The 72,089-nt window shown below is 30.8% G+C and overlaps 5 protein-coding genes across 7 annotated transcripts; 3 read left to right on the forward strand and 2 right to left on the reverse strand.

The window, feature by feature from the left end:
- The first annotated feature begins 8,402 nt into the window (after window positions 1–8,402).
- Window positions 8,403–9,450, forward strand: LOC124956231. The gene is made up of 3 exons (XM_047511740.1): window positions 8,403–8,666; window positions 8,728–9,215; window positions 9,371–9,450. The coding sequence occupies exons 1-3, from the start codon at window positions 8,492–8,494 to the stop codon at window positions 9,374–9,376; spliced, it is 669 nt and encodes a 222-aa protein (XP_047367696.1). The 5' UTR covers window positions 8,403–8,491; the 3' UTR covers window positions 9,377–9,450.
- Window positions 9,451–9,619: 169 nt separating this feature from the next.
- LOC124956230 lies at window positions 9,620–12,530 on the forward strand. Of its 3 annotated transcripts, XM_047511738.1 has the most exons (5): window positions 9,620–9,787; window positions 10,090–10,160; window positions 10,279–10,368; window positions 11,030–11,193; window positions 11,262–12,530. In XM_047511738.1, the coding sequence occupies exons 3-5, from the start codon at window positions 10,309–10,311 to the stop codon at window positions 11,590–11,592; spliced, it is 555 nt and encodes a 184-aa protein (XP_047367694.1). In that variant the 5' UTR covers window positions 9,620–9,787; window positions 10,090–10,160; window positions 10,279–10,308; the 3' UTR covers window positions 11,593–12,530. The 3 variants fall into 3 exon arrangements, with proteins under 3 accessions (XP_047367694.1, XP_047367693.1, XP_047367695.1); XM_047511737.1 differs by lacking the exon at window positions 9,620–9,787 and having other exon boundaries at window positions 10,026–10,160; XM_047511739.1 differs by lacking the exon at window positions 9,620–9,787 and having other exon boundaries at window positions 10,026–10,160; window positions 11,269–12,530.
- An 18,255-nt stretch (window positions 12,531–30,785) lies between these two features.
- LOC124956219 (cytochrome P450 4C1-like) lies at window positions 30,786–33,789 on the reverse strand. Its single transcript, XM_047511725.1, has 12 exons — window positions 33,482–33,789; window positions 33,305–33,411; window positions 33,137–33,227; window positions 32,632–32,814; window positions 32,473–32,542; window positions 32,262–32,388; window positions 32,089–32,158; window positions 31,898–32,004; window positions 31,748–31,816; window positions 31,469–31,643; window positions 31,172–31,348; window positions 30,786–31,083 (listed from the first exon to the last, which is right to left on the reverse strand). The coding sequence occupies exons 1-12, from the start codon at window positions 33,654–33,656 to the stop codon at window positions 30,917–30,919; spliced, it is 1,518 nt and encodes a 505-aa protein (XP_047367681.1). The 5' UTR covers window positions 33,657–33,789; the 3' UTR covers window positions 30,786–30,916.
- A 22,576-nt stretch (window positions 33,790–56,365) lies between these two features.
- LOC124956348 (cytochrome P450 4C1-like) lies at window positions 56,366–58,289 on the reverse strand. The gene is made up of 9 exons (XM_047512052.1): window positions 58,082–58,289; window positions 57,923–57,992; window positions 57,712–57,838; window positions 57,538–57,607; window positions 57,347–57,453; window positions 57,197–57,265; window positions 56,918–57,092; window positions 56,621–56,797; window positions 56,366–56,532 (listed from the first exon to the last, which is right to left on the reverse strand). The coding sequence occupies exons 1-9, from the start codon at window positions 58,224–58,226 to the stop codon at window positions 56,366–56,368; spliced, it is 1,107 nt and encodes a 368-aa protein (XP_047368008.1). The 5' UTR covers window positions 58,227–58,289.
- Window positions 58,290–63,617: 5,328 nt separating this feature from the next.
- Window positions 63,618–66,483, forward strand: LOC124956349 (cytochrome P450 4V2-like). Its single transcript, XM_047512053.1, has 11 exons — window positions 63,618–63,716; window positions 64,171–64,214; window positions 64,334–64,372; window positions 64,602–64,636; window positions 64,729–64,835; window positions 64,917–64,985; window positions 65,090–65,240; window positions 65,356–65,532; window positions 65,621–65,727; window positions 66,248–66,314; window positions 66,359–66,483. Exons 1-11 carry the CDS (start codon window positions 63,618–63,620, stop codon window positions 66,481–66,483), a joined length of 1,020 nt encoding a protein of 339 aa, XP_047368009.1.
- Window positions 66,484–72,089: the final 5,606 nt, after the last annotated feature.

Genomic DNA, 72,089 nt, shown 5'->3' on the forward strand with positions numbered 1-72,089 from the left:
ATTTGCGGTTAAATGGTCATCGTATTTTCTAGTACGATAACTTACAATAAAATTTTCTATTGTTTTATTTTGCATGGATTAATCTTCATTAATTATAAAATTGTTACTTTTATTGACTTTCACTAATTCCGTTTGGATTGCTACGTTTGGATTGTTAATTGCTGCGTCGTTCTTAGTGGCATTTCTCAAAATAAAACATTGGAACGTTCGTAAAACAGAACATTTATTGTCCGATAATTTTCTGGAGATTTGGGGTATATTTTGTCATTAGGGATTGACAGGTTTGATTCGATGTTTCTTGTTTCGCGTTTCATTTGATTCTTTTAATAATTATATTTCCACAATGTATTCCTTCTTTGTAGATTTTTCTGGTAGATCTTCGTTAAGAATAGTATACTTTTCTATATTTCTTCTAGTTACCGTTTTATGGGCTACCTATTCAGCAGCTTTGATAAATTTTTTAACGTTACCTATCCGTATTTTACCCTTTCACTCATTAGAGAGCTTCGTTCAAGACGGTACATATCAACTTGCCGTCTTTCATGGATCAGCTTATGATATGTTTGCAGTAAGTATGATAGAAATATCATTAAATGTGCATATGTGTAACTTAAGTTATTCAATGCATACATATGTATGTACGAAAACAGAAGTACAGAAAGACAAAGAAATATATTTCAGATAATTGTCAGAGTAGTAGATCGACTGATTTCGATGAATAAGAGGAGCTACACAAGGTTCAGAAACCGTTGAAGGTCTTCAATAAATACCGTTCACCGCTTTTCCGCAAATTAAGTGATCTGAAAATCCAGAGCGCTCGAAAAATGGACTTATTTTTAAAATCTATAAACTCAAATGTATTAAATGAATATTTTTTGGCCACATGCTAGTTTATGGATTAAACAATCTGTCATAGAAAAATTATATTAAAAATATTAAGAAATGGCGGCGCTGCAGTTGATGCCGCAGAGGTTCTCCGTCGGAATACGCATCGCTGATCGAAAGCAGAACTCTGTAATAACGCATTTGAAAAAGAATATATTTTTTTATTCGTGGATGTTGTGACTATAAAATAGCGTACGGATTTTGTTTTATCTTGAGAAATACTGCTTTTGCATAAAAATTTGACAACAGAATAATTAACATTAAAAAACTAATTAATGTATCATAAAAATCGAATGCTACTTTATAGATAATGTATCTGAGAGTATTGTATCTAAATTTCAAGACAATCAATCCGCCATTTTTCGAAATTTCTTTGCAGTTAGGTCGAAAATTGTAATTTCGAGAAAAATGCAAAAGAATGTAAGTATTCGGTTATTTAGGTGATTTAGGTTATTATAAAGTGATTTTTTTACTTACTTTTAATCAGCGATTCCTGGCTCATATGATGTTCCTTCAGCAGTGGAATGAGCATCTTGAAACCCTTTCTGAGATGATTTGCGTGTTTGCGAGCGTTTATTATATTTTCTTGTGCTCAGATCTCCGAGGTATTGCAACGCTGTTTCTTGACTTACATGCACAATTGATACCATCTATAATTGTGTATAACAGTTTTAAATTGAAACAGAACATTTTCATTATACTGTAGATATAGACGTGTATATAATATATTTTCTTTATTTATTGAATATATATACACAGACATTAATTGTTTCGGTTTTTGTACTTACACAAAATATGGTATATCTATGTATTTAATAATCAAAAAAGATTTTATTTTTCATTTTTTACGTATTATTCGAACTTAAGTTTCGCATAACTGAATTACATTTCTTTGAAATTTTTAATAAATATATTTTTCTATCGTTCTGAAGTCAATATGATTTTATCAACGGGTCATATTTTCCATTGTATCATACATTACGAATAAACCCGTAATACACACATAGACACATATGCACAGATGTATCTTATTATATGTTATATATATTATGTTTCGTATACAAAATATATGCTAATAATATGTATCTATGTAATATAGATATATAATATAAGATATATATATATATATATATATATATATATACCTATATATTATACAATAAAATTATTTTAGTGATTTTCTCATATTACATATCTAGTGGAAAATTTATCTTGAATAAATATTTTTAGTGAAAGATTATTTTTTCATTTCCATCTGTTAATTCAGACTACATAATGAATTTACATGAAACATATTATTTAATTAATGATATAAACAAATTTGTATACTCACTTTATCATATATTCTTAATCACTACTACAATTTTTTAGGTATAACTTTTAAGTCGTTCTATTTAAGATCGCCTTACGTTCTATTTACTCTTCATTTCGTCTGCTTAAGACCTTTTCTCGTTACTCTTTGGTTGATCTAGTCAAGACTGTCCTCCATTAACCTTTTTCTCAGATCTACCTCATAGCATTTCTTATACCCATTCACATTTAGGCTTACGCATTCAGAATTACATATTTCTCTTTGTCCCTTTCGTTATTTTGTCTTATTTGTCACCCAAGCTGCACTTCCCTTTTATTCTCACTCCCAATATCTCAGTCCTCTCCCTTCTTTTTATAAACAAATGCACCACACAAGGAATAGATTACATTTTCGTTCGATCATCGAGCGACTTATCTCGTGTACAGACACATAGAACTAACTAATGCTATAATCTTCCATCTCACATATATTTACTGAAAAGTGTAGTGCTCGTAAATCATTTTTTTAAGAAATTGTCTCAGTTTTATCGATCAAAATGTCTGTTAAATTATTTCAATGGAAATGATATTTGAGCAATTTCTATCAACATTTCACCATCCTATATGCAAAAATATAAACGTGGAATATGTATGTACGTATGCAGATACATTATAAACGAATATAAATATGTATACACATACATGTGCCAGTACTTATTTATGTATGGATGTATTTAAACATCAAGGAAGAAAAAGAAGCAACACAAAAAGTAAATGAAAAGAAGGTTTACTAATTGATAGATGATTAATCTATACAGGCTAAGATATAGAATATAAATATATGTTATATATATATATATATATATATATATATATATATATATATATATATATATATATAGTTATATATAACATATAAAATTACTTTCTCTGTACTAATACGCACACGAACATTGCGTGATCTGCACGATAATTATAATAAACGACCTGAAAATAATACTTTTAATAATTTAAAAATTTACTCTCTTATTATCTTCTTCTACTATTGGATACGCAAATGTTCCTTTTCCTTAATAGTCGTCGATTCGTACAAATTGTAAAATAATTCAATCGACAGACGAAAAAAATGACACTGTTTGTGCCATTGAAATGATGTTTTGTGCTATACTTTTCCTTTTTCATTTTCTTTCGAAGACAGCAAGATCAAACGAATTTCATTCTGTCTGCGAAGATCAGATTTATTTTATCATAGATATTTGTAAATTGTATGGGTCGAAATTTGTAATATTTTTATTTGTCAAATCAACAGAAGGCAACCGTATTTTCCCTTTTCTTCTCTTTACTTCTATTATATTCTTCTGTTTTTTTCAGAAATGGAAATGACAACAATGATGTTCAAATGAAGGCGAGCACTTTATCGTGAAAGGGTTGCGAGCACGAATTTGCATTTCTCTCGATTCCAGGAACTACTTGAACCGAATTATACAACTGTATTACATAATGGTGATCTCTAATTACAACGCTATGAATGAGTTTTCATTAGCAACAAGTACCTTTGACATCAGCTGTGTAGCTAGTGAAATTCATTTATAAGGAAAATGATTCCAATTATTGTCACAAACCACCAGGTAATATATTTCATTTAAAATTCAACTCTGAAATGTTGGTCCGTTGTGGTACGGAAAACATTTTACGAGAATGGTATTCGATCAATACGCTTCAAATCGAGATTAATAATGTAACAATTTGGAGCTTAGAGAAAGGAATCAATAAAGTGTGGTTCCAGATTTTCTTTATCAAATATAATTTACAGAATTTAATTATGAAAGCTGTTATGATTGAGGTAAAATATTTATGTCTTTTTTTGTTTAACAAAATTTGTCTCTGCTTCCTCCTTTTTTCTTTTTCTTTTTTAGAGTTCTTCATTCATAACTATAAACAAGGATTGCGAAGTAGACAGTGTAATCGGTAGAATATTAGGAGAACTTTATGTCACTCTAAATTTTACATTGGAAATCATTTTAAATTATCTTATCTCTTAGGACGAAAATTTGCAATCAAATTTTTTATTTCTTGTTTTTTCATGCGTTAACTTTCATGAATAATAAAACTGTTATTTTTATAAACTTTCACTCAGTCTGTTTGGATTGCTATGTTTGGAGTACTAATTGCTGCATCAATTTTATTGATTTTTCTGAAAATAAAAAATGGAACCGATCGTATAATCAGATATTTATTGATCGATAATATTTTGGATTTTTGGGGTATATTTTGCCAGTAGGTTTTGACTTGCAGGTTTGCTTCAATATTTCTTGATTTACTTTTGGTAAAAATGAAGATGAGGGGATACATTTCCGATGACTTTGATTTTAACATGTATTATAGAGCTCACCTTACTGAGGTACCTTTTCTTATAACAATCTTTGGGTATCGTTTATTAACAAGTTATTAACAAGAAAAATTTTAAAAATATTGCATTTATTTTGAATATTATGACGTATAATGAGACGAATAAACCAAAGTACATACATGGATAGCGAAAATAGAAAGACGCAACCCAATATTGTACCTTCTCTCGCCTACTTTAGCCCAATTCTACGATTTTACCATCTCCACCAATATTTTTTGTCCATTCATAATCAATTTTTGCAAATAACTTAACTAGAGTTAATACAGTATACAAAAAATATTTCTTAATAACAAACATAAATAAATAATATGAGGAGTGCTTTACTTACTTTTCAACAAAAATTTGTCCAATCGACAACAGTATGATCGTTTAGCTGTAATTCATTTATTAAAAGTCTATATGGAGGTGGCTCCATCATTACAAAATAAATAATATACCAGCATATTGTAGGAAGATTCAAACGTAATCGTTCAAACCACATGGAATGCAATGATTTTAAAATTGCATGTACTTTTTGTCGTTTTCAATTTTTAATAACTTTATTATATATCTTTTTACAATGAACTATATGATTTTCAGCAACATTGCTTAATTTCAGTGAATTTTTATACCTTGGGTATATTATTTTACTGGGTATATTATATAACTTTTTTTTACATAAATAATTCCACAGAAGATCGAAATTGTGAGTTATATCTAAAACTAATTCAAAAGTATATTAGATGGTCGCAAAAGTTCCTTAAAATTTTTCAAGTTGTATGACTTATTAACTGTCACGTACTGAATAAGGCTGTTTAATGTATTTGAGTGAAGAAATCAAAATTTCTTGCATTTATACTACTATCATATATAAATAACCTAACATTATATATTAATATTTACAATATTTACGATAATACAATAACGATGAAATATTTCTATTTGTAAAATTAGGGAGATCCGCTTGCAAAGAATTTAGAGGAGTACAATATAGTTATTATAAAACAGAAAGATTAAATAACATTCATATGTTCTGTATGTCAAGTGACTAAGCGTCTTTATTTCAGGAATGAATTTTTTATATATATAGAAGAAAATAATGCAGTTCTATCAACAAGAGTGGGAAGTACTGAGTTATAGAATATTGAAGTAGAATTTTATAGTACTCCAATTATATTTATTTATTGGAATTATAATGCACCCTATTGAAGTTTTCTTACATAAAATGTTCACATAGTTCATCCCTTGCTAGAAAACAGACCTTACTTCATTGCTTCATTGAGTTTCTTCCTTCCTCCAAAATATGTCGACGTATAATTGAAGATACAGTAATTACAATAATTTACGGATGATAAAGATATTCAGTACAATAAAAATACATTCGGTATAATTGAACATGATGTAATTAATGTCTCAAATGTGATTCAAGAAAAAAACATAAATATGATTGGAGTTCGCTAATTGTATGATTATAATCGAAAGTATTATAACTAAAAAATTAAGCATACCAGGACCCGATAGAACCTACTTTTTCTTCTCTTAAAAGTAGAAATCTACTGCTGAAGTTTTGCTGTAACATTTCGTTACACCCCGTATGTAGTTTTATTATTAATAAAATTTTCGATATTAAATTTTAGATTTACTAAAATCGGAAATTACTAATTTACACGTATGACGAAATGAGAATAGTAGTAAATTCTAAAATTCTTTGCAAACCGGTATTGATACTGGGCATGTAAACAATTTTGCTATAATATTGTCTATACACAATCCATTTACTGGCGTCATCAATTTTCCGTAGGAATACAAGTGTCTAATAATGTAAATTTTGGTTTATTGAATACCAAAATACCAGTCCATCCTAGGTTGGAGAAATTTATCGACAATGATCTAATGAGTCGTCTAAAAGATACGACATTTAAAAAGATATCCCATGATATCATCATGATATCAATCATGGGAAGCATCAATCAATTTTTTAACTAGCGTTATGCCGCTTATTTTCTTCTTCTCTATTGGCGTCGTTTTGAGTATCTTTATTCTGATCATAGAAAACTATATTATCATCCACAAAGAAAAGAATATTTCCATGGTAGATCGTATAACGTCTACTAAGTACTCAGAATTTTATGTAAAGAGGAAGAAATGCATTAGATATTTTGATAATAGATTACGCAGATCGGAAATGTGCACAGATAAAATACAATTTTAGCAACAACCGTAATGTTCGGTCTAATGAATTTATATATCATGATTATAATTTTTTAATATAATAGGAACACGTTTATGCCTAGATAAACTTTGATATTATTTAGTACAGTTTGAATTTGAAACAGAACTCTTTCATTATATTATTCGAGTAGACGTATATAACACGTTATCTCTATTTATTAATTGTCCGTGCACATATTTTAATTCTTTCAAACTGTTTCGATTTTTCATACTTGTACGAAATATGATATGTCTAAGTATTTTATAATCGAAAAACACATTTCAATTTTCATCTGTTATGAATAATTTCTATTTGAGCGGTATAAATAATTGAATTACGTTTCCTTAGAAATTTTCAATTATATACTCAATTTAAGCTGCATCTAAAATAAATAATTTCAGTGTCTATCTGTGTATTTTTAGATAACGCATTCGTTGATGTCGTTCTCAATTGCGAACGCATTTTTATAACTCATGCATTCGTAAAGAGTTCAATAGTATACGTGCGTCATTTTTTGATTTTGTTCATCACTTGATTATTTGATCCAGTTAATCTAGCGTGCCCGATTACTATTTTTTCGGGTAGGTCCATAGACTACCAGTGTACCATCTAATCGTAATCCATATGTTTTATTTTTAAGAACAATATATGAGGTCGTTAACTTGCTAATCTAACACACAAATTGGTTTCACAATGCTGTTTTTAAATAATCACTAAAATTTCAATAGTTATTTAACTTATGTAATACATTTATGTTTTACGTTATGACATTTTGTATGGATTTTTTTTCCACTTGTTTCCGTAGATGGAAATTCTAACGATGAATTCAAACGGAATTCTCCGTAGTTGCAATCTCTAACTGTGTAGGTGTGAATAAATTGTTAAGACGTAAGCTTATACGGTTCGGCTTGAGCCAATTTGTCGCAAATCATATCGAAAGACATATATCCGTTGAAATGTAATAAATAAGTCACGTTATTATCCTCTGATATCTTGATAACTGCTATCACTACTTTGAAACATTGTATCCATCCCTTCCAATTTGTATTATCCAAAACGAACGATTTCATGATGAATAGAACTTGTAGAACACTAACTCTGCCATTATTTTCGTTACACTTAGTATTTGAAAATATTCTGCGTGAATTTCTTTGTTTGTTTCTTTGACTGATATTTATGATCGTACGTATGGCTACGTAATATGCTTTAAAATTTGCAATGTACTTCACTTTCATCATACTTTCATCATATTCTCAACGTCAATTTATTGTGTAGGTCAAAGAAAAGTTAAAACAGGTCATGTAAATGTTCATTATTTTTCATATTTTCTGTTCTCTTACTTCCTATCATATAAGATCAATACGTTCGATGGCTAATGCGAAACTGCATGAATAATTAAATGGAATAACGGAGATTCTATCGTTTGTATTGTTCACCTATAGTGTTTACGTATGGTTTGAGCGCAGAAAGTCTATTTATTTAGTTAAAGATAAAATCATTTTCTTCGCATTAATACGCACATGAACATTGCGTGACTTACGATCTACACTACAATCATAAATGATCTGAAAATAATTCTTTCAATAGTTTAAAAATTTAGTCTCTTGTGATCTTCCTTTGCTGTCGGTTAGACGATATTTCATTTTCGCTAAAAGTTGTCGAATCGTTCAAATTGAAAAATAGCCCAATAAATAATTCAATTGACAGACGAAAAAATGGCGTTTATTGTACTATTGAAGATACTTCTTCTTCTTTTTCTTTTTCTTCCGAAGACCGCAAGTTTAATCGAATTTCATTCAATCGGCGAAGAACAAACTTTTTTTATCATAGATATTTGCAAATTACACGAATTGAAATCTGTAATATTTTTATATGCCGAATCTACAGAAGGTAAATGTATTTTCTATTTTCTTCTCTTCATTTCTATTATATTTATATTTATTTTGCTCAGAAATGGAAATGGCAACGATGATATTCAAATATAGGCGGACGCTATCTCGTGAAGGAGTTGCGAGCACCAATTTGTACTTTTCACAATTGCATGAATCATCGTATTACTTAAACCACATTGTACGACCGTATTATATAGTGGTGATCTCAAATTACAACGCAATGAATCAGTTCTCATTAGCAACAAGTACCTATGACATGTCTTCAGCTGTGTGGCTAGTCATATTCATTTATAAGGAAAGTAATTCCGATTATTGTCACAATCCACCAGGTAATATATTTCATTTAAAATTCAACTCTGAAATGATGATCCGTTGTGGTACGGAAAACATTTTACGAGAATGGTATTCGATTGATACGCATCAAATCGAGATTAATGATGTAGCAACTTGGAGTTTAAAGAATGGAATCAATAAAATGGTTCCAGATTTTATTTACGAAAGAAGATATAATTTACAGGGTTTAATCATGAGAGCTACTGTAGTTAAGGTAAAATATTCTCGTTTTTATTTAACAATAAAATTTTTCTCTATTTTCATCTTTCTTTTTTCTTTGCCATTTATAGGGTTCACTATTCACAATTAAAAACAAAGATGGTGAATTAGACGGTATATTTGGTAGAATAATAAGAAAACTTTGTGTAGCTCTAAATTTTAGTTACAACGTTGTATCAGAAGTAAAAGAATATGGAAGGTGGGATCCAGAAAGAAAAATTTGGTCTGGAGGAATTGCGGAATTATATACTGGACGTGCTGACATTTCTATTTCAGATTTTAGTATTACAAATGATAGATTGAAAGTCGTTGACTTCACGCTCCCTTTGTTGAACTCTAAAAACATTCTCGTCATTCGAGTACCAGAAAATTTAAGGATTCAATTGTCATCTTACTTTTTAGTACGATTATTTGCAATAAAATATTTTATTGTTCCCTTCTTCAGGTATTAACCCTTATAAATTAAAAAATTGTTATTTTTATAGACTTTTACTCTTTCTGTTTGGATTGCTGTGTTTGCCGTATTAATTGCTTCATCGATTTTCCTGATCTTTCTCAAAATAAAAAGTACAACCAAATGTAAAATAGGATATTTATTGATCGATAATTTTTTAGAGATTTGGGGTATATTTTGCCAACAGGGAATTGCGGGTTTGATTCTATGTTTCTTGAATTACGTTTCATTTCACGTTTCTAATAGGTATATTTACTCAAAGTATTTGTTGCTGTAGATTTCTCTTATAAATCTTCATTACGAATAGCATACTTCTCTATATCTCTTTTGGTTATCGTCTTTTGGGCCGCCTATTCAGCTGCTTTGATAAGCTGTTTAATGTCTGTATTCAACGTGTTACCATTTAATTCATTAGAGAGCTTCGTTGCAGACGGTACTTATCAGCTTGCAACCACTCGTGGTTCGGCTTATTACGATAAGTTTGCAGTAAGTATGATACGTACATCATAGTATATGTACATATATAATCTGCATCTATCTACACATACATATATATGTATAAAAAAATAAATATAAAAAAACAAAAAAATATATTTATTTGTAGAATTCGAAAGACCCGTTAGCAAAGAAGGTAATGAAGTTGATGCTAAATGTTGAAAAATTGCCCATTACCGATCATGAAGGATTCGAAATGGTACAATGAAGTATTATAAAAAAGAAAATTAAATAATATTTATTTATATAGTGCGTAATCTAAATGCGGCAAAATTTCAGGATTGAATTTCTCATATATAAAGAAAAAGAAATAGGCTTCATCAATATGAGTACGGAAATACTTAAACTGCGAATTTATAGATTTTCAAATAGAATCTTATATTTCTCCAATATTTATTCACTGGAATTATGATCCAAACTGTTGACATTTTCTTAAAGATATGTTCAACATGTCTAACTACTGCTTGAATACAAACTTTACTTTATAGCCCTGTTGATTTCCGAACTCGATTCAAGATACACTTACGTATAATTGAGAATATGGTAATCTATTTGCGAGTGATAAAAATATTCAGTATAACAAAGAAGTAATCAGATTTTGTTACATATTTAAACAGAATGTAACTATTGATTCAGATTTAATTCCGAGGAATAAAATAATCATGATCGGAAATATAATCATGTGATAATATCCAACTCTAAAGTCTAATAACGCGAAAATTAAACATTTTGGGACCCATATTGACAGAACCTATTTTTTTCTTCTCTACATATGAAGAATCCATTTTTGAAATTTTGCAGTATAGTTCCGTCGTACACTGTTTATAGTTTTATTATTAATATTCGTTATGAAATTACAGATTTGTAAAAATTGGAAACTAGCAATCTACACGAGTGACCAATTGATCGCTGCAGAAAATCTGAAAATACCATGCAATATAATTTGTATTGAAACGGGGCATACAGACAGTTCTGCTATGATTTTATCTAAATCTAATTCGTTCATTGACGTCATCAATTTCCAGTAAGAACACAAGTATCAAATTATATAAATTTTTATTTAATATAAGTTATAAGACTAGCTCATTCTAGATTGCAGAAATTTATCGACAATGGTATAATGAATCATTTAAAAGATAAGATATTTAAAAAGAAATCCCATGATGTGATCAAGCATCAACCGGTTCTTTTAATTAGCGTTATGCCGCTTATTTTTTTCTTCTCTATTGGAGTCGTTTTGAGTATCTTTATTCTGATCATAGAAAACTATATTATCGTCCACAAAGAAAAGAATATTTCCATGGTAGATCGTATAACGTCTACTAAGTACTCAGAATTTTATGTAAAGAGGAAGAAATGCATTAGATATTTTGATAATAGATTACGCAGATCGGAAATGTGCACAGGTAAAATACAATTTTAGCAACAACCGTAATGTTCGGTCTAATGAATTTATATATCATGATTATAATTTTTTAATATAATAGGAACACGTTTATGCCTAAATAAACTTTGATATTATTTAGTACAGTTTGAATTTGAAACAGAACTCTTTCATTATATTATTCGAGTAGACGTATATAACACGTTATCTCTATTTATTAATTGTCCGTGCACATATTTTAATTCTTTCAAACTGTTTCGATTTTTCATACTTGTACGAAATATGATATGTCTAAGTATTTTATAATCGAAAAACACATTTCAATTTTCATCTGTTATGAATAATTTCTATTTGAGCGGTATAAATAATTGAATCATGTTTCCTTAGAAATTTTCAATTATACACTCAATTTAAGCTGCATCTAAAATAAATAATTTCAGTGTCTATCTGTGTATTTTTAGATAACGCATTCGTTGATGTCGTTCTCAATTGTGAACGCATTTTTATAATTCATGCATTCGTAAAGAGTTCAATAGTATACGTGCGTCATTTTTTGATTTTGTTCATCATTTGATTATTTGATCCAATTAATCTAGCGTGCCCGATTGTTACTACTTTTTTCGGGTAGCTCCATAGATTACCAGTGTATCATCTAATCGTAATCCATATGTTTTATTTTTAAGAACAATATATGAGGTCGTTGACTTGCTAATCTAACACACAAATTGGTTTCACAATGCTGTTTTTAAATAATCACTAAAATTTCAATAGTTATTTAACTTATGTAGTACAGTTATGACAATTTGTATGGATTTCGTTTCCACTTGTTTCCGTAGATAGAAATTCTAATAATGAATACTAACGGAATTCTCTGATATCTTGATAACTGCTATTGTCACTTTGAAACATTGTTTCCATTCCTCCCAATTCGTATTATCCGGAACAAACGATTTCATTTTGAATACTACCACTGCCGTTATTGCCATTTTACTATATGAAATTCTTTCTTCATTTCTTTGTCTAATATATTACTAGAAATACATACGTTATGTACATAACGAATAAAATATTTTGTAAAACTTGTAATGTATTTTAATTGAATCCTCGAACTGATAATGTTTGAGAACCATTAATTTGTGTCGATACAAAATAAAATTATATAATCTTCTATAGATAAATTGATGTTATTCATTAAACGAAATTCATATATATTCGTTCAAATGTATTCTGACCGTAAATTGTTTTGTTGACTGCTAGCCTCAATTGTATCGATCATAATCTCGATTAAATTATTTTAATGATAATGAAATTTTAATAATTTCTTTTAGCATTTTATTGTTCTATGTACCACAATATATACATGTACGTAGATATATATGATAAAAAAATAGATGTATATATACAGATGTATATATACAAATATATATGTATGTGATTGTGGGTATGTGGTATGTGAAAATGTATTTCTACATCAAAGAAGATAAAGAAGCAACATAAAAAGAATGAAAAGAACGTTTACTGATCGATATATAAAAAATCTGTACCAGTAAAGATAAAATCATTTTATCCCGATCGCGACGTGACTTCCGATCTATATAACAATCATAATAAATTACATGACAATAATTCTGTCAATAATTTGAACATTTAGTCCCGTGTGATCAACTTACGTTCGGATTGAAATTTTCTTATTTAGTATAGAACTTACTCGTTCATTCATTCAACTATAAGTACCACTATAATAATATAATAAACGAAAAAATGGCGTTCGTTGTACCATTGAAGATGCTTCCTCTTCTTTTTTATTTCAGAAGACCGCCAGATCATATGAATTTCATTCGATCGGCAATGGTCAGACTTCTTTTATCATAGATATTTGTAAATTATACGGATCGGAATTTGTAATATTTTTATATGCCGAATCGACAAAAAAATTTTTTTTTCATTTTCTTTTCTTCATTTCTATTGTATTCTTTTTACATTCTTCTCAGAAATAGAAATGACAACAATAGTGTTAAAAGGGAGGTGAGCATTTTATCGTAAAGGGATTGCAAACACAAATTTGTATTTTTCACAATTGCACGAATCATTGTATTACGAAAAGCGAATTGCACGTCCGTATTACATAGGAGTGATCTCTAATTACAACGCGAGTAATGAGTTCTCTTCAGTAACAAGTCATTTTGACATGTCTTCAGCTAGTAATATTTATTAACAAGAAATATGGTTCCGATTATCGTGACCATCACATTTTGATGAAATAATATATTTCATCTAAAATTCAACTTAGAAATGTTGGTCCGTTATGGTACGGAAAATATTTTATGGGAATGGTATTCGGTTAATACGAATCTAATTGAGATTAATGATGCAGCAACATGGAGTTTAGAGAAAGGAATCATTAAAATGGTTGCAGATTTTCTTTACGAAAGAAAATATAATTTACAGGATTTGATTATGAGAGCTACAATAGTCAAGGTAAGATAACTTCGTCTAGATATTTTTTTATTTTCTATTGAAAAAGAATTGTCTCTATATTTCTTCATTTTATTTCTTTTTCATGTTTAGGATAGAACATTCTTAAGAATGATGATAAATTAGACGGTAGAATAGTCTGTAGAATATTAAAAGAAAGTTGTGTTATTCTTAATTTTAGTTTCGATATTATCTCGGAAAAAAATATGGGAGGTGGAATCCAAAAGAAAAAACTTGGTTTGGAGCAGTTGCAGAATTATATACTATATTTGCTAACTTTTCTATTTCAGATTTTACTATTACTTATAACATATTGAATGTTGTTGATTTCACGTTTCCTCTTGTCATCTCCAAAAGCTGTCTTTTCGTAAACCAGAAACATTTACATTTAAATTGGTCTTTTTACATTTAAATTGGTTTAATTACATTTAAATGGTCATCTTATTTTCTAGTATGATAAATTCCAATCAAATTTTATCTTTTTCTCTTTGCATTAATATTCATTAATCACAAAATGTTTAATTTTATAGACTTTCAATCATTTTTTTCGGACTGCTATATTTAGAGTATTAATTGATGCATCTTTATATATATATATAAAGATATATTATGAAGATTTTAATTCAAGTAAATATTCATGTTTTCGTACAGAATCAACGATCGAAAGGCTAAACTACTTTTTTCATGAAGTAATGCGGATTAATGCGCGTTAGTTTTTGTTACGTTGTGAGGCCGCGTCTTACACCGGACCAGCTTTCTTATCGTCAGAGCTACAGACCCACTGGTTGCGATGAATAAGGGCGGCGGCATTACGCTGGAATACCGTTGAAGGACCTCAGTAAAATATCGCTCGCCACGTTCCTGCAAATTAATTGGAGAACGGATGTTCTTTTAAAGGATCCTGAAAGACTCGCGAGATAGCAGCACGATAATAAATATTGCTCACATTGAAGCTATCACCGTATATTGATGAAATAAGATACAATTGTTTGTGTAATGATGTGTAGTTAGATGTATTGCTCATTTCTGATGGATTAATAGCCAGTAATGTATTATAATGAGAATCGAGAGTCTAGGTGCCGTGAGTCTGAAGTATGTAACTTGACTAACTTTTTGGCGTCTTTAGAACTATCCACGAAGACTGCAGTGAAATTATGAAAAATAATGAAAAGGATGGAGTTGAAGTAAGATCTGAGCATGGAAAGGGAAGGAATAAATGCTAATTGGTCGGGGATGGGTCAGAATAGTTCGTTGGAATGTTTAAACATTCCATGTGTCCTTTTTGTTCTAGTGATTATGTAAACTAGAATATTTCAAATCAATGAATATTTCAGGACTAGGTGTCAAACAACTCTTGCCTCGTTTACTTTCTAGGCGTCTAATTTCACTATTTATTTATAGTCTGGCTCGACATATTGTTAAAAACTAGACATTTGACTAAAAATGCCTAAATCTGGACAAAGGTAGCCATGTGTTTTTCATTTATGCGTTTTTTTAGCGAGTATCCAACGAGTTCCCAAGGGTAAATATTTCTAATAGTGATATATGATCCTTAGGAGAAAATACCGTAAACAATTGAGGAGCGCATGTGCGTTATATAACATAATGTGCACATATTATTAATAAAGAATAATAAAAGATGCGATTATTGATTAAATATTTCATAAAGGAACACTAATAATTCATTATTAAAATTTTCTCTACTTTCATCTATAACAAGGACAAATGTTTTCCAATGAGGTTATGTATTTGTAGATTCTAAATTTTATGATGAGTATTATTTTAGAATTTTTTAAAAATAATGTAACTTATTTCGACAAGACTCTGAATTTGTCAATTGTTGAACGCGATAAATTTAACCGCGTTCTCTCAAATTGATGTGAAAATGCAGTCTTTTAGAAAAATCTTGTGGAGGATGTGAAATAGATGCGTGATAAAATTCATTTCGTAACTTTATTTTATATTTTTGACGCATTGAAATAAAAAGGAAAAGATATACTTTTTGTTATTGTCTATTGCTTATTGTGTAACATGAAACTGAGTGAGTCAGGACCAGTGTTGCTACTAATACTCGATTGTCTTAAAGTCTTTAATATAGAGGTTGATTGATCTAATGGTTTCTCTCAGAATATTCGTGAAGGTAATCATGAAATGATGAAAAGGAAACGGCAATGGAAAAGGAGGAGTTCAAATGAGATAGTGCATGGAAAGGAAAGTAATAATTCTTATTGAATGTGTCAGAATAATTCGTATGTATATGTGTATATTATATATATATACACACGTATGTATGTACGTATGTACGTATGCATGTATATATGTATGTATGTATGTATATAATAATATTGTATTAATAGAATCTGCAATCAGTCTATGAAGATTTAATATCCGAATTTTGTTTTCCATTCTCCTGATACGTTGTAAAAATATAATATGTCTCAATTCGTTTATCAACACGAATTCGATCTATTGAACGATAAAGACGTTGCATTCTGTTTATAGAATAAATATCAATGCAACCTTAATTGCGTATCATTGATCATGTTAAAAACGTAAAAAACGAATGAAATATAAATGAAAATATTAGAAGAATTATATAGAAATTGAAGATGACAGAAATATGAAAGCTAATGACAAATCAAATGATTATTAATATAACATGAACAAAAAATCAATAATTCACGTGATGCGACAATGTTTACAATTACTATATTCTCCCATCGATTAAATTTGGGTTCAGTCTGAGAGAAGAAAACCTATAAAGGATCTCATTTTTGAATTTGTACACATTTATATAATAATTGTAATTTAAAGGAATATATTTAAGAATTTGGAAATTAGTAATAAAAAAGATATTGAAGGGACTTATCAATTAATTACTAAAAATATCAAATCATTTCAAATAATGAGGTATTGGTGGATGATATTTGATTTATGCAGTTAGTACGTATTTATTTTTCCTACATGTTATTAATTATTACGCACAAAATTCCTTACCATCCATAACAATATAAAATAAAAGGAACATATAAAAGATGTAGAAAAATTTTAAAAAATATTCATATGCTTATAAAACTTAAACTTTTGTTATGACAATTAGCAATGTCTAATTATGCCTTCGGTGATGTGAAATTTAAGATTCTCTATTTCCCGTTTGCATTCAAATTCAATACTCAATAACTGAACCAAATAATTTTTCCAAGTATTTAGTAATCGACTGGAGTCTGTAATAATATTATCATTTTCATTTTTCACCATTTCCGTTCTAGCTTGGAATCTCTTTCGAAAATTATTTATCCCATTGTACATATCACGGACGTTACTACTTTAACAATTTTTAACTATTTCTTGACCTTTTTATACATACTGTTATTATTTTTTATACATTTAATATTATTATTATTAGTAATATTGTTACGAGTCAACTTAGAAGAGTTTGAAATGAACTCGAAACTAGATGGCCGTCTCTAGACATCCAGGAATTTTGACACTTAAACATCAGTTGTCATCTGCCTTCTATAAGAACTCGAACTAAGAGAACGTAACTAGTGAATGTCCCGAAATATCTGAATATTTTATTAAAAGAATTAATCTGTTAAATTGTTCATGGTAAATAAGTTGTTCGTGTTTTAGTTATTAAAGTTCTTCTTTGTTTTAACATGTGGTTGCACGTAACAACATACAGTCTATAATTTATTTTTAATATCTGTGTTTACTATTTAATATTCTTTAAGAATTAAAACAGGAAATTCTTATTTTCCTTATAAATAAGGTATGTAATTATTATTGAAGTAAAAATACATATTAAAATAAAAAACGAATGGAAATTATATTACAAATTATTCATTAATCCAATAAAGAAATAAAAAAGATTTTATACAACAGTGTTGTTGCATTTATATGTTTTATAAGTAGTGCTATAAAATTAAATGATTAAAGAAGCTTACTTGTAAGTAAAATTCAATCATAATTGTATGGAGCGCCTTTTTCGAAGAGATCAAATTGTAGTACTTCTATATTGTACCGTTGTCGCCACATATTTTAAAGTCTAACATAAAACAAAAGAATTGCAACGCGTCTGCCCAGCGACGCCATGACATGTCATTCTTTGCGTCTCGTGTACTATTAGGACTGAAGATAGACGTGTCCACATCACTGTCCTTCAACACCTCCTTTATTCATCCACTCAATGTTTAAAATTTCGAAATGAGATGAACAGTTTATTTTTAGTATCTCTCAATTGTTTAATTTCTTGTAGATAAAATTAATGTATTAACAGGACAAATAAAGGCTTCCATCGAGTAGAATGGAATAGACAACAGATGCTTTTTATTCAACCCGGATGTTTTAATACGCACTGGGATTCTTATTTCGATTGTACTTTTAATCGTCCCAATATCTCGAATGTCAATTAATGACAGAGTCTGCATGTGGTGTCCTGTCACCAGAGCTAACAATGAAGCCAACTTCATTGATAATTTTTCAAGACTTAATTCGTCATTACATCCCCATTTTCTTAAACAATCCAAAACCAATTCCACGTATAGTCATATTTTGCTTTTGGTGGCCTTACTTAGTTTCGATATTCTTTTAAAGAATCTTTTAATTTCTAGATTTTCCCCAAGTTTAGAGCCATGAACAAGAGCAATAGCTAATCGAAAGCTATTTAGCGACCCATGCATATCCCCATTATTGTACTCAAAAGTTAAAAACATTAACAAATTCTGGGTTGTACTAGGAAGGGAATCTACTCCGATATTGTTATAAAATCTCTACCATTTCTTCAGATCAATGTCGTAATGTTTCATAGATTCTCGATTCAAGGACGCTATCATAACTTCCATGGACTGATTTTAATGTGTAAGCTCTTCTGATATAATTCCTGATACCAGCGTAATCCTCTGCCATACTGGGTCGGGTTGCCTGTCGAATGTGATAAGTAAATTAATATTTGATTTAAAGTAAAGTGGTTCCGAATTAAGCATTGACAAAAATACTGTAAACCAAGCTTGCGTATCCAATGTGGTACCACTAATATGCCTCTAGCTTTATTAGCCCTAATTTTCTCTACCACCCGTAGAATAGTAGAAAATGGTGGAAAGACATAAAAGAAGTACGTTTTCCAGTTGAGAGTGAAAGCGTCAATTGTTATTGATTCTCGATCTTTTTTCCACGAAACATAACTCTTGCATTTAGCATTAGTTCGCATGGTAAAAAGATCATCACTAGTCTACCAAACCTGTGTACAATCGCATCAAAGGCTTTGTCTGAAAGATTGCATTCTGTCTCTGGCTCCAGTCTTCTAGACTCGAAGTCAGAAACAGAATTATCCTCAAAGCGAATGTAAGATGCAAATACCCACAGCCCTCTCTCCTCACACCATGTCCTGATTTCCTCAGCTAGCTCCTTCAACTGCAGGATCCGTATCCCGCCATTTTATTGATGTAGGCAATTGCCGTAGTATTGTCTACTCGGCTATTATTACAGACTGCTCTCCAACCTGAAGTTAGAGCGTCAGGGAAGATTTCTATAACTGGATTAAATGTTTTGACAGATTTTTTAGCCACCAACACATTTCTACTCCACCAGTTATGACCATTTATTAAACTAGATGTGATAGCCATGTAAATATCGTAATTTTCTTTGTTACAAATAAGAACTAGAAATCTTTCTCTTTCGAAGCGACGCATATGTACTCTGCCATATTTCAATGTTGGACTCGGGAGTACCAATAAAAGCTGCTAATTCTCTAATCTTACATTTTTTAATCCGATTAATCTTTTTAATTAACTCGGTTACTTTGTTTTTCTTTTCAATTGGAAGTTCAACTACCATTTCATTAGAATTATAAATTAAACCCAAAAGTTTACATCTTTTGGATGGTGTTAATTAACTTTTTTCAAAAAATTTGTAATAACCCTCAAGTTTTTCAGCAATGTTAAAATAATCTTAGTACTTTTCGAACACGACTCAAAAGACGGGCCTATTATTAGAATATCATCCAGGTAAATGAATAGTAGGATTATCAATAGTCTTAAGTATGAAACTACGGGTTTCATAATTTTTGTAAAGATATACGGAGCAATATTTAGACCAAAAAGTAAGCAGATAAATTTATATATTTTATCAAGGAATCTAAATCTCAAGTACTTTCTATCAGTTTTAGTCACAGAAATTAAATAGTAAGCATCTTTCAAATCGATAGATACCATAAAATTTATTATAATAATTTATTATTATAATCAATAGATACTATAAAATTTAAAGACAGCAATCATCTAACAACTTTAATGTCTTCAAGCATAGAATGCTCGGCGCTAATAAAATCATTGAGTTTTTTTAAGAATTAAAATTAAACGAAAGTCTCCGCCAGGTGTATGGACCAGAAAGATGTTAGATATGAACTAACCGGCGGAAGAATTCGTCTCTTTGATAGCTTCCTTTTTAAATAACTCGTCTATTTGCTGTTTTAGAGCTACTTTTTCTTGGTCCTATCAGTTAGGTTCTGAGGCAGGATGAGTCTGTTCTACTTTTCTAGAGAAACGGATTTTAAACCCATAGACACAGCTCAAGATAGTCGAATCGGAAGTAATTTACAACCAAATTGGAAGAAAGATTTTAAACGACCTGCTGGACAACCTACGTCGTTTTCTAGGATCACTTCTTGGTGTTCAAGTAACCCTTTTATAGTTGCTAGTGGCTCCGATAAGAATTCTGAATTGATGTTTAGATGTTCTGCCCACTCGTCGTCGGATTTGATTAATTGATCGGTGTGTATGCCAAGCGACGAGACGGGTCTTCGAGCTTTTTATCTCACTATTTAAACTTGATTGGCCAACAAGCTTAAATTTTTTGGAGTATGACTTTAAAAGCGGAGCTGCATAAAATTTTTCGTCCAAATTTCCACCGAATAGCAATTCACTTGATGAAGTAGATTAGAGGATATTACATTTAGAAGTATTAATATTTCTAAAAATTAAGCTCCTTCTAATTTCCGATTCCTCGTGTAGCAAATCTGCCAAGATTCTAGAAACACCACCCAAAATTTCTAACATAGCTAATTTTTGGTCCTACGGGAGTTGCAAGGTCTTTAACATTAGCTTAGTTATACCAACAAGTATAACCTGGTGATATACGACCCTATTTCTCGACTATACGATCATCCCTTTTGACAATACTGTTTGGAATATTAGCTTTAATTTTGAATTTAGGGGAATCTAGAGATAGATCATTTTGCGGAGATGGAAATTTTTGCAAGAAAATCTATTTCTCTACCGCCGAAAGGCCTTTGTTAATTATCTCTTCGATTCTCGCAGCAAGATCTCTGTGAAGTGACTAAGAGAGACCATATCTGGTATCAATCACTCCCCAATTATTTGTAGAACGTCTTGGTTCAAAAGTTCTTCTATAGTATTTAAGGGAACAGCTGAATCAGTATCATTTGGTGGTAGCAGTTATTTGTATCTACGAGTCAACTCCCAAGACTAAATTATTATCTGGCGTAGCTTGAGACTCTGATGGCTCGCAACCGCTTTTTTTATCATCAATGTTATCAGATATTGTACCTTTCTGAACTCCCGACAAAGACTCTTCATAGTCATCACTGTTTAGACTGATTGAATGACTTGACCTACGGTCATTATAGTCTTTATAATATTCGATCTCTACGATACGTCTATATAAGCTTGTATTGATTATTTCCCTTTTTCGCATACATAACTATTAGTTTCGTATGGGTTAGGTAAGTAAAGTAAGTAGACTCTGTTGTAACATTTATCATTCTCTTATATCAAGATATGAAAATCTTTCTTTGATGATAGCATACACGTCGCAATGTTCCATGCGAGATTTGACGTCAGTACGAATTTGTTTCTGATAAATGCATTGAAAATAATAAATATATTTTACGCATATATAAATTAGTATATAAATCTGCGATAAAAAATAACTACTTGTCGAATATTTTCTTAAAAATAATTAGTGAATACTTATATTATTTTAATAAGAATTACAACGAGTTCATTTCCATATTTTCTATGAGGTAGAATTCCCAGTGCTTTTTTTACGTGATCTCTTCTCTAGGACTCTAGTCCACTTTATACTACTTCGACTCTTACTATTACTAATACTATTATTATTACTACTACTACTGATAATAATAATAAACTTAAATATTATTTATATACATCAAAATATTATTTAATACTAAACATATCGATGCTTCATGTGTACCTATTTCTATCACAGCAGGTCAAGTGACGCGTCTTCATTTATATATTTTACGACAAATACATAACTAAAATTATACCATTTATTATTATATATAGTGTACATAATATATATATACATATAATATATCAATTGTTGTGCGAATGATATAATTTACTCTAAATAGCGATTGTGATTAATGTATTCATTCAATTAAAAGAATACATAAAAATAAGGAAACAAAATTTCCAGTTATTTCTGAATTTTGAAATAAACATTATACAAAATTTATTCATATTTAGCGCATTTATTGCAAATTATTAAGTCCTGAATGACACATTTGTCACACACATTTGTCACACACATATTTTTTGGATTTGAAAGAGATCTTTGTAGTCTTGTTTCCTTTGCAATATCTTATTTGACATTTTTTTCTCACACATGGGCCTACATTTATTGACTTTCCTTGTATATCTTCTTGTTCTCTGTGTTGCATATCTTGTAAATCGCCAGCAAGTTTTTCAACAAATTGAAGTACAAATTGTTTCAAGTACAAATTTTTCCCGGATTGCTTCTTTATATAAAACCCACGAATTTATTCCGGCTAAATCAAGAATATTACACAGGCCGTCTTCGAAATTTCGATTATATGGAGTACTTTCGTGCTGTCTGATCCGTCATGTAAAAACCGAATTTATTATAGTATTATTATAGTATTATAGAATCTAATTGTGTCAAAAATTATCACTTTTTCAATTTTTATAGATTTATATTTCGGACACAGTAGAAACACATTTTTTTTGACTTTTTCTCGTAAACTCTATGTATACAATGATTCAATTTGTACAGATTTGTTGAGAAATATGGTATACAATTATCCAACTGCTTTACGAATTTTGGTAAAATTCTTTTATTTCCACGAATGGTTCCAACGATAGTGGTTTTTCTATCGAGTAAATTTGCAGCTAGTGATGTGCTCATTAACTTTAAAAAAATTAATTCTACAAATAAGTATGATAATATATACCAAAAAATTATTACTCGGGTTTTATGAACCGTGGCAGTAGGTAGGTCATTTATTTCTCAGAAAAAAAAAGAAAAACGAATAAGAGAGACATGAATACACTGGATGTAAATAATAATAAAAGTCGTAAAGTCATAACTTCATTGGATAACATTAACTTACTCAATGTTGTTCGAATTAGAGAAAGTCTTTGTTCATTGACAATTTATTATATAAAATCGTATGAAATAATGAGATGCTTTTGTAGTTTTTGTACAATTCTTATTTTATACGGTTAATAATTTAAATCTGGTATAGATTAACTACAGTTATCCATAGGATTCGTTATGTTTATATATTAATTATCTATATATTATATTTATATAAAATAAACATTAGATGTCTCGCCGGCTTTAACATAACGTTCATTTTTATCAGAATTTCTTCTATTGCTATTGGCCGTATTTTAATAATAAACCTTTTAACAAAATAGCAATTATTACCTTTTTCTAGCATTGTGAATTTTTTATCTAAGAATGTAAAATCAATAGTAAATTCATTTTCTAGAATTTATGGTATACAATTTGAATATTATATAAAAACAAACGTAAGGAATAAATGTAGCCACAAGATTGAATGTCAGTCCACGTGCAGAGATTAGGCGAACACCTTACGCCGGACGTAGATCGTTGGCCCATGCTCTAAAAAACGTACTTGTGGATAGAAAAAGCAACAATGCGAGAATGAAAAAGCGAAAAAAATGATCATATAGAAGGCATGATAACAGGGAGTAGAATATATATATAATGTATAATTAATGAGTGAATTTTATTCTTCTTAATATTATTAAATACGATGAAAAGGCATTACTTGTATAGTTTCTATTTAATTGTTATAACATGTCTTTCATTAAATGCCAAAAGAAAAGATTAGTTTAACAAAATGGTCATTTTAGCATTTAAAAAATCTCATCTTTTATTTATTCTTTATCTTCTAAAGGCTTTTTAGCGGGATCGTTTGGAAACAATCTTGTGAATAAATAAAGTATTCCTGCAAGAATTTACATAACTCCATATAAATCTAATACTTTAATTAATATTCATAAATAATATTAACAAACTCCTGCTAAGAATGTGTGAGAGAGAGTGACAGAGAGAGAGAGAGAGAGAGAGAGAGAGAGAGAGAGAGAGAGAGAGAGAATGTATTAAAATATTAATTTGTTATAATTTCAAAATAAGCAATGAGAATGATCTTCGAGGGATCTATTAATTATTTATTCATTATATCAAATTACATGAAATAATTAGTGAACGTTTTCTGTATAGTTTTTATTTTATACACATAATAATTTGTTTCTACAGGTTCTATACTATATTTCACAGAATTCGTTATATATACATACATATATATATATATATATATATATATATATATATATATATATATATATATATATATATATATTTTATTTATTATATATTAATTATGTACGTATTGTATATATATTATATGTTTTAATTAATTTCGTCTTACAAATTTTAATCTTATTGGTTTTAATGTGAGGCTCATATTTAAACCCATTTCCGCAATTTTACGCTTCATCCGTATCTATTGCCGCCGAAATTCCTACTGGTGATTCTTCTCTCAAATTTTTTATTTATTCGCTCGTTTCCGGCCTACTTGAATATGGGTATTCGTCGGAGGATGTCACATTCGACGGACGGGTGGGAAGAATCTGTTTAGATTCAGGAGGATTCCTAGATAGTGCATTCGCATTATCGTTAGCGGTTCCTGCTTTATAACTTATTTCGAAGTTGTAGTCAGCTAGTTTTAAAGCCCATTTTGTTAGCCGAGAAGTTGGATCTTTAACTGATTTTAACCAGACTAAGGGTTTCTGGTCGATAAATAAATTAAATTATCGTCCATACAGATACTGACGGAAATAATGTATTGCGTAAACTATAGCTAATAGCTCTCTTTCGATTGTTGAATAGTTGCTTTCAGCTTGGTTCAACAACCATGAGCAATACGAGATTGGAAGGTCTTTGCCGATAGGGCCCTGACTCAATACGGCGTCGATTGCATATCCCGACGCATCCGGAGTTACATTGAACTCTTTTGTAAAGTCAGGATATTGCAAAATGGATTCTCGACACAATGCATCCCAGAGAGAGGTGAATGCCTTATCCTGTAGTTGGTTCCACGCGAAGGTTACCTTCTTTTTTAGCAGGTCCGTAAATGGTTTCACTAATTTGGAAAAATCTGGAATAAATCTTCGATAGTATCCAGCAAGCCCTAAAAACTGGCGAATGTTCTTGATGTTTCGCGATCGTGGGAACTCTTTGACAGCTTCGAGTTTTTTGGGATCTGGGTTCACTCCATCTTCCCCAATTATGTGGCCTAAGTATAGTACCTTTTTTTTTTAGAAATTCGCATTTATCTGGCTGTAATTTTAAATTGGCTGTTCTCAACCGCTGTATTAACTTTCTGAATTTAATTTCGTATTTCCGAAGCGATTTCGCGTGCAGGACCACGTCATCCAGATAAACAAACATTTCTTCGTCTTGGAGACTTATTAGAACAAGGTCCATAAGACGATGAAATGTTGCTGGGGTATTTTTGAGGCCGAATGGCACACGATTAAATTCGTATCCATGTAGTGTCGAGAATGCTGTCTTTTGCCTACCTACTGGATGTATTTCGAACTGATGAAAGCCCGACTTGAGGTCGAAAATCAAGAAATACTTTGCAGATCCTAACTGATCTAAGATTTCTGTAATATTAGATAGTGGGTACGCTCCCCCTACAATTTTCTCGTTCAACCCTCTATAATCTATTACTACTCGCTACTTTGGGTTTCCCTTCGAATACCTTTCTTGGGAACTACACGGATGGGTGAATTGTATGGCAAGATTATTGACGGCAGGATTATTTCATCTGCCAGGAGTTCTTTCGTTTGTTTATCAATCTCTTCTTTGTAGATAGATGGAAATCTATATTGTTTACTATGAATTGGAATCTCGTCCATTGTTATAATTTGGTGATTTATTATTTTGGTGCTTCCTAATGATTCTCCAGGCAGGTGAAAATAATCCGCGCTGATGGCTTTCTACGTTTTCTCTTTCTTTTTTATTTAGGTGTTCGAGTATCAGAAAAGATCGTACCTGCTCTATTCTTATCCTTAGGTTAACGTGTTTTCCTTTCTATTTGACCTATAGTCTTGGTAACTACTGAGGCGGCAGTTATAGCCTTAATAAATGTAATTGGACCAAATTTTTACTTCCTTTACCCACTGACTTGGCCTTACGTAGGTCGTGGATCTCGCACCGCTGAAGTTTTAAAGTGTGAATTATTATGTCGAAATCTCTTTCCGTAGTATTAATGACCTTGAGACACGCCTGACCTCGGTTATTCTTGACTAACGCGTCTCCTATAAATATATTCGGAAGAGTTTCGAATCTGGGTACGTAACCCTCTTTGACTTCATTATTCTCAATGCGAAAACGAAATATTGTGCATGATCTTGCAGGATCGCGAATTATTTCCCGACCTATGAACGGAATTTCCCTGTCGGGTAGCTCTAATGATTCTTTGGTGTAATTTACGCTCGCACCAATTTCTCCATGGAATTCACAGCTTAATATACTGTCCTGATTGATAGGAAAGGCACTACTTGGAAGCTTATAAGTTTATTGAGGAGATCTATTATAATAGAGCCTTATGTAGATATGTGGTTGCTAGTTATTCCACTAATTCTTATAGCTTATTCCTCATTCACTGCCATTCCGTTTCTGATAGCGTTTGCATGGACGATGTTCACTTCCGAACTCGTATCTTTTATGAATTTGCTTTGTCCGTGCAAAATAGCCGATTTAAAAAATATCGAAGGGGCTTTGGCCGTTGGACAATAATTGTCCACATTTATTCGTCTGTACAAGTTGCTATCGTGGCCTGTTTTGGACGAACATACTTGGTCGCGGGCTCGCCCACATTATTGCGGGTCGGGTCGTATTCGGCGTTTCCTGACGCGGACGCGCCTAGCATTTTGCTGCATGTTTCCAGCATTTGTCTGCCGAATGTCCTGTTCGGTTACATTAATCACATTTTTCCTTAACCTTCGGGTTAGTGAGACACGACGCGTTCCTTTTAGAATCTATCTTAACAGTTTTCCCCTTGGGAGGTGTTGGTAACAATTTCGTCTGGCGATCGTGTCGGGCGATGATTCTTTTGCACGTGGGGGAGGACTAGCTGCTATTTTCGCGTACATAGTTGGCCGTGAGGCATTTCGCGGTTTCATATCCCCTTTTTCCGCACGACTCACATTTCGATTTCTTGACAGCTATCGTTTGAACGACTAGTGTCTTATTCCTGTAAGGGGATTCAGCCCTTTCCTGATCTCGTGCGACTATTTAAGCTATACGGATGGGACCGTTCGATACGGAAGTGAAATCATAGCATCTCTCCATAATAAGCGTGATTTTAAATTCCGACGGTAACCCATTTATGAAGCTATCTAATATCTCGACTTCAATCTTACGCTTTTCCTCGGAAGGTATTCTATTAGGTGGTTTTAATTCTCCCTTCAAGATAATCTGTCTTAAATCGTGCATCTTGCCTATGTAATCTAGGACGTACTCGCTCGATTTCATCTAAGTGATACTGAATAAGCCTCTGTAATAATTCACAGACTTTGAGGGTTGAAATGCTGCCTTTAAGAATTCTCTTAGTTCTTCTACTGTGCTGATTTTTTCTTCTTCTACCACCAAGTACGCGTACCCTTCTAATTTAGTGTGAATAGCCCTTACTAGAGCCTGCTCAGCTTCGGCTGATGGGATTTCTCCGAAGAGTCTCATGGCTCGTTTACATGCGCGCCTAAAACGAAGAGCGGCATATTGTGTCCGACGAAGTTAAGTATGCTTTCCGTTATGTCTCATGCCAATTTGAGCTATGGCATGTTCAGTCTGGGTGTAGCCGTCGGTCTGTATTGTACATGTTGCCTACTTCCCGATTCATTACTCAATTTCCTTTTCAATTCGTCGAGTCCTCGTCTGAGCTTATCGATATCGAATTGCAGATATGAATCGCTTCTGGAACAGCAACGACTCTCTTCGCGTCTGGTTGTGGTATATCTAGAGGAGTGGTTACCGACGTGTATGCCATCGATAATTAAGAATTCATCCCGTTTATCTACATCGCATTCACGGCGAATTAGTAATTGTTCTCGTCCTTCCAATACTATTCTTTTCCTATATACAGTAACTTACTGTTGATCGATATGCTTTATCATATAGGCTAATTGTTCCCTGAAGGAAGAAATTTCGCTCATGACATCTTGAAGGATTTGTTCGCGGTATAATAACGCGCTTTCGTATGCTCTACTCTCTTTTTCGGTAAGATTTACATCCGTTAAAGGAAATCCACGTGGCAAAGTCATTTTGCTTGTTTGTGAAGAATAATGGAGATTAACAACGAGAAAGAATTGAAAATATAAATAAATATAATGTGACGTCAACAGTTGGGTCTTGAATGGCTGCAGAGTAACCGAAGTGCCTGCAGCCTCCCAATTACACCAAAACTAATCACGCGCCTCTTTTTCGGTCAATCCTTTTAGAATCTTACACGGGAGGGAAGCTCTTTTTTTCTCTTTTTCCTTCACAATAGGGCAGTTAAACTGCGCCAGGAAAGATTTTTTTAAACTTAGTTATTCGATGAAATGATGAGAGAGGCTCCGAATATCATTCATCGCGTCTATATTTCTTTCGTGGGTTCCCACTACTGACCCCTGAATTGGTTCCCTCTTGTTAGCGATAACTGAGGAATAATAGGGAGAATCGATTCTCGGTATTCGATACCCTTTCCTTCTCTTTTACAAATTGATTTATTTAGTATAAAATCGGTGATGGAAATTTACAATGAATGACAAGATTATGAGTCTTAAACATCGTAACTGCTAATTGTAAAGAATGTGCTTAGCGACTAACTGCAACGACGCGATCTTAACGACTGACTGCAACGAACTGATGATAACGGCTGCGATGAATTTATCTAGACGACTGCGGATGATAAAGTTCTGACGATGAAGTGTTTTCTGCTGCGGCCTCGCCAGCAACGTCTAGTCGCTAGGCGCGTACTATGCACGCGGTACGCCTGCACGTGCCCCCTTGCACGAGTCGTTCTCTTGCGTTTTTTCTGCCGTCAAACGCATTATGTTGCCAAGAGTGAAAGAGACATGACGCATTTACATTCCTCCACATACTTTTTGTTTTCCATCATCTTCCCATATTTCTTTCCTACGTGTCTTATAGATAATTCTAAATTAGTTATTAATTACAAGCTACAAATGATTATTCTTATGGGGAAAGAGAGGAGAATCAAATGAAAAATGGTATCGCTCTACAACCACACGTATTCTTGTCTATAAGGGTTTCTCTTCTTTAAAGTGTCTTGCATAGTTTCTGCTTGACCTATACACGAAGACGTGATTATATTAATGTACCGTTAAATTTACGAAAGTGATTAGATATTTAATAAATAAGTTACGATCGTTAGCGATTATCCAAAGAGAATTAATAGCAAGGTTTCAATTATTCTATAGTAAAGATAGCAATAACGAAGGAAATTTGTGAGTGCATACTTTCTATTATCAATATTTATATTACTCTATTTAGTATCTGAGATGTATATTTATGCGTCCTTGCTAAAACTTAAATGCTATGAAAAAATATAGACTGGAAAAGAAATTGCGAAATCGTAAACAATATTTTATACTTGCATCGGAAAGAGTTACACAGAACTTTATTTCGATTTGCATGATTTTCATATGTTTCATAACAGAATTGGTTTAAAATGATGACGCAATTATTGAATTCTGTTATTAAATATTCGAATAGAATCACTCATTAGATTAAAAGTACAATTTAAGTACGAATACTCAATGAAAAAACCTTGATGATGACCGATGCGTTAGGGTTGTGACAAATGTATAATTTGAAAGATATTTTCAGTTATAGTCAATTAGCAGGAATGTGTGTTTCAGCAAATGAAAATATTTAATTTGTTGCTATGTGTGTGAGTGCGAAAGAGTGACAGAATTAGGATGAATTAAAATTTTTCATCAAAAGTATTTATCTCGCTGAACGTATCCTACTAAAATATTGGTCCTTTATAGAAGTAATATAATTCTAAGATATCATCAATCTCATCGTACTTGGTAAAATAAAATTTTAATACTTCATTACGAAATGAATAATTGAATTCCTCTTTCAATCATAGTTTGTTTACCTTGTTTGACATTGATCAATCCAGTACTCTTAATTCGATTAGAAGAAATTTAATACATTGCCGCACAACATGCCTTTCATAAGGTAAAGGTTAATCAAAAGAACATTGCAGAGAAGAAAACCTATGACGATGTATTTTTGTTACATTACTAAAAAAACAATAATTTATAGAAACTTTAAATATAACAATAATACCGATCTTCAAGGTGTATAATAATACATAAACATAACATAAAGTTATATGAAATGACAAGTAGATGGTTTTTATTTTATATAGATAATAATATGATTCTACTAAAGATTGTATGCTATTACTCACAAAATTCGTTATGTGTAAATATATTAATTATGTTCTACATATATATATATATTCATGCATGTATATTCTATGTTTTAATTAATTTCTTTTTTCAAATTTTAATCTTATTGGTTTCGTTGGTTTTAATGTGATGCTCAACTTTACATCTATTTTTTCAATTTCTATTGGCTTGTTTATTGTAACTCTAAATCTTTTTATCAGTGTAGCGATTACTGTTGCCATCTCCAGCATAGCGAAATGTTGACCTAAAAAAATAAGACCAATTGTAAATGCATTTTATTTTGGAATTTTCTGGTATATACTTTCAAATAATCTATAGGCGTATGCAATTACCTATGCAATTTCTTCGACCGTAACTAAATGGAAAGAAACACGTAGAACAATTCCTTTCTGGTAGGAATCTATCAGGATCAAATTCTAATGGCCGTGGCCAATATTTCGCGCTTCTATGTAGTTTATAGATGAGAAATACTGCTGAACATCCTTTTGGTATAGTCCAATTTTTAGTAACTAAATATAATTAATAAATAAATATTAGTACTATAAAATACGTTCATATTATTAATAATGAAATATTAAACGTAAAACAATGAAAAGGTATATATAAAATCATTTTGAATGCAGAGATACCTTTTATATCTTGCTTTACTTTCCGGGCGATGACAGGACCTGCAGGAAAGAGACGTAACGTTTCCTTGATCACACGTTCCAAAAATTTCATACTTTTAATATCATTATATGTCATTGGAACACATTTCGGATCGTCGGAGCAGTAAATATGATTTACTTCCTCATATACTTTGTCCTTTGTGATCGAAGATTTGAAAGGCATGATAAGAAGTTAATATGAATATAATTTACGTCGGATACGTGATAACTATTTATTAAGAAAATGTTATGTATACTTACTTGAATTTCCGGGAATGTTGCAAGCATTAAGAGGACAAAGCTAATGGTTGTGGCTGAAGTTTCGCTTCCCTGAAAGTAATATACAGTTTTCCTTAATTGTCATTAATAAAAAAAAATTTATTGCAATTAAAAGTAATAAATACGACTTACAGCTATAATTATTGTATTCATTTCATCGCGAATATCTTTCTCCGTATATACTTCTCCTTCGTTTGATAACTCAAATAAAAAATCGAAAAGAGTCTTCTGTTTTTGTCCTTGAAAAATGAACAAGAATCTATCATTAATAAATGACAAGATTGAAAATTACATTTTATTCAAAGTATATTGCTTATTTTTACCTAATTTTTCCGCCGTCAATTCTCGATTAATTTTACTTCTTAACATAGATTCCATTTTTTCTTTGATTATCTTTAGGAACATAAATAATGATGTGTAAAGAAAATGTTACATTAAAATTTTTTAATTTTGAAAAGTAGTAATGGAATTTTAAAAATATTTGCTTTAATGATACCTTGTTTGTTACATTATCTAGGTAAGCCAAGCACGTCTGAAATTTCTTTCCTCTAGCTGTGTTATAAAAAATTATGTTGGGATGTAACCATAATTTAAAGACCCTTTGTGTTTCTATATCCATCACACTGAGAGTGCACACAAAAAATGTTAGAAATATATATTATAAAATACATAATATATTACAAAAATAAAAGTATCATTATTATTACCCTCTTATTGATTCAGCTAATTTACAATCCGGATTTGTCAGCAAATTTATTTGCGTATCCAACGTGGCATCTTCCAATAAAAAGTTTAGCAAAATTATAGTAAATTCATACAAATGTATATAAATTTTATAAACATTAAAAATTTCTAACTTAAAATACCATATATTATATCCAAAGTACAGAGAAAGACATAATCAAAAATGTCTAATTCTTCTCCAACGAAAGTTTCTAACTTTTCCATTAATGCGATAGAATGATTAACAAATACATCCATATGTGACTTTATAATTTTCATAAGAAACATTTTATTTAAAACTTTTCGATGTGAATCCCATACTGATGCTAAAATCAAATCAAAAAGAAAGCAATCAGTGATTAATTTACATATTTCACTTATATTACATAATATACATATTACTTTAATTTTCATATTATATTTAATTTGTTCGTTTATAAGTACATGTTTATAACAAAAGAGTAAAAGAGAAAAGATCTTGTGCATATTCATATAATACATTCATTTGTATGTGTAAGTAAAGGAGCATAAATTTTTTACTATTCAATTTCATAAGATTATATGTTACAAAAAAGAATATATTAGATAGTACATACTTATTATAATTATTTTTGTACAGGTGAACAATGTAGAAGATATATACTTTACCTGGAGCAATAAACAAACCATTGCCTATAATAGGTTTCAATTTTTCATATTCCTCGCTCTTATCAGTAATATTTGGACTATTGAGTACAGTCTTCCGAAAAAAAAAATACAAAATGAAAGGATTATGAAATCATTAAAAATTATTAAAATAACACTAACAGATCTTACCTTGATATATTCAGGATTCTCTATTACTAAAAATAATTTCGTGCCTATCCATACTCGCCACAATAATTGATAATTCTTACCTAGGTTTAGTATTTGCTTCCATAGAGCTAGAATAGAGGTTATAAATAATTATTGGATGAAATACTTATGTATAAAAAATTGCTAATACAAATTTACCTGTTGTGTCGCCAATAAACAGATGAGCATTTCCAATTATTGGAAATGCTTTTGGTCCAGGAATGCCGTTGATAATATTAAGCATATGTAATTTATTTAAAAAGTATTCTGCTATTCCATAGTATAGTCCAAATAAAATTGTTAGAATAATAATTAATATTACGGTGAAATACATGATGAATTAGATCGATAGGAATATATATAAACAACTTAAATATAATGAAAATAATCTTATATCTCTAATAATAATTGTTGAGATTTACGGATAATTTGATATCATCGCCCAACGACTCTTACTATACTTTTGTTCTAACAGAAACAGAGGATGGAATAGAAAAGCGAGGAATATTTAAAAGCATAAATAAGACTTTGCTCACGTGATTACCGTTTACATTTGGTATTTCTCTTTTGATTGGACAAGAACATTCTAGAAAGATCTGAGATGGCACCAAAATTTGTTTCTGTCCCCACTTCTTATTAATACAAAAAATGCGATGACTGTACATTCCGTTATAAACCGGTTTTAAATTAATTTTTTATTGGAATAACGAATATCTCATAAATCCAATGTTTATTCGCTTTTTGTTTTCATATATACTTCTGCTTTAATTGTGTGAATGAAGACAAAAGTTTAATTGGTATTAAAAATTGAGTAGGTAGTAGAAAAACTAGAAGAGTGCATCTTTAAGGTTTCACTTATCTTTAAGAAAATTAATTTATAATAATTTAGAAATAAGTATGAACTTCAATGTCTTTATCCATTGATCATTTATTATATAGAATCTTATAAAATAATCAGATCCTTTTGTAGTTTTTAACAATTCTTATTTTATACTGTAAAGACACCACGTAAAATGAAACAATTCCTCTTCTTTTGTGTATCCTAAATTACCGCCGTCATATGTGTCATGATGTATTCAATATAGATATATTCTTCTATTTGTGATATTTTTCTTCTTATTATTTCTATAATAATAATAGTAGTAACTGAAATAAAGTTAACTCTCACAGAAGAAACCATAACAAAATAACGCTGGGAGAAAAATCTCGCAGATAATCTGGAAAAGTCCTTGAGTTTTGATCCTTATGAAAAATAAAATATAATATATACGTTCATTAATATGTGATATATATGTTCATTCATTCTGAAACAGTAATCGACAAATGTATATACTTTATATTCAAATCTAATCCCACACAATTATACTGTTGTTGTATCAAGGATCACCGCGAAATTCTCGTGAGTTATTAGTGGAAGAAATATAGATAAGAGATTGAAAAGTAACAACTTACTAAATTATCAAATAAGGGGTAGGGGAGAGTAAATTATTTCATTAGTTTCGTTAGAATTGAACGTATGATTTCTTGTGTTACTAATCTAAATGCTAGCGAATGTGCTGCACATTGCTTACATAATCTCTATATTTGTAATCTATAAATATAATGAAGAACTACAAATATCACAGTAATACATTTTTTCTTCGAAAAATGTCGAAAAGGGCATTTACGCCGTCGATGAAGACAGAAGTAATTCTTGAACTATTAAAAAAAGGTGTCATTTTAAGGACGAAGATTTAATCCAATGTATTGAATTTTCGAAAAGTTACCTTCGAAAAAATCGTGTAAGATATGTTATTTTTATTCGAGCATAATTTATGCAAAAACGAAAAGTTCTTTCCAAAATTCGGAAAAGATATGCAGTAAACTCGTTGTGAAATTGAGAACATGATCGGCAAAATTGGTCAAGAATTATGCCTGTTCTCATGATGGCATAAATCATTAAAAAATTTGAGACAAATATCATCGACTCATTGTTTGCAATGACATTACACTAGGCGCTTGGCTCGGAATTCGTCTGTTTTTCATGCAAAATTATTATTTACATTACCGCGTTACCGGAAATGAATGGAATAACGCAATGTCTTCTATGGATCCAGGAAAACTCGTCAGGAAGATACGCGATAAAAAGCATTAAGTCAATTTAAATGTGTAAGGATGTAATTTAAGTATAATGATAAAAAATTTCGATATCCACGTTTCGTTACTGCGTATCGGTAATTATCCTAGTAAAACTCGGTTATCTTATTGTTATGAACTTTAAATGTGCAAATTGATTAAAATAGCAGTTTTTCTCGAACTATCCATGAAGATGATAAGAACGTGCATGGAAAGGAAAGGAATGATGCTGATTGATCGTAGTCTATCAGATTATACAGCTCGAAATGGTTAAATTCGATTGTATGTAAACTTTGTATTTGTGAAACTGAATAACAACCGTACTGCTATAGAAATCAATCTCATATTTTAAAATTTTACTTTGTTCATTCAAATCAGATGGAAACATTCATAAACTATTTTTTGAATTATTATTAAATCAGATAAATTTTGTTGAGATAGTTATAATAGATATGTGGGAATAAGAATTTATTATTTCTTGAATGATATTCATTTCTTCTCAGTTATCACTGTATTCTATTTTTAGATAGTATCGAATTTTTTCTTGTTGTCAAAGTTGTCTCTTCCTCCCTCTACATTTCATTTTAATCATACAAGAAGTACGCATGCAGGCGCGCATTATTGAAAATCCTAAGTACGCGCAAGATTTCTTTCGACAATATTTTGCAACTTTTGCAAAATTTATTTTCTTGTCTTTTATTTTGCATGTCCTTCGTCTACTTTTTTACCTATATGACCATAATGGGTGAACTAACATAATCTATGTAGTAGAGGGAGTTTTTCAAACTGTGGTCAGGATTGATATATTGCTCGTTTTTTAAATTCAATTTTTCTAAAAATCCGGTTAGTATAACTTTCGAGACGATTAAGAATGATCGGACGTTCGAATTGGAGAGTTGATAACGTAATTAGATATTTTTTTATAATACATTCTGGATGAATAGAAAAGCATGGAGTAAGGTATTATTGTATGAGCTTATTTATCTGCGCTGTAGGTGACGGAAGTATCGAAATGTTTAATTTTTTCATTGATTCTTGAAACTATTTATGATTAGGGGAGTCAAAGTATCATTTAAACATTGAATTATTTGAAGAAAGGAGCGTGGATAATTGTATAATTAAAACGGAATGGAAGAACTGACGAAAAAATTTCCACAAAAAATTGGGTTAAATATATGTAATATTTAAGAAAATGGAAAGTAATAACTGAGCCGTTTATTTTGAAAGTGGCCTAAGTCCATTTATCTTCAAATCAAGATATTTAAGGGTTTGCGTTTCAATGAATTTAAAAATATACGTATAGGATACTAATGAGTCATATTGCTTAAGTGTATCTAAGGAAGTTAAATTTATAGTTCCTATTAAAATAGTGGCAATTATTAAGTGAATAATATGCGTTTTCTTATCAAGAATAGAGTTAGGCCACTTTCAAAATTTACAACCAGATTCATTATAAAATTTGAATTATTCCACGACGATGAATGCTACTTTTCCATTTTAATTACAAATAACCGAGATAATAAAGAAAAGTATAATCTTAGATTAATCGAAATATTTTTAATTTTTTAGTGAAACTGTAAATAAGATATAATCACTGAAAATTTTACCGACCGCAGGTAGATATTTCTTTTTGTATATCGTCAGGCATATATCCGACGGATATGCTATTAAGATTTCAATTCAAGTAATTGACTATACTTTACTAGATGTAGTATTTTTAACAACCGTAGTTAGGGTAGACTTCTGTTTTATCGATATCAGGTAATGCTGCTTATTTATATTTTGACGTCAACAGTTGAGTCTTGAAGGTTGTAGAGTAACTGTTGTGCCTGCAGCCTACCAATTGCACCAATCCAATCATGCGGCTCCTTTTCGGTCAATCCATTCGGATTCTTACACGGGAGCGAGGATCTTTTTTCCTCTTCTTTCTTCACAATTGGGCAGTCAAACTGCGCCAGGAAAGATTTACTTTAACTTAGTTATTCGATGAAATGATGAGAGAGCCTCCAAATATCATACCTTGTGTTTATATTTTTTTCGTGTGTTCCTACTACTGACCCTTAAATTGGTTTCCTCTTGTTAGCGATAACTGTGAAAGCATAGGGTGAAGCAATGATCGATATTCGACATTCTTTTCTTCTCTTTTACGAATTGATTTATTTAGTGTAAAATCGGTGATGGAAATTTACAATGAATATCAAGATTATAAGTCTTAAGTATCTTAACTGCTAATTGTAAAGAACTGTGCTTAGCGACTAACTGCAACGAAATGATCATAACGACTGACTACAACGAAATGTTGATAACGACTGCGATGAATTTATCTAGACGGCTGCGGATAAGGGTTTCTCTTGAAACTATGAAAGTGTCTTTCATAATTTCTGTTTGACCTACACACCAAGACGTGACACCTCCCCTCCTAAGTAAACCGCTTCGATTTCGCGTGTTCCGGTGACTTAGTTCCACGTGCTGCAATTATTTTCTCAAGGATAGGTTATTTTACCGATATCCTTGCGGTGGGGGTCGGAGTCTCATTGATTCCTTCTGCTAGCATTGGATGTTCATATTCGACACTTACACTGGTTTCGTTGTCGTTCCTGACCTTGTTCTCGTAGCTCCTTGATAGTCATTGTCGTCCTAAGTGTAAAACTGATCTATCAATGAACTCCAGATTGCACCTAGCAGGAGTAAATTTCAACCATACACTGAGTGGACCACGTATCCTCAGATAACCGGATCAACACAAATTTTAATGCCCTTTATTATTATAAATAATCCAATGACACTATCATTCGCTGATCGGAACATGAAAAATCCTTGCCACAATTTCGAGAGGGTTATATTAGTGAGATCATCTTCTCCTAGTACATTGTAGAATGAGATGTTGTTTGGTGGAACATGGTGTCCAGTTTCTCCTCTCGCTATAGTATTTAGAAGACTAGGTTTTTCTGCTGGGAACATGTTGTGATCCCTTAAATTATTCAGATCATACAGTAGATTCGGCTTGTCATCAAGTGGTGCACATAGCTAAGAACGAAATTATTTGTAATCGTAGACAAACCCGAATATATCAAAGTAAGATATATTAACATTATTTTAATAATTTTTAATAATTATATAATCTTTTTATTTTATATTTTTATCTTTTATCGAATGCCTGTACTCAATAGTCCAAATATTACTGATAAAAGCGAGGAATATGAAAAATTTAAACATTTTGTGGGCAATGGTTTGTTAACTGCTTTAGGTGAAGTATATTTTCTACGTTGTTTATCAATACATTAATATATATATGTATATATATATTAAATTTTAGAAAATTGATCAGTAAAAATTTTTGCTCCTTTATATACTCATACAAATAAATGTTTTATATGTAAGTTTAGACGAATAAAATAAGTAAAGTATGTAAAGTAAAGTGTTGCTGTCCTTTCGATTTTAAGCATCATTATGGAATCATCATCGAAAAATTTTAAATGACGTCTTTCTTTTAAAACATACAAAATCGCATATGGATGTATTCATTAATTATTCTATCGTTTTAATGAAAAAATTGGAAACTTCAGTTGGAGAAGAATTAGATGTTTTCCATTATATTTCTCGCTGTAGATTGGATATAATCTGTAGTAGAATTTAGAAATTTTTATACGTGTATATAATTGACGTTTTTGTTTAAAGTTTATTATAATTTTGTTATACTTTATATTAGAAGACGGCATACTGGGTAAGAAAATAAATTCGCTGACAAATCCGGATTGCAAATTAGCTGAATTAATAGAATGGTAATAATAATGAAACTTTTATTTTCGTAAGGTATTGTATGTTTTTCGTCTGCTTTTTCAGTGGAATGGATATAGCTGCACAGAGGATCTTCAAATTATGGTTACATCCGGACACAATTTTTTATAACATTGCTATAGAAAAGAAATGTCTGGCGTGTTTGTCTTATTTGGATAACTTTACAAATATAGTATAATTTGAAGAAACATTTTTTAAATTGTATTCCTACTTTTCAAAATTTTAGAATTTTAATATTATATTTTCTATATATATTGATGTTTTTTATTCCTAAAAATAATCAAAGAAAAAAAGTAATTTATATTGAAAAGTAAAATTAATCGGGAATTGGCAGAGGGAAATTTAGATAAAAATATAAAATATACGTTTAATAAAATTTAGTTTTCAATCTTTTCATTTACTAATAATATTCATGAGATTCTTGTTCATTTTTCAAGAACCAAAGTTAAGGACACTTCTAGATTTTTCATTTGAATTTTCGCACGAAAGGAGAAAATATTCGGAGAAAGATACCCGCGATGAAAGGAATACAATAATTATAGCTGTAAGTCGTATTTATTATATTTAATTGCAACAAAATTTTTTTTATTAATGATAATTAAGAAAAACTGTATATTACTTTCAAGGAAGCGAAACTTCAGCCACAACCATTAGCTTTGTACTTTTAATTCTTGCTACATTTACGGATATTTAAGTAAGTGTATAATACATTTTCTTAATTATTTGTTATTATGTATCCGACGAAAATTATATTCATATTAACTTCTTATCATGTCTTCCACATATTCGATCACAAAGTACAAAGTATGTGAGGAAATAAATAAAATTTACTGCTTGGACCATCCAAAACGTATTCCAATAACATATAATGATATTAAGAGTATGAAACTTTTGGAACGTGTGATTCAGGAAACGTTATGTCTTCGCAATTCCAGTCATCGCCCGGAGAGTGACGCAAGATATGGAAGGTATCTCTGCATACTAAATGGCTTGTTTTATGTTTTTTATCATTAATAATATAAATATATTACATAGTAATAATATTTTTTATTAATTGTATTAAGTGAGAGAAGGTTGGACTATACCGAAAGTTAGTTCAGCAGTGTTTCTCATTTATAAACTTCATAGAAGCGCAAAATATTGGCCACGGCCATTAGTATTCGATGCTGATAGGTTCCTATCGGGAAAGAATTGTTCTACATATTTCTTTCCATTTAGGTACGGTCGAAGAATTTGCATAGGTAATTACATACTTCTATAGATTATTTTATAATATATTCCAAAAAATTCTGAAATAAAACACATTTACAATTGATTTTATTTTTTTAGGTGAAAATATTGCTATGCTAAATATGACAGTAATCAACGTTATACTGACAAGAAGATTTCTAATTAAAATAAATAATCCGATAGGAATTGCAGAAATACGTTTAAAGGTAAGCCTCACATTGAAACCGGCAAAACCAATAAGATTAAAATTTGAAAGAAGAAATTAATTAAAACATATAATATATATAGAATACATACATAATTAACATATATACATAACGAATTCTGTGAAATATAGTATAGAATTTGTACCAGAAGCAAATTATTATCTGTATAAAATAAAAACTGTACGAAAACCGTTCACTAATTATTTCATGTAATTTGAAATATTGAATAAATAATTAATAGATCCCTCGAAGGTCATTCTTGCTTATTTCGAAATTCTAATAAATTAATATTTTAATACATTCTCTCTCTCTCTCTCTCTCTCTCTCTCTCTCTCTCTCTCTCTCTCTCTCTCTCTCTCTCTCTCCCTCTCACTCTCTCCCTCATAAATGAGAATACTCGACTGTCGCATGTAGAGTCTTATCCTGCGATGAAACTAGATAAGATAAATAATCTACTTTGTTTAGAAAATCCCATCTACAATTTATAAAATATAATGATAAAATACTTCTAGTATGAAATAAGGTAATTATTTATAGGCCGTTCAACCAGACGATTCGAGTGATATTATTCAACGCACGCGACGAGAAAGTGATCGAGTGAAGAGTGAATTCATAAATTTCAGTTTTTTGATTCAGTCTTAAATATAGTTTTATCCATCAAACAATTAGAGCTATTCATTCATTTCGCTCGTAACGTGTGTGATTTCAGCGATAGGACAAAATATGGACTACAAAACAAGGGAGAAACGCTATCTCTTCGTTGCGTCTTTGTAAGCTTGTATTGATTATTTTCCTCTTTACTTCGGCGGCATCTTCATATTTTAGAGAAAAAAAGTAAGAGAAAGAGAGAGAATGACAGTGAGTGAGAGAGAGAGAGAGAGACAGACAGAGAGAGAGAGAGAGAGAGAGAGAGAGACAGACAGAGAGAGAGAGAGAGAGAGAGAGAGAGAGAGAGAAAGAGAGAATGCATAACTTATCAAGTATGCAAGCAAAAAACATTCTTTTTTATCGGATTCGGCCGAGGCTGTATATGTAATAATTGCGTCATACATAACGGAAGTTCATGAAAAAACTATATGATGTAAATTTTGGTATTCTAATCCTATAAACATATCTTTCCTTTTCTCTTCTCATTCTGTTTCATATCATCCTCTCTGTCTCTCCCTCTCCCTCTCTCTCTCTCTCTCTCTCTCTCTCTCACTCTCTCACATTGTTAGCAGCAATTTATTAATATTATTCATGAATATCAATTAAAGTATTAGATTTATATGGAGTTGTGTAAATTCTTGCAGGAATATTTTATTTATTCACGAGATTGTTTTCAAACGATTCCGCTAAAGAGCCTTTAGAAAATAAAGAATAAATAGATGATGAGATTTTTTAAATCCTAAAATGACTATTTTGTTAAACTAATCTTTTCTTTAGGCATTTAATGAAAGACATGTCATAACAATTGAATAGAAACTATACAAGTAATGCCTTTTCATCGTATTTAACAATATTAAGAAGAATAAAATTCACTCTTTAATTATACATTATCTACATGTTCTACTCCATGTTATCATGCCTAGTGTTCTATATAGATAATCATTTTTTTCGCTCTTTCACTCTCACAATGTCTCTTTTTGCTATACATCTGTACGTTTTTTGCAGCATAGATCAACGATTTATGTCCGGCGTAATGTGCTCGCTTAATCTCTGCACGTAAACTGACATTCAATCTTATGGCTACATTTATTCCTTACGTTTGATTTTATATAATATTTAAATTGTAATCCATAAATTCTAGAAAATGCATTTACTATTGATTTTACATTCTTAGATAAAAAATTCGCAATGGTAGAAATGAAAGTAATAATTATTATTTTGTTAAAAGGATTTATCATTAAAATATGACCAGTAGCAATAAAAGAAATTCTGATAAAAATGAACGTTATGTTAAAGCTGGCGAAACGTCTAATGTTTAATTTATATAAATATAATATATAGACAATTAATATATAAAAATAACGAATCCTGTGGATAATTGTAGGTAATCTCTATCAGATATAAATTATTAACCGTATAGAATAAGCATTGTACAAAAACTACAAAAGGATCTCATTATTTCATACGATTTTATATAATAAATGGTCAATGGATAAAGATTTTCTCTGATTCGAACAACATTGAGTAAGTTAATGTTATCCAAGGTTTGAGGTTATGTTTCTGAAGTGGTCGGTAAAATTTTCCTGAATGATAACTACTTTAGAATTTATCGACAATCAGTTTGAATGTATTACTAACTAATATTGAAATCGTTCAATAATTTGATACTATCTCGTTGATCGCTGGCAAACGTTAGAACAACTTCTACCAATAACGAAAAGGTAGCATTTATCCTTAATAAAATAATTATTCTACTTTCCCGTTATGCTTACTGATATTTATTTTCATTTTTGGACGGAATCAATCTTTATTATACATTTATTCATGTTTTGTTATCAAACAATTAAATGTTTACGTGACACTTCGTAGTTAACAATATTTTTATGATGTAAAAAAATTTTCTCGCTATATCAATAGTTTCTGAGACAAGTGTTATTTTCGTATCCTCTCCACTTACCGCGTCCATACGTTGAATGATACGTTACTCAATCAATTTGCATTCGTCTATGCTATATCACGAAAATATTCCTATTATTACAGTAACGGTCCTCCTATTCTAAGATCCATTCATTTTTTCTTGTCTTAGAAGTCGTGGCGATAAAATTGCTAGAAAAAACCTAATTGAGTACAGAAATAAATATTCTGGTTACAGTTCCAGAAATTGACCACTTGAGATCATTGCGGATCATATCAAAAAAAAAAGTAGATGAATAAAGTTTAGAAGAAAAGTCATTTGCTATTATAATAAATTTGCAAGAGTTCCGTTATTATTAAAAGGAATCTGACTCGATCTATCGTATTGTTGATTGCCTGCATCCGTATGGGCGTATCAATACTGTTTGTATCAATAAAAGTTAGATGGTGTGTAAGGAATGAGAGATAGAGAGAAAGAAAAAGAGAGTCATTTTTGACCTCAAGGAATGATTCGATAGTAATTTAAAATAGGGTGAACTTATTATTGAGAATAAATATATATCTCAAACAAATTTTTCTTTCTTCCAAAATAAATAGAATAAATATAAATGAAATTAATAGAAAAAAATATTTCATATGATTTAAGGTTCATTTCTATATAACCGTTCGGTAGTTGTTCTGAGTCTGAACATTTACGTACGGTCGATGACTGTACGCGAATGAAACGATCCTTAAGTTAACAATTCCTCACTTATGAGTGTCTACGGTCGCCAGTACAAAGCAGCGAACATGAAATTATTTAACCATTTTGGACGAAATATCCTGATGCGTACACGACCAATAAGCATCATTCCTTCTCTTTCTAAACTTCATATTCTTCCTTGAACCCTACCCATTCTCTTTCACTTTTCTTATTTTATTACCGTCTTCGCTGGTAACACAAGAGAAGCCATCGTCGAAATCAACCCTCTACTTTGAAGTTAAAGATAGTAAGGCTTATTGACTAAATTAGTCATGTCTCACTCTGATGTAGACAGCAGAATTTAACGATACACAATAACGAAACGTGAATACCGAAACCATCGTATCTCAATAAACCTTCGTATATCTTAGATATATTAGATATATCGTTATAAATTTAAATTCACAAATTGCTTTTCATCGCGCAACTTTCTCACGAGTCCTTCAGAATACATCAACGACATTGCATTATCCCAAGAGTTTTCAGGAAAATGGCAAAATAAAAAATTAATTTTCATGGCAACAACTAAAAAATTCCAATCCTTGAGTTGCCATTATTCATGGTGACCAGTATCTTCGATAATTTGTATGTATGACCGCCCATCGATAGATATGTCTAACCCTTCTGAATTCGAGAAATTTTCAATATAATTTTTCTGCAACTCCAACTCATTTTTACTATGAAATTCCAGCTATTCCAGAACTTTTCGCCAGATTGATAATAATTAGCATATGTCAAAATATCTACCGACATGTATAAAAATACAAAGTTATTTATTGATGCTAACGTTGACAATAGTTCTACCAGTTTATATTACAAAGTTACCGCAACAATGACAACGGAGTGCAAAAACTAAAAAAATAACGTATGTGATGAAAAGTACGAAACTTTTCCTTTGTTTTCGTGTGCTATAGTCCTTTCTTGGCTTACCACTTTATGAACGTTATGCATTTATTTCGCCATTTGACTATACGACTTTTATTATTATTTACATCCAATGTATTTATGTCTCTCTTATTCTTTTTTCTTTTTTTTTTCTGAGAAATAAATGACCTACCTATTGCAACGGTTCATAAAACACGTGGAATGATTTTTTGGAATATATTATCATATTTTTTTGGAGAAGTAATTTTTTTTAAATTAATGAGCACATCACTAGCTGCAAATTTACTCGATAGAAAATCCACTATCGTTGGAACTATTCGTGGAAATAAAAGAATTTTACCAAAATTCGTAAAGCAGTTGGATAATTGTATACCATATTTCTCAACAAATCTGTACAAATTGAATCATTGTATACATAGAATTTACGAGAGTAAGCCAAATAAAAATGTATTTCTACTGTGCCCAAAATATAAATCTATAAAAATTGAAAAAAGTGATAATTTGTGACACAATCAGATTTTATAATACTATAATACTACTATAATAAATTCGGTTTTGACATGACGGATCAGATAGCAGAAAAGTACTCCATAAAACCGAAATTTTGAAGACGGCCTGTGTAACATTCCCTGATTGGAAACAAACGTTGAAATAAATTTCATTCTTCTTGAAAAATTCTAAACTTTAATAAATTTAAAGTTATTATACTGGAAATTTTACCGATCACAGATACATAATCTCTTTGGATATTATTGACTTACTCGATATAGTTCAAAGTAGCGGAGGTCTGTACAATTAATAATATTCCTTAATGAACTATTTAATCAATAATTGCATGATTTATTACTCTTCATTAATAACATGTGTACATTATTTACTTATTTTATATATTTATTAAAAACGACTGTTCTACATGAACAATCATATATGAATAAAAATATATCTACATTACGTGACATCGATGAAACGGCATTTTACCTTATCGATCATTGGTGAATGTACGTTTGTACAAAAATATGAATATTAACTTAAATTAAAATCTTCGTGATATATCTGTCAATTACATACGTCTTACGAAATATAAATATATATATATGTCGGACCGAGAAAATATTAAAGTATTTAATATTTTAATATTTAATAATGGTTTCTATAAAATAGAAACATCCAATCTGAAATTTTGAATTAACTCTGGAACCAATCGCTTCCTCGTCCCGTATGTTTGATAATATCTCTCCATTCGTCTGTTCGAATGGGCTATGTATATTTATTTTATTTCTTTCTAAAAGTATTTTGTTGGTATGAATATCGATATACATCGACGTTAATCATTACATTATATAACTTGTAATGACGGGATTATTTGAACGTGATATATTAGTTAACTTGTCTAGTTTCATCATATAATAAAACTTCATGTTTCAACTAAGTATTCTGATTTGAGAGAGAGAGAGAGAGAGAGAGAGAGAGAGAGAGAGAGAGAGAGAGAGAGAGAGAAAGAGATAAATGACGAGCGCATTGCATTTTTTTTTCTGTCACACTTTTATATTCCAAAAGACTTTTAATAGAACGATTCGAAGATTGATACGGCATGATCGAGATAAGGTTCTACTTTCGTAAAGGCCAATTCGATTTGAATCTTAATCCTTAAATAATAAATGCCCAATGTTTTTTGAAATTCGAACGATATCTATTACAAATTCGAAGTTAAAAGATAATAAGTCAATGTACGATACGTATGGCTACGATGCAACATTTATTTGTTTATTTCTACCTACATGCACACGCACACATTTATTAAAGAATTATATAACAAATATATCTATCTATAGACAACTATCTTTATTAAAGAATTATATAACAAATATATCTATCTATAGACATCTATCTATAAAGAAGTGGATAATTATGCACGTTTATCTCATCAATAATATGTTTATCTTATCGATTTCGATGATTTTTGAATATGTTCTCAGTTTCATGATTTTAAACAACTTTTTCTCGATAAATATAATCATATAACTCGATCTTAGTTTACGAGATATCTATGAAAATATATAATTTTTTTATTTTGTTCAGATGCAATTTAAATTCAATCAATATCTACATCTAAACAGTAACTCAAATTTAAAATCACGATTAAACGAGTATCGATTTAATTTCAATTAGTTTATGTTAAGTTCGAGGTTGATTAAAATTGATTTGGATTTTGGAACTTTAAGTAAAAATGAAACTAAATCAATAATTTTTCAATAATGATAAATCATTATTTTTTTTTTTTACATTTTTGACTATTTGAAGATAGACTAAGTTGTGTTTTTTTTTTCATCTCTTTCCGTTAACAAATTAAAACGTGAGACATATAATATAATATAGTCATGTCCGTTGAATCCAAATGCAATTTAGTAAAATATCGCAAAAATTTTAAGAGCGCATATGGAACACGTATCAAAGTTAAAACGTTCAAAAATTATCTTCATAAATATCTCATGAATTAGTATCTATATATATGTTTATATATCTATACAAGGAAAAATAGTTATTGAAAATATTGATTTCAACGACTCTCTATATAATTACTAAAAAATATAAACGATTCTCTATTATTTTGAGGATAGAAAATTCCGTTGTTAGGTGGCGATTGGGAAAGTAAGAAAAAGAAGAAGAGGACAGAATAAGAAGAGGAAGAAGAAGGAATAGAAAAAAAAATAAAGAATAAGAGATAAGAAAACAAAAAGAAACAAAAAAGAAAAAGAACAAAAAGGAAAGATGTAATAGACGATTGGATAAAAGTAAACATCTCTTAGGATCTATACCTATTTGGTGATTTATCTCGAGTCAAATCGAATCACTGCTTCGAGATTTACGTTAACGATCCGAAAAATGCAGATCGTAGAGAAAGGCTCGGTATGCGCGAAAGGGCGATTTGGTATGGTTGGGAGAGAGAGAGAGAGAGAGAGAGAGAGAGAGAGGGAGAGCGTTTAAAGCGGGTGAGGTAGGGTTTTAAGGAGGGGAAAGGAGTATTAGCAAAAACGACAAAGTTATTTGCTATACGTATATCTAGCATATATCGTGCGTATTGGGTAATGCGTAAGGTCCTGAAGAGATGATGAGGTGGAGGAGGAGGAGTAGAAGGATGATGATAATAATGTGTGCGTGGCTGGGCACACACGAACGCGTCTCGCGATATTTCACGATTAGATTTCCACGACGGGGTCTTCGGCTGCCCGTATATTTACATGTATGATTTATATATCCCGCAGCTCGAAAAAGCGCGCATGTCGCTAGGCGAAAAGAAGGAGGAGACTGATGGCCGTGGGCGAGCCGGAGTGAAGGGTGGTTATAGGGCCGTTCTTGGTTACGACCATTCGTCGACATTTCGCTGACAGTTACTCGGCTATTATTATTAACAGAACACGTTTTAAAGTTTCGCACACGTAAATCGGAGAAAATTTTGTCGAATTTTCGTCGTCTAACGATTATTATTAACGATTATTTTGCAATTCCAATGATCGATAGATCGATCTCTCCAGACCCTTCTTCCTATCCCGTATTCCCTTTCCCCAATACCATTGAAATTGTCCCTTCGAGGATAACGAAATGTAACGTATAGCACAAATCGTTTGCGATTGATTTTGTACTAAGATAATTCGTTGTTTATTTTTGTGCTATTCATTTGATTGGAAAATTATCCGAAAGTAAATGGTAAAATAAAAGTCGGTGCGATGGTATTGCGCGCGAATTTAACCAAATGCACACGTGTGCTCGAACGCGGAAGGTATTCTCTGTCTTTATCTCTTTCTGTTTCTTTTCTCTCTCTTTCTCTTCCTCTTTTACTGTTAGATGGACCTTAATTAAAAAAGATCGCAAGCGAATTCTATGATACGTTCTCATTTGCGTGTAATACGTCCATTATAATGCTTAAAGTTAATGCCACCGTTAAGATGGTGCGGCCTTCGGGGTGCAACTTTGTTGGATTTTTGTTCTTTTTATTTCTTTTTTTGCAAAATAATGCAAAGGGCATTTCTGTTTCTTTCTCTCTCTCTCTCTCTCTCTCTCTCGCTCTCACACGCCTATCTCCTCTTCTTTCCACTATTATTACTACTACTATTATTACTACTAGTATTATTACTACTATTGCTATTACTACTACTATCACTACTACTACAATTACAACTTTTCTTTTTCTACCTGCGCTCCCGCCATTGTGACCGCAAGGGCGCAATTAATTATTGCGTGCCCTCAAGATACCACATTGTTGCATCCTCTTGTATTAGTGTATCTTTTTTCTCCGGCACATGTGCGCGTGTTTTTGATATACATGTGAGAAACTCCTTTTGACTTTTAACGCACAACCCGTTCACAAGTACGTGCCAAGATACTCTAGGGACCCTTCGAAATTTAATTATTCACAAATACATAAAAATACATTTTCATTTGTTTATATCGTTAATATTATATTTAATACCATTTCAAGTTGTTCGTTGTATTATATGCGAATAATATCATATCGATGAATTGATAACGATACAACGAATACGACGATATACAATATAAATAATATTACAATAGAATTTCATCGAAAAATTATAATTTTGTTAATTTTAATATTATTGCGAAATATCATTCGTATCTATCTACGTCAAGATGATATCACGTTAATTCGATACGGACTAATAAGAAATATTGAGTGAAAATTTTTAAGGCAATAAAAGCATCCTATAAGCTACGAGAAATAAATTATAGTTACGAAACATATTTCCTCTCGTAAATCGATGTTCTCGTTACCACTAATAACAATAATGAACGTGTATAGTATCCAGTATATCTGGTAACAAATTTTCTTTCTCTCTCTCTCTCTCTCTCTCTCTCTCTCTCCCTCACTCTCGTATCTACTGCAAAGAGTAGAAAAATTCTCCCTCTTTCTTTTTCTTTTTTATTCTCGGAGTAATATATATCGGTTGAAAAGAAAGAGGCAGAAAACGAGGCAAATCGACATTTTCTTCTTGCGGTAACAGCGTCGCGTGTCGAACAAAAACAATCGGGTCTACCGGAGCGCATAATTAACGTGAACAGAAATGAGTTGAGAGGGATGAGAGAAAGAGAAAAAGAAAGAGAAAGAGAAAGAGAAAGGGAAAGAGAAATAGAAAGAGAGAGAGAGAGAGAGAGAGAGAGAAAGAGAGAGAGTGTGGGTGAGAGAAAATGGAAGAGGAGAGTAGGAAGAGCGACGATTAAATGACTCTTCGCCGTGGTGGAATTAATTAGTCCACTAGTCGATCGAACTAGTTGAAGGCAAACGATCGAATAGTTATCGCATGTTTCTAAAAGGTAGGTTGATTTAAAGATCGATGACCTAATCGGTTAGTATGATCTTGTAGGTATATTATAGCTTAATTTGAACAGTTGATGTCGTCGTTCGTTTATCTCTACGTGATCACGTTGACGAACGAAAACTAAATAATCGTTCTTTCTCTCTCTCTCTCTCTCTCTCTCTCTCTCTCTCTTTCTCGCTCTTTCTGTTTCTCCCTTTCTTGTTTTCTTTCCATCTTTCTTCGTGCCTAAGTAACCTCAAAGAAAGCATCATGCTAATGTTAAACTCGCCCGCGAAGAAGTTATTTGCACTTTCGTGCAAGTATGCAATTTCGCAATTTGATGACCTAATTCGACAAAATGTATCTATGTATGTGTATATATGTACGCACATAGGCCAAGACATAAAACTTTATTGTTCTTAATGGGATATAAAATACGATTAGAATTAAAAGTAAACATTGCGGAGGTAATCAATTATAACCAGAACCGATTTTTCACCACACTCCCTCACTCTCTTTCCTTTTTTTTATCTTAAGCGATGCGCTTCGCAAAAGTCCATATCTCTTTTCTTTGATCAAAAAAAAAAAATATATCCAACTTCATATTACACATTGAAGAGACGTTAATGATTGTTCGGAATACAAAAATATATCATGTAAATAGAAAGGATTTTCACGTTTCGCGATCACTTGTGATTAATTTCATTTAAAACTATAAGGTAAGAGTAACTATGTGCTAAAAACATTTTGTAATTTTCGAAGAATCTTCTTTACCACCCCTTTTTCTTTCTTCTTTCTTTAAATGTAATCCGTGGGCACCGTACTATCGCTTATCGCCGCCAATCTATACTGCGGCGTTTCCAAGTTTTGCGGATTAAGATGGAGATTCGTTTGAATCGTTGTAGATGCGGATGACGTTACTGTCGATGGCATCTGTTGATTTGTTGAATTCGAGCTTAAGTCACTGTAATAAGCGATACTCGGGGCGCTACTCAATGTTGGCCCATCTGGTTCGGCATCACTTCCGGTATATGCCGTATTTTGATATGACGGAATTTCGGCATTTTTATTGGCCATTCTTAAGCCTTAGTGATGGTGATTGTTATGATAGTGATGATGGTGATGATGGTGTTGTAACTGATTCGATGGTACCGGTGTTGATGGTCCGTTTTCTTACATTTCGTACTCGTATCCTTGTAGCCTATTAAACATTTTTATTTAAATTAAATTTATTTTTGTTTTCAATATAGTCATTGGATTGATTTAATTAATTAATTAGTGCTGTAATAAGTCAAGAATTTATTTATAATGCTTTATTATTGATATATGAATCAATTTATTAATATTTCCTGTCACATATATAGTTTTTTTACATTTTTTACATTATGAATCTTATTTTTAAAACAATATTTTTTTGACAAATAAAATGTTAAATAACAATTGTTGGTATAAATATTATATATTTTATGGTGATATTTTCAAGTCTGACATTGATAATAGATACGGTATTTTTATAAATTCAATCAATCACCTGGTGCTGTTTTATTTAATTGCGCTCACACGTATTTATACTTTGCATTTGGCTGATTAGTTATTTTTGTCATCGTGAAAAGAAAGAAAACAGAAACTACAGAAAGATCAATCGAAAGTATAAAAAAATATTTATTAGGAAAAAGCTAGACAAAAAAATTGAATATATATCTCAACGATTGTTGCACATGTATAAATTTGGCACTAAAATTAATAACCAAAATATATGTATTTTTAGTGATCGATTCGTCGATGATTTAATGATCGATCGTTTGATCGAATCGTCGAGGATTTAAAAGAGAAGTGACTTAAAAAATATTAAAATGGGAAGAATAAAACAAAATTAACTTTTTGGTTATTTTTATATTTTTTTTTTTTAATATGAAATAAACTTATTTATTTGTTATATTGTGGATTTTATAATTCCAATATTTACTCTACTAATAAATAAATTTTCAGCTCCTGAAAAACAAAATAATAGATAATTCCAAACTATATAACCTTTATTGTCTTTGATACTCATGGCTTGATAATGACATCGAAAAATAGGTTGACAGAAAGGAGTTAAATTCCTAGTATTTTTTTTTTTATAATAAAAAAATATTAGGTGGTTAGAATGTTTATCAAAATTCCTAATTCCTTCATTTTGTATATTTGTATAATGACATTAATTGATTTACTAAAAAAGAACAGTTTTATTTTATATATATATATATATGCGTGTATGTTTATTGAGTTACTGTTATGTTGATTCATAGCAAATATGTCGTTTTATTATAATAAATTCCTTACTTATAACAGTGATTACTAATGAGTTCATTAGCCAAAGTGATCAATTTCACAAAATAAAAAGTAGAAAAGATTGATAAATAAATATACATAATTATTACAAAATTTTGTATATATATTATCTGTTTGTTTGACGGGTAGAGATATTAGGTTGTGTTTACCATAGTCGGTTACTTTCGCACGTCCTAGCGTTAAATCTTTATATTGTAGGAGTTTACCTATCCTGGCCAATAGTTTTGCTCCTTCATTACATGGCGTTCCGCGCATAGTGATGAAAATCGCTAAATTATCTCTTTTAGAAGAAAGTTGGTCGCGTTTTTCTATTAGATTCCGTGAATCACTATACGTTTCCTCTAAATAAGGCAGCATAATGTACGGACACGAGGCAGAATCGAACATATTTTCCGAACTAGTGTCTGAATCGTCGTCCCCTTGACTAGAGTGGAGAGATATATTCGAACCACTGCTTGACGCTTCATGCATATCTAATGCCGCCGAAATTCCTACTGGCGATTCTTCTCTCAAATTTTTTATTTGTTCGCTCGTTTCCGGCCTACTTGAATACGGCTATTTGTCGGAGGATGTCTCATTCGACGGACGAATGGGTAGAATCTGTTTAGCTTCAGGAGGATTCCTAGATAGTGCGTTCGCATTAGCGTTAACGGTTCCTGCTTTATAAATGATTTTGAAACTGTACTCAGCTAGTTTTTAAGCCCAATTTATTAGCCGAGAAGTTGGAACTTTAACTGATTTTAACCACACTAAGGGTTTCTGGTCGATTAATAAATTAAATTATCGTCCATACAGATACTGACGGAAATAATGTATTGCATAGACTATAGCTAATAGCTCTCTTTCGACTGTTGAATAGTTCCTTTCAGCTTGGTTCAACATCCTTGAGCAATATGAGATTGGAAGGTCTTTGCCGATAGGGCCCTGAATCAATAGGGCGCCGACAGCATATCCTGACGCATCCGGAATTACATTGAACACTTTTGTAAAGTCAGGATATTGCAAAATAGATTCTCGACACAATGCATCCCAGAGAGAGGTGAATGCGTTATCCTGTACTTGGTTCCACGCGAAGGTTACCTTCTTTTTTAGCAGGTCCGTTAGTGCTTTCGCTAATTTGGAAAAATCTGGGATAAATCTTCGATAGTGTCCAGCAAGCCCTAAGACTTTACTCCACCTTCCCCAATTATGTGGCCTAAATACAGTACCTTCTTTTTTGAAAATTCGCATTTATCTGACTGTAATTTTAATTTGGCTGTTCTCAACCGCTGTATTAACTTTCTGAATTTAATTTCGTGTTCCCGAAGCGATTTCGCATACAGACCACGTCATCCAGATAAACAAACATATCTTCGCCTTGGAGACCTGTTAGAACAAGGTCCATAAGACGATGAAATGTTGCCGGGGCATTTTTGAGGCCGAATGGCATACAATTAAATTCGTAGTGTCCATGTAGCGTCGAGAATGCTGTCTTTTGCTTACCTACTGGATATATTTTGAACTGATGAAAGCCCGACTTGAGGTCGAAAATCGAGAAATACTTTACAGATCTTAACTGATTTAAGATTTCTGTAATATTAGATAGTGGGTACACTCCCCCTACAATTTTCTTGTTCAACCCTCTATAAGCTATTATTACTCACCACTTTGGGTTTCCCTTCGAATCTGCTTTCTTGGAAACTACACAGATGGGTGACTTGTACGGCAAGACTATTGACGGCAGGAGTATTTCATCTGCCAGGAGTTCTTTCGTTTGTTTATCCATTTCTTCTTTGTAGATAGACCGAAATCTATATTGTTTACTATGTATTGGAATCTCGTCCGTTGTTATAATTCGGTGGTTTATTATTTTGGTGCTTCCTAATGATTCTCCAGGCAGGTGAAAATAATCCGCGCTGATGGCTTTCTACGTTTTCTCTTTCTTTTTTATTTAGGTGTTCGAATATCAGAAAAGATCGTACATGCTCTATTCTTACCCTTAGGTTAACGTGTTTTCCTTTCTATTTGACCTTATACGAACGAGTGAGAGAATTAGGATGATATGAAATAAGAGAAAATGGAATGAAGGATATTTAGATATGATTGATATATTAATATAATGCAATTTAATATGCAATTATTCGACAATTGCAGCAAATCATATCGACTCGTTTTTCTTTTCGTGCATTTCCAATATAGCTTCATAGCTTCACACGTGTTAATTTAACCTTTATCTAATAACGAATGCTTGATGTTCTTTGCTTTTCTTTCCTGCGATGAAGTGGCTACTGTAATTGTACACGTGGAGTTTTTATGGTAAATATAACAATACATATCGACTAATTTATAATGATTTAAATAATAAATACGATATGTTATATATAGCAATCATATATGAAGATTGTAACATATAACTATAATCACTTCTTTGGAATACCTTCAATAAAAAGAAAATTATCATATACCTATAATTCTTTCAGCGAGATCGGTCGTCAAACAAAAAAAACAGTCGCGTGCTAAGCTGTTGATAAATTACTTTACTAGTAAATCGGGAAGCTTAGTCAATTGCTGTAATCAGAAGTGAAATTACATAAATCTATGTTACAGTTTGCTTCGACATCGGCCCAGAGTGTTAGGCTATCTGGAATATGTGAATTCACGTTTGATTCGATCGCTTCCTCGTTTTATTCGTTTTTTATCATCTCTCAGTCCGTTTGCTAGAGCGGACAATATATAATAATTTTATTTTTCATCAAAAGTATTTTGTCGGCATGAATATTGATGTATATCGATGTATACCATTACATTGTATAACATGTAAATTGGATTAAGTTAAACGAGATACATTAGTTTTCTTGTCTGTAATTTCTGATTTTAGAAAGAGAGAGAGAGAATCAGAAAGAATGCAAACATTTATAATGACATAATCTCAAGGCAAATTTCCTAGTGTAAACACTAGGCTCGTAATCAGAGGCTCCGAGAAAGGAGAAAACTAGACATCCAAGATCGATTATTATTTACTTAATTGCCATAATGTTAATATGCTACTCTTATGTATGTCCCATTTTCCTTGTTTTCTTGCACTTATTTCATGTCATTCTCTTTTTTCTCTCTCCTTCTCTAACAATCTTCGACCAAGCGATGAAAATCACACGATATCTTAATCATTTCAGAAAAATTTTCTAAACTTTTGAGGATTCCCGCTAAAGATCTTTCTAATTGGCCGTTATAAAGTAAGGGATAAATACAGGAAGAGATTTATTTTACAAAAGGGTTCTGTTGTATCGGTCCAATAAACAAGAAATTATCTCGCTGAACGTATTCTACTAAAATATTGATCCTTTATAGAGGTAATATAATACTAAGATATCACCAATCTCATCGTACTTGGTAAAATGAAATTTTAATGCCTCATTACGAAATGAATAATTGAATTCCTCTTTCGATTACAGTTTGTTTACCTCGTCAGACATTGATCAACCCAATATCCCTAATCCGATTAGAAGAAATTTAGTACATCGCCTCACAACATGCCTTTCATAAGGTAAAGGTTAATTAAAAGAACATTACAGAGAAGAAAATCTATGACGATGTATTTTTGTTACATTACTAGAAAAACAATAATTTCTACAAACTTTAAATATAACAATAATACCGATCTTCAAAGTGTATAATAATACATAAACATTACATAAAGTTATATGAAATGACAAGTAGACGGTTTTTATTTTATACAGATAATAATATGATTCTACTACAGACTGTATGCTATTACTCACAAAATTCGTTATGTGTAAATATATTAATTACGTATTATATATATATATATATATATATATATATATATATATATATATATTCATGCATGTATATTCTGTTTTAATTAATTTCTTTCATCAAATTTTAATCTTATTGGTTCCGTCGGTTTTAATGTGATGCTCAACTCTACATCTATTTTTGCAACTTCTATTGGATTATTTATTGTAATTCTAAATCTTTTTATCAGTGTAGCGATGACTGTTGCCATCTCCAGCATAGCGAAACGTTGACCTAAAAAAATAAAATCAATCGTAAATGCAATTTATTTTGGAATTTTCTAGTATATACTTTCAAATAATCTATAAGAGAGTGCAATTACCTATGCAATTCCTTCGACCATAACTAAATGGAAAGTAATACGTAGAACAATTCCTTTCCGGTAGGAACCTATCGGGATCAAATACTAATGGCCGTGGCCAATATTTCGCGCTTCTATGTAGTTTATAGATGAGAAATACTGCTGAACATCCTTTTGGTATAGTCCAATTTTTAGTAACTAAATATAATTAATAAATAAATATTAGTACTATAAAATACGTTCATATTATTAATAATGAAATATTAAACGTAAAACAATGAAAAGGTATATATAAAATCATTTTGAATGCAGAGATACCTTTTATATCTTGCTTTACTTTCCGGGCGATGACAGGACCTGCAGGAAAGAGACGTAACGTTTCCTTGATCACACGTTCCAAAAATTTCATACTTTTAATATCATTATATGTCATTGGAACACATTTCGGATCGTCGGAGCAGTAAATATGATTTACTTCCTCATATACTTTGTCCTTTGTGATCGAAGATTTGAAAGGCATGATAAGAAGTTAATATGAATATAATTTACGTCGGATACGTGATGACTATTTATTAAGAAAATGTTATGTATACGTACTTGAATTTCCGGGAATGTTGCAAGCATTAAGAGGACAAAGCTAATGGTTGTGGCTGAAGTTTCGCTTCCCTGAAAGTAATATACAGTTTTCCTTAATTGTCATTAATAAAAAAAAATTTATTGCAATTAAAAGTAATAAATACGACTTACAGCTATAATTATTGTATTCATTTCATCGCGAATATCTTTCTCCGTATATACTTCTCCTTCGTTTGATAACTCAAATAAAAAATCGAAAAGAGTCTTCTGTTTTTGGCCTTGAAAAATGAACAAGAATCTATCATTAATAAATGACAAGATTGAAAATTACATTTTATTCAAAGTATATTGCTTATTTTTACCTAATTTTTCCGCCGTCAATTCTCGATTAATTTTACTTCTTAACATAGATTCCATTTTTTCTTTGATTATCTTTAGGAACAAGAAATAACGATATGTATAGAAAATATTATATTAAAATTTATTAATTTTGAAAAGAAGTAATGGACTTTTAAAAATATTTGCTTTTATGATACCTTGTTTGTTATATTATCTAGGTAAGCCACGCACGCCTGAAATTTCTTTCCACTAGCAGTGTTATAAAAAATTATATTCGGATGTAACCATAATTTAAGGATTCTTTCTGTTGATATATCCATCATACTGAAAGCACATACAAAAAATGTTAGAAGTATATATTACAAACTACATAATATATTACAAAAATAAAAGTATCATTATTATTACCCTCTTATTGATTCAGCTAATTTACAATCCGGATTTGTCAGCGAATTTAGTTGCGTATCCAGCATGACATCTTCCAAAATAAAGTTTAGCAAAATTATAGTAAATTCAAACAAATGTACATAAATTTTATAGAAATTAAAAGTTTCTAAATTAAAATACCATATATTATATCCAAAGTACAGCGAAAGACATAATCAAAAATGTCTAATTCTTCTCCAACAAAGGTTTCTAATTTTTCCATTAATGCGATAGAATGATTAACAAATACATCCATATGTGACTTTATATTATTCATAAGGAACATTTTATTTAAAACTTTTCGATGTGAATCCCATACTGATGCTAAAATCAAATCAAAAAGAGAGCAATTAATCTTTAATTTACATACTTCACTTATTTTACATAATTTACATATTACTTTAATTTACATATTTTATTAAATTTCTGTGTCTATACATATATGTTTATAATAAAGGAGTAAAAGAGAAAAGGTCTTGTGCATATTCATATAATACTTTCATTTGTATGTGTAAGTAAAGGAGCAAAAATTTTTTACCATTCAATTTCATAAGATTAAATGGTACAATAAAGAATATATTAGATAGTACATACTTAATATAATTATTTTTGTACTAGTAAACAATGTGGAAGATATATACTTCACCTGGAGCAGTGAACAATCCATTGCCCACAAAAGGTTTCAATTTTTCATATTCCTCGCTCTTATCAGTAATATTTGGACTATTGAGTACAGTCTTCCGAAAGAAAAAAAAAAAAAAAATACAAAATGAAAAGATTATGAAATTATTAAGAATTATTAAAATAACACTAACAGATCTTACCTTGATATATTCAGGATTCTCTATTACTAAAAATAATTTCGCGCCTATCCATACACGCCACAATAATTGATAATTCTTACCAAGATTTAGTATTTGCTTGAATAGAGCTAGAATAGAGGTCATAAATAATTATTGGATGAAATACTTATATATAAAAAATTGCTGATACAAATTTACCTATTGTCTCACCAATAAACAGATGAGCATTTCCAATTATTGGAAATGCTTTTGGTCCAGGAATTCCTTTGATAATATTAAACATATGTAATTTATTTAAAAAGTATTCTGCTATTCCATAGTATAGTCCAAATAAAATTGTTAGAATAATAATTAATATTATGGTGAAATACATGATGAATTAGATCAATAGGAATATATATAAACAACTTAAATATAATAAAAATAATCTTATATTCCTAATAATAATTGTTGAGTTTTACGAATAATTTGATATTACCGCGCAACGACTCCTACTTCACTTCTGTCCTTACAGAAACTGAGGATAGAATAGAAAAGCGAGACATATTTAAAGAAAGCATAAATCTGACTTTGCTTACGTGATTACCGCTTACATCTGGCATTTCTCTTTTGATTGGGCAAGAACTAGAAAGATCGGTGATGTAACTAAAATTTGATTCTGACCCCACTTCTTATTAATATATGAAATGCGATTACCGAACATTGCGTAATAAACCGGTTGTTAATTAATTCTTCATTGGAATGAGGAATATGTTATAAATCCAATGTTTATTCGTTTTTGGTTTTCATATATACTTCTGTTTTAATTGTGTGAATGTAGACAAAAGTTTGATTGTTATTAAAAATTGAGTAGGTACTAGAAAATCTAGAAGAGCGCATTTTCAAGATTTTACTTATCTTTAAGAAAATTAATTTATAAGAATTTAGAAATAAGTATGAACTTCAACGTCATTATCCATTGATCATTTATTATATAGAACCTTATAAAATAATCAGATTCTTTTATAGTTTTTTACAATTCTTATTTTATACTGTAAAGACACCACATGAAATGAATCACTCCCTCTTCTTTTATGTATCGTAAATTACAGTCATCATATGTGTCATGATGGATTCAATATAGATATATTCTTCTATTTATGATATTTTTCTTCTTATTATTACTATAGTAATAGTAGCAGTAACTGAAATAAAGTGAACTCCAACAGAAGAAACCTTAACGAAATAACCATGGGAGAAAAATCTCTCAGATAATCTGGAAAAGATCTTGAGTTTTGATCCTTATTAAAAATAAAATATAATGTATACGTTCATTAATATATGATATATATATTCATTAATTCTGAAACAGTAATCGACAAATGTACATACTTTATATTCATATCTAATCCAACAAAATTATACTGTTGCTGTATCACGGATCACCGCCAAATTCTCGTCAGTTATTAGTAAAAGAAATGTACATAAGAGATTGAATAGTAACACCTTACTAAATTATCAAATAAGGAGAAGGGGAGAGTAAATTATTTCATTAGTTTCGTTAGAATCGAACGTAGGATTTCCTGTATTACTAATCTAAATGCTAACAAATGTGCTACACACTGCTTACATAATCTCTATATTTTTAATCTATAAATATAATGAAGAACTACAAACATCACAGTAATAAATTTTTTCTCCGAAAAATGTCGAAAACGGCATTTACGCCTTCGATGAAGACAGAAATAATTCTTGAACTATTAAAAAAAGGTGTCATTTTAAGGACGAAGATTTAATCCAATGTATTGAATTTTCGAAAAATCATCGTCGAAAAGAATTGCGTAAAGTTTATTATTTTTATTCGAGAATAATTTATGCATAAACGAAAAGTTCTTTCCAAAATTCGGAAAAGATATGCAGTAAACTCGTTGTGAAATTGAGAACATGATCGGCAAAATTGGTCAAGAATTATGCCTGTTCTCATGATGGCATAAATCATTAAAAAATTTGAGACAAATATCATCGACTCATTGTTTGCAATGACATTACACTAGGCGCTTGGCTCCGAATTCGTCTGTTTTTCATGCAAAATTATTATTTATATTACCGCGTTACCGGAAATGAATGGAATAACGCAATGTCTTCTATGGATCCAGGAAAACTCGTCAGGAAGATACGCGATAAAAAGCATTAAGTCAATTTAAATGTGTAAGGATGTAATTTAAGTATTATTATAAAAAATTTCTATATTCACTTTTCGTTATTGTGTATCGGTAATTATCCTAGTAAAACTCGGTTATCTTATTATTATGAACTTTAAATATGCAAATTGATTAAAATGGCAGTTTTTCTCGAACTATTCATGAAGATGATAAGAACGTAAGGTTCTTATTGTATGTATTATTGTAAGGTATTATTGTATGAGTTTATTTATCTGCGCTATAAGTGACGGAAGTATCGAAACGTTTAATTTTTTCATTGATTCTTGAAACTGTTAATGATTAGGGGTGTCAAAGTATCATTTAAACATTGAATTATATGATGAAAGAGCGTGGATAATTGTATAATTAAAACGGAATGGAAGAACTGACGAAAAATGTCCCACAAAACATTGGGTTAAATATATGTAATATTTAAGATAATGGAAAGTAATAATTGAGCCGTTTATTTTGAAAGTTGTCTAAGTCCATTTATCTTGAAATTGAGATATTTAAGGGTTTGCGTTTCAATGAATTTAAAAATATACGTATAGGACACTATTCGAGTTATACTGCATAAGTGTATCTAAGGGTATTAAATTTATAGTTTCTATTAAAATAGTGGCAATTATTAAGTGAATAATAAGCGTTTTCTTATCAAGAATGGAGTTAGGCCACTTTCAAAATTAACAACCAGATTCATTATTACATTTGAATTATTTCACGACGATGAATGCTGCCTTTCCATTTTAATTACATATAACCGAGGTAATAAAGAAAAGTATAATCTTAGATTAATCGAAATATTTTTAATTTTTTAGAGAATCTGTAAATTAAATATCACCACTGAAAATTTTACCGACCGCAGATAGATAATTTCTGTTTGTATAACGTCAGGCGTTAATTCGACGGATATGTTATCAAGATTTCAATTCGGATTAAACTTTACTAAATATAGTATTTTCAACAACCGTAGTTAGGGTAGACTTCTGTTTTATCGATATCAGGTAATGCTACTTATTTATATTGCGACGTCTACCAATTACACTAATCTATTCATGCGGCTCTTTTTCGGTCAATCCATTCGGAATCTTACACGGGAACGAGGATCCTTTTTTCTCTTCTTCCTTCACAATTGGGCAGTCAAACTGCCCCATGAAAGATATACTTTAACTTAGTTATTCGATGAAATGATGAGAGAGACACCGAATATCATTTCCCGCCTCTATATTTCTTTCAAGGGTCCCTACTGCTAACCCTTGAATTGGTTCCCTCTTGTTAGCGACAACTGAGAAATAATAGGGCGAAGCGATGCTCGGTATTGGACATCCTTTTCTTCTCTTTTACGAATTGATTTATTTAATATAAAATCGGTTATAGAAATTTACATTGAATAACAAGAATATAAGTCTTAAGTATCGTAATTGTTAATTGTAAAGAATTGCGCTTAGCGACTGACTTCAAAGAAGTAATCATAACGATTGACTGCAACGAACTGATGATAACGGCAGCGATGAATTTATCTAGCCGACTACGGATTATAATGTCCTGACGATGAAGTGTTTTCTGCACGACCCTCGCCTGCACGCGCCTCTTTGCACGAGTCGTTCTCTCGCGTTATTCTGTCGTCAAAGACTATAAGCCATTGCGTTACGTTGTTCCTGCATGTACCTCCTTGGTCAGTTTTATCTCTGCACGTGTTGTTCTTGGGTGCGCTCCGTTGCCAAGGGTGAAAGAGGTATGATGCATTTGCGTTCCTGCACGTATTTTTTGCCCTCCTTTGTCTTCTCGTATTTTTTTACTGCATATCTTATAGATAGTTCTAAATTATTTATTAACTACAAGCTTCAAATGATTATTCTTATGTGAAAGATAGAGGAGTAACAAATGAAAAATAGTATCGCTCTACAAGCACACGTATTCATGCCTATAAGGGTTTCTCTTCTTTAAAGTGTCTTTCATAGTTTCTGCTTGACCTACACACGAAAACGTGACACCTGCCCCCTTAGATAAATCGGCCGGAGTTCGGAGCTTCGGTGATTTAGTACTGCGTATTGCAATTATTTTCTCAAGGATAGGGTATTTTACCGATGTCCTTGCAGTGGGAGACGGAGTCGCATCGCTTCCTTCTGCTAGCATTGGTTGTTCATATTCGACACTTACACTGGTTTCGTTGTCTGTATGTAAAACTGATGTATTAATGAACTCCAGATTGCACCTAGTAGGTGTAAATTCCAACCATATACTGAGTGGACCAGATATCCTCAGATAACCGGATCAACACAAGTTTTAATGCCCTTTATTATTATAAATAGTCCAATGGCACCATCACTCGCTGATCGGAACATGAAAAATCCTTGCCACAATTTCGAGAGGGTTATATTAGTGAGATCACCTTCTCCTAGTAGATTGTAGAATGAGATGTTGTTTGGTGGAACATGGTGTCCAGTTTCTCCTCTCGCTATAGTATTTAGAAGACTAGGTCTTTCTGCTGGGAACATGATGTGATCCCTTAGATTATTCAGGTCTTGCTGGCAGTAGATTCCGCTCATCATCAAGTGGTGCACATGGCCAAGAACGAAATTATTTGTAATCGTAGACAAACCCGAATATATCAAAGTAAGATATATTAACGTTATTTTAATAATTTTTAATAATTATATAATCGTCTTATTTTATATTTCTATTTTTTATCGAATGACTGTACTCAATAGTCCAAATATTACTGATAAGAGCGAGGAATATGAAAAATTGAAACCTTTTGTGGGCAATGGTTTGTTAACTGCTTTAGGTGAAGTATATTTTCTACTTTGTTTATCAATACATTAATACATATATGTATATATATATATATATATATATATATATATATAAAATATTAAATTTTAGAAAATTGAACAGTAAAAATTTTTGCTCCTTTATATACACATACAAATAAATGTATTATATGTATGTCTAGACGAATAAAATAAGTAAAGTATGTGAAGTAAAGTATTGCTTTCCTTTCGATTTTAAGCATCATTATGGAATCGTCATCGAAAAATTTTAAATGACGTCTTTCTTTTAAAACATACAAAATCGCATATGGATGTATTCATTAATTATTCTATCGTTTTAATGAAAAAATTGGAAACTTCAGTTCGAGAAGAATTAGACGTTTTCCATTATATTTTTCGCTGTAGATTGTATATAATCTGTGGTAGAATTTAGAAATTTTTATACGTGTATATAATTGACTTTTTTGTTTAAGGTTTATTATAATTTTGTTATACTTTATATTGGAAGACATGCTAGGTAAGAAAATAAATTCGCTGACAAATCCGGATTGCAAATTAGCTGAATTAATAGAATGGTAATAATAATGATACTTATACTTTCGTAATATATTGTATGTTTTTCGTCTGCTTTTTCAGTGGGATGGATATAGCTGCACAGAGGATCTTCAAATTATAGTTACATCCGAACTCAATTTTCTATAACACTGCTATAGAAAAAAAATATCAGGCGTCTTTGTCTTATTTGGATAACTTTACAAATAAAGTATAATTTGAAGAAACATTTTTCAAATTGTATTCTTACTTTTCAAAATTTCAGAATTTTAATATTATATTTTATATATATATATTGATGTTTTTTATTCCTAAAAATATTCAAAGAAAAAAATTAATTTATATTGAAAAGTAAAATTAATCGGGAATTGACAGAGGGAAATTTAGGTAAAAATATGAAATATACGTTTAATAAAATTTAGTTTTCAATCTTTTCATTTATTAATAATATTCATGAGATTCTTGTTCATTTTTTCAAGAACCAAAGATAAGGACACTTCTAGATTTTTCATTTGAATTTTTGCACGAAAGGAGAAAATATTCGGAGAAAGATGTCCGCGATGAAAGGAATACAATAATTATAGCTGTAAGTCGTATTTAATATTTTTAATTGCAACAAAATTTTTTTTATTAATGATAATTAAGAAAAACTGTATATTACTTTCAGGGAAGCGAAACTTCAGTAACAATCACTAGCTTTGTACTTTTAATGCTTGCTACATTTTCGGATATTCAAGTACGTCTATAATACATTTTCTTATTTACTTGTCATTATGTATCCGACGAAAATTATATTCATATTAACTGCTTTTCCTGTCTTCCACATATTCGATCACAAAGTACAAAGTATGTGAGGAAATAAATGAAATTTACTGCTCGGACCATCCGAAACGTATTCCAATAACATATAATGATATTAAAAGTATGAAACTTTTGGAACGTGTGATCCAGGAATCGTTATGTCTTCGCAATTCCAGTCATCGCCCGGAGAGTGACGCAAGATATCGAAGGTATCTCTGCATACAAAATGACTTGTTTTATGTTTTTTATCATTAATAATATTAATATATTATATAGTAATAATATTTTTTATTAATTGTATTAAGTGAGAGAAGGTTGGACTATACCGAAAGTTAGTTCAGCAGTGTTTCTCATTTATAAACTTCATAGAAGCGCAAAATATTGGCCACGGCCATTAGTATTCGATGCTGATAGGTTCCTATCGGGAAAGAATTGTTCTACATATTTCTTTCCATTTAGGTACGGTCGAAGAATTTGCATAGGTAATTACATACTCCTATAGATTATTTTATAATATATTCCAGAAAATTCTGAAATAAAACGCATTTACAATTGATTATATTTTTTTAGGTCAAAATTTTGCTATGCTAAATATGACAGTAATCAACGTTATACTGACAAGAAGATTTCTAATTAAAATAAATAATCCGATAGGAATTGCAGAAATATTTTTAAAGGTAAGCCTCACATTGAAACCGGCAAAACCATTAAGATTAAAATTTGAAAGAAGAAATTAATTAAAACATATAATATAATATAGAATACATACATAATTAACATATATACATAACGAATTCTGTGAAATATAGTATAGAATCTGTAGCAGAAACAAATTATTATCTGTATAAAATAAAAACCGTACGAAAATCGTTCACTAATTATTTCATGTAATTTGATATATTGAATAAATAATTAATAGATCCCTCGAAGGTCATTCTTGCTTATTTCGAAATTCTAATAAATTAATACTTTAATACACTCTCTCTCTCTCTCTCTCTCTCCCTCTCTCTCTCTCTCTCTCTCTCTCTCTCTCTCTCTCTCTCATAAATGAGAGTACTCGACTGTCACATGTAGAGTCTTATCATGCGATGAAACTAGATAAAGTAAATAATCTATTTTGTTTAGAAAATCCCATCTACAAATTATAAAATATAATGATAAAATACTTCTAGTATGAAATAAGGTAATTATTTATAGGCCGTTCAACCAGACGTTTCGAGTGATATTATTCAACGCACGCGACGAGAAAGTGATCGAGTGAAGAGTGAATTCAAAAATTTCAGTTTTTTGATTCAGTCTTAAATATAGTCTTATCCATCAAACAATTAGAGCTATTCATTCATTTCGCTCGTAACGTGTTGATTTCAGCGATAGGACAAAATATGGACTACAAAATAAGGGAGAAACGCTATCTCTACGTTGCGTCTTTGTAAGCTTGTATTGATTATTTTCCTCTTTACTCCGGCGGCCTCTTCATATTTTAGAGAAAAAAAGTAAGAGAGAGAGGGAATGAGAGAGAGAGAGAGAGAGAGAGAGAGAGAGAGAGAGAGAGAGAGAGAAAGAGAGAATGCATAACTTATCAAGTATGCAAGCAAAAAACATTCTTTTTTATCGGATTCGCCCGAGGCTGCATATGTAATAGTTGCGTCAGACACAACGGAACTTCATGAAAAAACTACATGATGTAAATTTTGGTATTCTAATCCTATAAACATATCTTTCCTTTTCTCTTCTCATTCTATTTCATATTATCCTCTCTTTCTCCCTCTCTCTCTCTCTCTCTCTCTCTCTTTCTCTCTCTCTCTCTCTCACGCATTGTTAGCAGGAATTTATTAATATTGTTCATGAATATCAAATAAAGTATTAGATTTATATGGAGTTGTGAAAATTCTTGCAGGAATATTTTATTTATTCACGAGATTGTTCTCAAACGATCCCGCTAAAGAGCCTTTAGAAAATAAAGAATAAATAGATGATGAGATTTTTTAAATGCTAAAATGAACATTTCGTTAAACAAATCTTTTCATTAGGCATTTAATGAAAGACATGTTATAACAATCGAATAGAAACTATACAAGCAGTGCCTTTTCATCGTATTTAATAATATTAAGAAGAATAAAATTCACTCGTTAATTATACATTATATACATGTTCTACTCCCTGTTATCATGCCTAGTGTTCTATATAGATAATCATTTTTTTCGCTCTATCACTCTCACAATGTCTCTTTTTGCTATACATCTGTACGTTTTTTAGAGCATGGGCCAACGATCTATGTCCGGCGTAATGTGCTCGCTTAATCTCTGCACGTAAACTGACATTCAATCTTATGGCTACATTTATTCCTTACGTTTGATTTTATATAATATTTAAATTGTATTCCATAAATTCTAGAAAATGCATTTACTATTGATTTTACATTCTTAGATAAAAAATTCGCAATGCTATAAATAAAGGTAAGAATTGCTATTATGTTAAAAGGATTTATCATTAAAATACGACCAGTAGCAATAGAAGAAATTCTGATAAAAATGAACGTTACGTTAAAGCCGGCGAGACGTCCAATGTTTAATTTATATAAATATAATATGTAGGTAATTAATATATAAACATAACGAATCCTGCGGATAGCTGTAGTTTATCTGTACCTGATATAGATTATTAACCGTATTAGATAAGAATTGTACAAAAATTACAAAAGGATCTCATTATTTCATATGATTTTATATAATAAATGGTCAATGGATAAAAACTTTCTCTGATTCAAACAACATTGAGTAGGTTAACTAATTTGAACAACATTGAGTAAGTTAATGTTATCCAAGGTTTGAGGTTATGTTTCTGAAGTGGTCGGTGAAATTTTCCTGAATGATAACTTCTTTAGAATTTATCGACAATCAGTTTGAAAGTATTACTAACTAATATTGAAATCGTTCAATAATTTGATACTATCTCGTTGATCGCTGGCAAACGTTAGAACAACTTCTACCAACAACGAAAAGGTAGCATTTATCCTTAATAAAATAATTATTCTACTTTCCCGTTATGCTTACAGATATTTATTTTCATTTTTGGACGAAATCAATCTTAATTATACATTTATTCATGTTTTGTCATCAAACAATTAAATGTTTACGTGACACTTCGTAGTTAACAATATTGTTATGATGTAAAAAAATTTTCTCGCTATATCAATATTTTCTGAGATAAGTGCTATTTCCGTATCCTCTCCATTTACAGCGTCCATACGTAAGTACATTGAATGATACATTACTCAATGAATATGTATTCGTCTAAGCTATGTAACAAAAATATTCGTATTATTACAATAACGGTCCTTTTATTCTATGATCCATTCATTTTTTCTTGTCTTATAAGTCTTAGCGATAAAATTGCTAGAAAAAACCTAATTAAGTAAAGAAATAAATATTCTGGCCACAGTTTCAGAAATTGACCACTTGAGATCGTTGTGGGTCATATCCAAAAAAAAGTAGATGAATAAAGTTTAGAAGAAAAGTGAGTTGTTATTATAATAAATTTGCAAGACTTCCGTTTTTGTTAAAAGGAATCTGACTCGGTCTATCGTATTAAGAATTGTTGCGTGCCTGCATCCGTATGGGCGTATCAATACTGTCTGTATCAACAAAAGTTAGATGGTGTGTAACGAATGAGAGATAGAGAGAAAGAAAGAGAGAGACGTTTTTGACCTCAAGGAATGATCGGATAGTAATTTAAAATAGTGAAAACTTATTATTGAGAATAAATGTATAACTCAAAAAAATTTATCTTTCCTCCAAAATAAATAAAAATAATATAAATGAAATTAATAAAAAAAAATATTTTATATGATTTAAGGTTCATTTCTATATAACCGTACGGTAGTCATTCTGTGTCTGAACATTTACGTACGGTCGATGACTGTACGCGAATGAAACGATCCTTAAATTAACAATTCCTCACTTATGAGTGTCTACGGTCGCCAGTACAAAGGAGCCAACATGAAATCATTTAACCATTTTGGACGAAATATCCTGATGCGTACACGACCAATAAGCATCATTTCTTTCCTTTCTAAACTTCATATTCTTCCTTGAACCCTACCCATTCTCTTTCACTTTCCTTATTTTATTACCGTCTTCGCTGGTAACATAAGAGAAGCCATCGTCGAAATCAACCCTCTACTTTGAAGTTAAAGATCGTAAGGCTTATTGGCTAAATTAGTCATATTTCACTCGGATGTAGCCAGCAGAATTTAACGATACACAATAACGAAACGTGAATACCGAAACCTTCGTATCTCAATAAACCTTCGTATACCTTAGATATACTAGATATATCGTTATAAATTTAAATTCACAAATTGCTTTTTATCGCGCATCTTTCTCACTAGTCCTTCAGAATCCATCAACGACATTGTATTATCCCAAGAGTTTTAGGAAAATGGCAAAATAAAAAATTAATTTTCATGGGAACAATCAAAAAATTCCAATCCTTGAGTTGCCATTATTCATGGTGACCAGTATCTTCGATAATTTCGACATATGACCGCCCATCGATAGATAGGTCTAACCCTTCGGAATTCGAGCAATTTTCAATATAATTTTTCTGCAACTCCAACTCATTTTTACTATGAGATACCAGCTTTTCCAGAACTTGGCATATGCTAATTATTATCAATCTGGCGAAATTAGCATATGCCAAAATATCTACCGACATGTATAAAAATACAAAGTTATTTATTGATGCTAACGTTGATAATAGTTTTACCAGTTTTATTACAAAATCACCGCAACAATGACAACGGAGTGCAAAAACTAAAAAAATAACATATGTGATGAAAAGTACGAAACTTTTCCTTTGTTTTCGTGTGCCATAGTCCCTTCTTGACTTATCACTTTATAATAGTTATGCATTTGTTTCCATACTAATTTTTATTCACCATCAGTTGAACCTAGTTATCATTACTATTCTGATATAAAATGTATTAATTCCAAAGCCATCAAATGAGCCTTTTTAAGCTTTCTGCAGGAATTTCTTACACACAACGTTATCACATCGCCATTTGACTTTACGACTTTTATTATTATTTACATCCAATGTATTTATGTCTCTCTTATTCTTTTTTCTTTTTTTTTCTGAGAAATAAATGACCTACCTACTGCCACGGTTCATAAAACCCGTGGAATGATTTTTTGGTATATATTATCATACTTATTTGCAGAACTAATTTTTTTAAAATTAATAAGCACATCACTAGCTGTAAATTTACTCGAAAGAAAAATCGCTATCGTTGGAACCATTCGTGGAAATAAAGGAGGTTTACCAAAATTCGAAAAGCAGTTGGATAATAGTATACCATATTTCTCAATAAATCTGTACAAATTGGATCATTGTATACATAGAGTTTACGAGAATAAGTCAAATAAAAAAGTGTTTCTACTGTGTCCAAAATATAAATCTATAAAAATTGAAAAAAGTGATAATTTCTGACACAATCAGATTCTATAATACTATAATACTACTATTATAAATTCGATTTTGACATGACGGATCAGATAGCAGAAAAGTACTCCATAAAATCGAAATTTCGAAGACGGCCTGTGTAGATCTTTAACATTCTTGATTTAGCCGGAATAAATTCGTGGGTTTTATATAAAGAAGCAATCCCAGAAAAATATGTACTTGAAACAATTTGTACTTCAATTGGCTGTAAAACTTGCTGGCGATTTACAAGATACGCAGCACAGAGAATAAGAAAATATATAAGGAAAGCCAATAAATGTAGGCCCATGTGTGAGAAAAAAATGTCAAATAAGATATTGCAAAGGAAACAAGACTACAAAGATCTCTTTCAAATCCAAAAAATATGTGTGTGACAAATGTGTCATTCTGTACTCAATAATTTTCAAAAAATGCGCTAAATATGAATAAATTTTGTATAATGTTTATTTCAAAATTCAGAAATAACTGGAAATTTTGTTTTCTTATTTCTATGCATTCTTTTAATTGAATAAATACACAAAACACAATAGCTGTTTGGAGATAATTATATCATTCACACACCAATTTCATTCCTCAAATAATGCCGCTTAGTCACTTGACACACAGAACATATGAATGTTATTTAATCTTTCTGTTTTATAATAACTATATCGTACTCTCCTAAATTCTTCCGTTTCTCACTGAGCATCATCTTCTTTGCAAGCGGATCTCCCGAATTTTACAAATAGGAATATTTCATCGTTATTGTATTATCGTAAATATTGTAAATATTGATATATAATGTTAGGTTATTTATATATAATAGTAGTATAAATGCAAAAAATTTATTTTGATTTCTTCACTCAAATACATTAAACAGTCTTATTCAGTACGTGCCAGTTAATAAATCATATAACTAGAAAAATTTTAAGAAACTTTTGTGACCATCTAATATACTTTTGAATTAGTTTTAGATATTACTCATAAATTCGATCGTCGCAGACAGAATGAAATTCGTTTGATCTTGCTGTCTTCGAAAGAAAATGGAAAAGGAAAAGAATGGCACAAAACATCATTTCAATGGCACAAACAATGCCATTTTTTTCGTCTGTTGATTGAATAATTCTAATGCTATTATTCAATTTTAACGAATCGACAATTATTTAGTAAAATGAAAAATTGTCTATCCGACAGCGGAAGAAGATCACGCGAGACTGAATTTTTTAACTATTGAAAGGATCTCGTCCTTTATTATGATTTTCGTGTAGATTGTAAGTCACCTGTGCATATTATTGCGGAGAAAATGATTTTATCTTTTTATCTAATTGTATTAGGATCGTTAATTTAATAGCAGATCTTGCGCTCAAGAGCATATGTCTACACTATAGATAAATAATACGAATAATAGATCGTCTTTTGTTTTTCCAAAATTATTCATGCAGTTTTGCTTTAGCCATTCTACGCATATATCCTACAGGATAGAGTGTAAGAGAAGAGAATATACTAAAAATAATGAACACTTCCGTGATCCCATTTTATCTTTATGTGACCTGCACGT

The sequence above is a fragment of the Vespa velutina genome, chromosome 21, assembly GCF_912470025.1.
Source record: "Vespa velutina chromosome 21, iVesVel2.1, whole genome shotgun sequence".
Lineage (NCBI taxonomy): Eukaryota > Metazoa > Arthropoda > Insecta > Hymenoptera > Vespidae > Vespa > Vespa velutina.

Coding starts and splice junctions, on each gene's coding strand:
- LOC124956349 (XM_047512053.1), top strand. CDS start 63,618: ATGACTGTACTCAATAGTCCAAATATTACTGATAAGAGCGAGGAATAT. Junction 64,836..64,916: donor GGAATACAATAATTATAGCT/GTAAGTCGTATT, acceptor TATTACTTTCAG/GGAAGCGAAACTTCAGTAAC. Junction 65,728..66,247: donor TTGCAGAAATATTTTTAAAG/GTAAGCCTCACA, acceptor AATTATTTATAG/GCCGTTCAACCAGACGTTTC.
- LOC124956231 (XM_047511740.1), top strand. CDS start 8,492: ATGGCGTTTATTGTACTATTGAAGATACTTCTTCTTCTTTTTCTTTTT. Junction 8,667..8,727: donor ATATGCCGAATCTACAGAAG/GTAAATGTATTT, acceptor TATTTTGCTCAG/AAATGGAAATGGCAACGATG.
- LOC124956348 (XM_047512052.1), bottom strand. CDS start 58,226: ATGTTCCTTATGAATAATATAAAGTCACATATGGATGTATTTGTTAAT. Junction 57,839..57,922: donor TTAGCTGAATCAATAAGAGG/GTAATAATAATG, acceptor ATGTGCTTTCAG/TATGATGGATATATCAACAG. Junction 57,093..57,196: donor CAACATTCCCGGAAATTCAA/GTACGTATACAT, acceptor TCGATCACAAAG/GACAAAGTATATGAGGAAGT.
- LOC124956219 (XM_047511725.1), bottom strand. CDS start 33,656: ATGTATTTCACCGTAATATTAATTATTATTCTAACAATTTTATTTGGA. Junction 32,543..32,631: donor TACTTTGGATATAATATATG/GTATTTTAAGTT, acceptor TTTTATTGGAAG/ATGCCACGTTGGATACGCAA. Junction 32,159..32,261: donor TAGATAATGTAACAAACAAG/GTATCATTAAAG, acceptor ATGTTCCTAAAG/ATAATCAAAGAAAAAATGGA.
- LOC124956230 (XM_047511737.1), top strand. CDS start 10,053: ATGTCTGTATTCAACGTGTTACCATTTAATTCATTAGAGAGCTTCGTT. Junction 10,161..10,278: donor CTTATTACGATAAGTTTGCA/GTAAGTATGATA, acceptor ATTTATTTGTAG/AATTCGAAAGACCCGTTAGC. Junction 11,194..11,261: donor ATTGACGTCATCAATTTCCA/GTAAGAACACAA, acceptor AGCTCATTCTAG/ATTGCAGAAATTTATCGACA.